Genomic DNA, 72,089 nt, shown 5'->3' on the forward strand with positions numbered 1-72,089 from the left:
ACACTTTGGTACTAGCCTCCCGCCAACAAACTTCAGAGACCGTCATGGCATATGTTTTAAGTATGGCAAGAAATTCCTCATGATGGGCTTCAGAGGATGTTTGCTCACCACAACAAATACAAGTGAGTATTGGCGACTGTGGTGGTCCAGTTTCATACTGATTTTGATGACTAACATCCGTTCTGGATGTACCGAAGTTAAATCATCCATTTCCCTTCATGTGCTGAACATCTACACAAACTATGATATCGGACTGCTATTTCGTGGTGTGACACGTTAAACTTCTGGGTAAGATACTGACAGTGAGTCATCGTTTAGTTCATCGTTGCCATCTTTCTGGGCTTTAGACAGTAGTCAAGACAGTATTTCTCAGTCAGGGACGCAATAGCCCCTTGAGGATTGTTTTTATTTACCCGGGAGGGGTGGGGGGTGGGGGTAGTATTCTAAAAGGCAAAACAACAAAAGGGCTGGTTGGAGGAGGAAGCGGCATTTTAGTTTTACAAGTATGATTAGCTAAAACGGAATTTCGATTGCCAGTTTAAGAGTTAACCTGAAATAGAATAAAAATTTAAATCTATACAAATGCTTCAAATTCTGTACAACACCGTAAGAATTAATTCAGTAACTTTCACAAACCGCTGTGTCCTGAGTAGGTGGGCTGTCATAGAGCAAGCACGCGAGTATGAAGTGGACATGCTCTGTCTCAGACAAAAGGGAGCTCCCTGAACCATCTCAGCAAGCACCATCCATTTCGCAGCAGTGAATATCCAGTATTGAGAGCACTGGATCTGTATGTATGTTGTGATACGTTATGAGTATATCAGTGAAGCAGTGAGCAGTTTTGCAGCCTCTGATCAGTGACATAATAAGTACGTTCACAAATAAATTTTTTCTCGAAATGGCTGAGAAGGGGACCTTTAGATCTGTCAATCACTGATTTTGTTGTGTCTTAGATGTGTTGTAGAGGGACCCGTTCTGAATGACTGGCTGAGGAGTTTTTATGCGACAGCAACTAAGTTCTGACAAAATCGATGTCGAAATTTCATGCGTACCTCCTATAGCCGCAAATAGTCATATTTCGACCAGCTAGCGAGGCACAGTGGCTGAAGCTGTCATCTCACGGGACACGAAAACGAAAGTGGACGAGGAGCTGGTGAAATGCATCATCGTATTACGTCGTAAGTAGGAGCCGCAATACTGTACGGTGATAAAATATTGTACTTGATGAGTTTTCTTTCTCATAGAGTACCTGGTATTAATATAAGCTATTTCAAAGCATCAGCAAATTGAGGATCTCTCGAAAATGCGTCATTTTAATGACGATTTGCCATAATAAAAGTCAGTAAATTATATATCAGCAAGTAAAGCCTTCCTGCAGTTGTACTTAGTGCTAATAACTTGTGTGCTACGAAAGCATACCGTTTCTATGCTTCAGCACAATGATGATCCATGCAATTTGTAGTGTAATTTTCACATTCAGTATCAAATAATAATATTTTTAGGTGCAGTCTTTAGATGTTTATACCATACACGGAAGTTAGGTTGCAATGTTGGAGCTATAGTGCAGATGAGAGCGTCATGAACTTTGAAGTTCTGATTGGAAAGGTACCATGTTCGCATTCACCTTTTTCTGTTTTTTTTTTCACCTTTCCTTTCCTTTCCTAAAAGATTCTTTGTCTTCCTTCTTCATCTAATAAAAGTATTATCTCAGAAATCGATGTCATTTATTATAAGTTATGTAATCGCTGCAATTTTTGCTGCAAAGACCAACGACTAGAATGTTTCCCCAGCGGTCATAAATCTTAACATGACTGTCAGTCTATGACTGAAATAAACTCAATTTCCACACAGGTAGTTTTTGCTGTTATGAAACTTTCTGTAACATGTATTAACCCATCTCTGGATATACGAACTGGTTCATGTTTGTATCTTTCCGGTAAATATACTTTTCGATGATGGTGAGCAGCTTTGAAAAAATCTGCTCTTCCATTCTAATGCAATTACGAAATGCATCTCGATCTTGAAATCAATGTGATGAAGTACATTATTTCAGAATGCTAGCAGTCAATATAACATCGAGGATAAGGACATTATTCATGTACAAATTAACATTAGACATGAACTCGACTGTCTAAAGTAGTTCTGGAGGGAACTGACTCAATGACACCTGCAGAGTTGTCCATAAATCCGTAATGGTACGACGGAGTGAAGATCTCTTCTGAAAAGCACGTTGCAAAGCGTCCCGAATATGCTGAATAATATTCATGTCTGGGGAGTCCAGTGGTCAGCGGAAGTCTTTAAACTCAGAAGAGTGTTCCTGGAGCCACTCTATAGCAATTCTGGATGTGTGGGGTGTCGCATTCTTCTGCTGTAATTGGTCAAAATGGCTCTGGCTGGAATTGGGCAAGTCCATCACAATGCACAATGGACATGAATGGATGTAGGTGATCAGACGCTTACCACCTATCACAATCGTATCTAGACGTACTGTGGGTCCAATATCACTCCAACTGCACACGGCTGAAACGATTACAGGGCCTCTGCCAGCGTCAGCAGTCCCCTGCTGATATACAGGGTTTATGGACTCATGAGGTCGTCTCCATACCCGTAGTCGTCCAACCGCTCGATACAATTTGAAACGAGACTCTTCAGACAAGGCAACATGTTTCCAGTCATCAACAGTCAAATGTCGGTGTAGATGGACACAGGCGAGTCGTAAGGCTTTGTTTCGTGCAGTCATCAAAGGTAAACGAGTGAGCCTTCGGCTCCGAAAGCCCATATCGATGATGTTTCGTTGAATATTTTGCACGGTGACTCTTGTTGATGGCCCAACATTCAAATCTGCAACAATCTGCGAAAGTGTTGCACTGCTGTCACGTTGAACGATTCTCTTCAGTCGTCGTTGGTCCCGTTCTTGCAGGATCTTTTTCCGGCCGCAGCGATGTCGGTGATTTGGTGTTTTACCGGATTACAGATATTCACGGTACATTCGTGAAATGGGTGTACGGGAAAATCCCCACTTCATTGCTACCTCGGAGATGCTGTGTCCCATAGTTCGTGCGCGGATTATAACACCACGATCTAAACTCCCTTAAATCCTGATAACCTGCCATTGTAGCAGCAGTAATCGATGTAACTACTGCTTCGGACACTTGTTGTCTTATATAGGCGTTGCCGACCGCAGCTCCGTATTCTGCCTGCTTATATATCTCTCTATATGAATACGCACTCGCTTTGCTTCTTCGATGTATATTCAATTTAAAACTGAAAATGGGGTAAAAATTCTACCAAGTTTATGAATAACTTGTACTAGTACGTACGTAAGATCGTTGTATAGGATTATGTAGTGTCACCCTACCAGAAATTCGCTATTAAGTCTTGCACGAATCCAGAGTCTTCTTCGCGATGTCCTCCGCTCTTCTTCGGTAGTCGCTAGCAGAGATCAGCTATTTTAAGCTCGTCAATTTTCGGAAAGAAACTGTGTGGTTTGCGAGCCAACTAAAGGTTGCAACGGCCATTGGCGAGTGCTGAGAGAGCTGATCACGCTAACGAGCTCGCCCCGTGTGCCGACGGCGTCGTACGAGTATATCGTGAGGTCCGATGACCCATCCGAATCATCGACTATGTTGATTCGTCTTTCGGTCAACAGATATTGTATTGCTCTAGAGATCGCACCTGCAGTTTCAGTGGGACTAGCCGAAATCTCGCTCATATGTGTGTTTGTAAGAAGGTTCAAATAGTGAAGCAGTTTTTCGGTGTATCTGCTGATGCATGAAGGGACCGTTGAAAAAATATTTGACATTTTATCTACGAACTACAAATGGAATAAACTTTTGAAGAAAGTTTACTGTAATGACTGATTTATTACTAAAATTACCATTGTGAATATTACTGTTTTTGTGTATTTTTGCATGACATATAACATTTAATGATATTCTATAACACGAGCGTAGTAACCTTAAACCTTAACCACTGCATTACGTTGACTTTGCCAAAACATGTTTTCCGCAAACTAGTGTAGGACGCGCGCATAAACATCAACATTGGCTTTCTCGAAAACAAGAGGACACGCATGAACAGCCGTTAACGAGATACAGTCCGCGGCTGGTGGTCTTGCGGTAGCGTTCTCGCTTCCAGCGCACGGGGTCCCGGGTTCGATACCCGGCGGGGTCAGGGACTTTCTCTGCCTCGATATGACTGGGTGTTGTGTGTCTTTCATCATCATTTCATCCTCATTCGCTGGCAAGTCGCCGTAGTGGCGTTAAAGAACTTGTGGAGCGGCGGCCGAACCGCCCCGCGAGGGGTCTCCCGGCCGCCAATGTCATACGCTCATTATTATTATTATTAACCAGATAGTCAGTACAGGACCCTCTAAAACATACCTAAGAATCATCAAATTCCGTGATTAACAGTTGTGATGGCTCCCTTGTGAGTGCTGTGTCCGCCGGTAGGTACGGTACACAGCGAATGCACAGAGAGGTCTCACACGCCAAGGCCAGCTTCCAGAGAGGTGCAACATATTTATCGGTTAAACGCCATATCATATTTTAGCGTAATATCACAAAAATAGTTCTCAAATGGGCATCTATCCGTCAGAGGCGGATATAAGTGGATGAATGGCTCCACTCAGTCAGAGTTTATCAACAGTTAGTTCCACAGTGCCCACACCATACCTTAAGACTGCATCACGTATTCTCTTCAGTCACCACACGGAAGAGCCGAACCAGATATTATTCAAGAGATAATCGTCATCGTTCAGTGAATTCATGACTATATCAATGTTCAAATATACCAGTGAACTTCTTAACTACATTGCCAAGCAACCAATTCACACTCAAGTTACACAAACTATACTTTACATTAATAGGTATTGTAAATTATGACACTATTTTTAATATAATTTCTGTTCTAGTTTCACTACACCTATTTGGCCCTGTGACGAGGCTGTATTGCTACCTTGTGTAAGCAAGCTAGCTTAGTAACAGCCCCTGTTTTCTTTTGTAGGGGCTCCTCTTCCTGGCACATTTATGTTGGATGCCCAGAGTACTTGGGAAACACTGAGTAAAGAAGTGTAATCAATATTATACTGGACATGTGCCAGCCTCTCACCTTCAAATCGGCCACAACCAGTAATGCCTCATCTATCGGAAGATATTAAATAATTAAATTATAAAGTGTTCCAGATGAAGTGGTCGCTTTCGAAAACTGCATTCTAACAAAGTACGGAAACCAGTTTTAGTTTCCGACGCTGTACAACAAAATCTTGGCGACTTTTATTATTCACAGTTTAGGAAATTTTCAATAGATAGCTGGTAAATAACGTATGTGCACGGAAATCAAGACCTTCAGCTAATGACAGAGTTCCGATAAGAACTGACAATATGACCTTCAACACAGAAGAAAAGGCTTAGATGGCTTAAAAACACAGAACTTACAAAGTAACATGGTGAATCAACATTTAGAGACAGTTCTTTTATTTTCTAAACTAAATGTTTTACTCTACGGAAATACAAGAACTACACGGTTTTACAAATTGGAATGCATAGTTTAAGCATCAGCATTTGAAAAGCGTATGTTTTTGTAGTGTACGGTCTGATTTTATTTATTTCGCCTACTAGCCACCGGTTTCGTACATGATACCATCCTCAGGCCATCCCCTGGCGCGACGTTTGCTTCAGAAGCAGGTGCGTGAGTATTTGACACCTACATGGGAAGCAAACATGACGACTGCGAGCCAGGCAATGGCCTGAGGAGGGTACCGTGTGCGGAACCGGTAGCTAGTAGGTGAAATAAATAAAATCAGACTGTAGACTAAACACATACGCTTTTTCAGTATAGTAATGGTCGCTGTTCCACGGACGCTATGTCGGGAAGATGCATCATCAATATATCCTCATACACTCCTGGAAATGGAAAAAAGAACACATTGACACCGGTATGTCAGACCCACCATACTTGCTCCGGACACTGCGAGAGGGCTGTACAAGCAATGATCACACGCACGGCACAGCGGACACACCAGGAACCGCGGTGTTGGCCGTCGAATGGCGCTAGCTGCGCAGCATTTGTGCACTGCCGCCGTCAGTGTCAGCCAGTTTGCCGTGGCATACGGAGCTCCATCGCAGTCTTTAACACTGGTAGCATGCCGCGACAGCGTGGACGTGAACCGTATGTGCAGTTGACGGACTTTGAGCGAGGGCGTATAGTGGGCATGCGGGAGGCCGGGTGGACGTACCGCCGAATTGCTCAACACGTGGGGCGTGAGGTCTCCACAGTACATCGATGTTGTCGCCAGTGGTCAGCGGAAGGTGCACTGTTGCTCCTGGGGTATCGGCGAGGACCATTCGCAACCGTCTCCATGAAGCTGGGCTACGGTCCCGCACACCGTTAGGCCGTCTTCCGCTCACGCCCCAACATCGTGCAGCCCGCCTCCAGTGGTGTCGCGACAGGCGTGAATGGAGGGACGAATGGAGACGTGTCGTCTTCAGCGATGAGAGTCGCTTCTGCCTTGGTGCCAATGATGGTCGTATGCGTGTTTGGCGCCGTGCAGGTGAGCGCCACAATCCGGACTGCATATGACCGAGTCACATAGGGCCAACACCCGGCATCATGGTGTGGGGAGCGATCTCCTACACTGGCCGTACACCACTGGTGATCGTCGAGGGGACACTGAATAGTGCACGGTACATCCAAACTGTCATCGAACCCATCGTTCTACCATTCCTAGACCGGCAAGGGAACTTGCTGTTCCAACAGGACAATGCACGTCCGCATGTATCCCGTGCCACCCAACGTCCTCTAGAAGGTGTAAGTCAACTACCCTGGCCAGCAAGATCTCCGGATCTGTCCCCCATTGAGCATGTTTGGGACTGGATGAAGCGTCGTCTCACGCGGTCTGCACGTCCAGCACGAACGCTGGTCCAACTGAGGCGCCAGGTGGAAATGGCATGGCAAGCCGTTCCACAGGACTACATCCAGCATCTCTACAATCGTCTCCATGGGAGAATAGCAGCCTGCATTGCTGCGAAAGGTGGATATACACTGTACTAGTGCCGACATTGTGCATGCTCTGTTGCCTGTGTCTATGTGCCTGTGGTTCTGTCAGTGTGATCATGTGATGTATCTGACCCCAGGAATGTGTCAATAAAGTTTCCCCTTCCTGGGACAATGAATTCACGGTGTTCTTATTTCAATTTCCAGGAGTGTATTATTAACATCATACAATGAATTAAGAATAATATAATAAAAGGGCAAGAAGGCCTATTTTGGCAGTGCACATCCTAGGGACATATTTTCCTTAAACAACATAAATTATTTTTAGGACTCCATGCAGTACACTTTCTTTGTACTAAGTTACATATAATTTGAACTGCTTTTAGTGTAAATTGGGGAAATTAAACGACATAATTGATACAACTGCTACAAAATTTAAGAACTTCCCTAAACTAAGAATTATACGTGCACACATTTATGCTAATGATGTGAATCATTCATGCCATATTTTTCAGCAATTATTTGTCCCGTTGTTGTTAACCAAACAATACTTGTATCGGATCAGTTGTGAGATGCAAAACGTACTCTCATCTTCAGAAAAAAAACAGAACACCTTGAATGACTAAGAAAGGACGTTGATATTCACAGGGCATGTGCAGTGTATTCTGCAGAAATGATTAGCATATGTCCCATTCTCTAGTAGGCACAGGGTCTGCCATGGTCCCTGATAACTTGTTACATGCGTGGTGGCATCGGAGCGTATAAGGCGCGAATGGCGTCCTGTGGTATAGCTATAATCGCTGGATTCACCTGGTTCCAAAGTTCATCTGTGGTGGTTGGCGTTGGGTCGCAGCGCTGCACCTGTCGTTTCACCATATCCCACACATTTCGACTGACGACAGGTCTGGTGATCTTGCATGTCGGGGCTGAAGACTGACATCCTGTGCCACCAAGAAGACTAGTGTTCGTGCAGAAACATCTGGTCGTGCATTGTCTGGTATGTTGTGCAGAAAGCGAGCGGAACGGGTCGCAGGATGTCACTCAGTTAGGTCACAGTGACCACAGTTCCCTCGAAATCAACCAACTGTGATTTGTGATTGTACCCAATTGCGCCCCACACCATAAGGCCTTGAGTTGACACTGTATGTCTTGTACAAATGCAGTCACTATGATGCCCCTTCCTTCGTCAGCGGCGAACCAAAATGCGGCAATAATTTTCAAACAAATACAACCTGAGGTCGTCCGAAAACGCTGTCTGATTCCTGTCTCCAGTGACGTCGTTCCGTACAGCGTCGCAGTCTAGAATGTTTCTACAGATTCGTCAAAGGTAGGTGGAAAAGTGTATGACGCACACGTATCCTATGCCGTATTAAAAAGTGACACACTGTCACCCAGGATAGTGTACGATTATTACTCCATTCTGTGGCGCCAGAGCTGAGGAGGACGCAGATCTATCTTGCAGTACCATTCGGATGAGACGTCGATCTTCTCGGTGGTTGGTCTGGATGATGCGACCTTACCCATCTCGTTATGTTGTGTGGCCTTCCGTGAACCATTCTGCACGCACCCGATGCACTGGCCGAAACATTTCGTCCCACAAGAGCAACAATTTCTCAGATGGATGCATCACATTCTCTCATGCCAATAACGCGCCCTCTTTCAAACTCATTGATCTGACGGTACGTTTCGCTCATACGTCTGCGAGGCATCCTGCACGTTGCTCAAGGCACACTGATCCATTACCTTCTGTTTATAGGGACAAGGAGTACCGCAGGCACATTTTACCGGTAGGTGGTGTTGGGCCTCGATATCGGTGTTGATCTTGAAAACGCCGGCCGACATAGTTCAAACACTAACCATTTCTGTAGAACATGTCTTCTGAATATGAACATCCTATCTCTAGTCGTTCAAGGTATTCCGTATTTTCTGAAGATGATTGTAGGTTCTCCTTCTCTTACACTTAATGACAACAATAAAATGAAAGAAACACACCTATGGAGTTAAACCAAACAATGATTTGACACTGTATCATTCTCATATGTGGTCTCAAAACAGTCCACATTTAAACTCTATTTTCTCTGTAACTTAGTATCATCAATAAAGACCACACAAAGAAGGAGACAAACTTCCAGACGCACATTTGAATTATTTTCCGCGCACTTCGAACAGTCCAAAGATATCCAAAGTACATTTTATGAAGAATGTAGCATTGATATACTTATGTAGATACTCAGTCTATTTTCAGTAGACGCAGGAGAAATTCATGACAAGTTTCAAGAACCGCTGATTTACTTGAAATTTCAGGGTGAAACCCCAACACATTTTTTTAATACGACAGTGAACATTTCTGACTGAAAGTGAAGAATTCCTATGCTCTTCTTTTATACACATTTCTGAACAGTAAAGATTGTTGTTTATACTCCATTTCCTTATATTTCACGTTTCTATGAGATAATAATAAAACTTTTAATTATTCATTTCTTTTATTCTCAATAGAAACTAATTATTATCTTATCCACAATTTACATGGGCATTAATTATTTAGGTTTTGAAACCACCTCTTTGGTCACATTAACAGTAACAGTAAGAATATTAAATATTACAAAAATGGGTTCATTATTACAAAAATTACTGTTTAGTTTTCAAAAAATAAATTTTGGATAATTCTGCGTAAGTTGTTAAGAATATTGCTGAATTTAATTAATCATTGCATAAATGTATTATGCATAAAAAACCTTTCATTTTTACAGCTGTCATAGTGAAATTACTTCGTATACAGGAGATTTTTTTATAACAAGTAAGTTTTAAGTGCATTTGGAATGGGGATACTTAGTATGGTGCTGGACAGTTCTCAAGGCAACAACTGGGCGTTGATTAGGAAGCGGTTAACAGTGGTCTAAGACATATACATCTGTCTACAGTTATTTCTGTTGCGTATTGACGGCTGCGATATGCAGCGGAAACCTTATTGGCTTTGTTTTCATCGGGAAACGATCGGTAGTGAACGATATGCAGTTTTTGAACGATTTGCCGTTGCGCAGTTAACGTTTAATGGATCGATCTGGCACCGAGTAGTTCATGCAAGATGGGGACAGCGCACTTCGCACTAAACGTATGTTACAATTTCTTGGTGAATCCATCGATGATACAGTCACTGCATTAGATTATTACAAAGTTATTGACGCAGGGAGGGATTGGCTTCTTTATTCTCCTGATCGCACTCCTTGTGACAATTTTTTGTGGGTCATACTGAAAGATACTACCAGAACCTTCCCACCATGCTGAACGAACTTAAATCAGCGATCTCTTATAATATCTGGAACCATTTCCGATGAGACACAACAGATTGCGATGACGAGTTTTATTGTTCGTTTACGCCACGTCCGTGCTGTGGGTGGTGGTGGACATTGCGGAAAGACTGTCCTTTGAATGCAAAGACTGGTTGTAGAGGACTAGTTTAGTTATATACATAGATCTATGCGCACTGCACAGCGAACAGTGCCACCTGTTAGCAGGTTTTAGAACTATCTCGAAGTATAACTTCAGTATAAAATTCTTAAAACATTCCTTTAGTTGCACACATCTATCGATCTAAGTGCTCGAGATATTTAGTTTGGAAATAAGGAACTCTTGCGCTTGACACCATATATGACAGTACAGCCGAATGTACAAAGTGTGTATCGAAAAATTACAGAACAGGACCAAATTTATTGTGTGTTGAAACTGTAAACATGTGAAGTACACTTAATCAACAGGAATGATGATAGTGTAATTCGGATAGCTAAAAATCTATACGTCACAAGTAATTGGAAAGAGCACTAAGAATGTCATTTTTATAAGCAAATTAAACGAGGCGGACCCCAAACGTAAATAATTTCATAGAGAATTATTTTGTGCAGATATATTATTGTAAGTTAAAAATATTGAAAATTGTGTAAATTGAGCAAAGAAACAAGCAGAATGATTTATTAACTACCGCCGATGTGTCGTCAACGGAAGATTAGGCATCGTTAAAAAATATAAATTTTCATGCTAAAATGAAAGAGAAATTACATATGGGACAATATCAGACACTGGGAGGCGAAAATATTTAACAAATTGCAAATGTCATCCGCAGCACACTTTGTTTTATAGAGGACGCATTATTTGCTGATTCGTGCAGCCACAATTGAACAGAAATGTATATTTTTATGGACCAAAGGCAGACTCAAGGAGCACAGAAAAGTGATCGATTTTTCCACTGACAACCTGAAGATACCAGTATATTAAATGTTTAAATTCGTAGAGATTTTTATCTCATGTATATTATGAACTACAGGCGAACTGATGAGGATTGTGTGTGTGTCTGTAAAATTTAAATTTTCTTCAAGTGATTTACATTTCTAAAATGAAATTTTGAAACAGAGGCCTGAAAACTAGGAAAATATATTCGGAATTTCAATATTTAGTTAACTGTTTAATTAAAGTTCCCACGCAATGGCGGCGTACTAACATCAAGCAGTTAGATGCTTATTTTGTGCCCGGTGATGTATTTTGCGCTGGTGAAAATGTTATTTTCAAGGATTTTTAGTCAGGCATCTTAATTAATCAAAGAACGATTCTGCAGTCAGTTTTATATTTTATTCAGACTGATACCGCTTGGGATCAAGATAATATATTCCACTAACAATTAGATAGACAGCAAATAGCCACAATAGATTCTGAAAAACACTGAGCATTTCAGCGATATGTATTTCGGTACAACCAGTTTTAATTTGCCTCTGAACGTGCACTCTAAGACATAAAAAACGAGTCAGTACGAATTAGTTATCCGAATCGAACGGAAATCGTCATATGTGACTTACATGTTCTGCCAAAAAACTGATTACAATTTCAGAAAAGTAGGATGATTAATTCAAGAGGACAAGCCTTAAAAATTAAGAAGTCAACAACGCGTTGGTCCACCACTGGCCCTTATTCCAGCAGTTATTCGCCTTGGTTCTGATTGGGTTGTTTCATGTCGTCCTGAGGAGATAACGTGCCGAATTCTGCCCAGCTGGCACGTTAGATCATCCAAATTCCAATATAGTGAGACGGCCACACTCATTATGCTCCAAACTTTCTCAATTCCATGGAGAACCAGTGACCTTGCTGGTCGAGGTAGCGTTTGGCAAGCACGAAGAGAAGCTGTAGAAACTCTCGCCGTATGCTGGCGGGCATTATCTTGTTGAAATGAAAGACCAGGATGGCTTCCTACGAAGGCCTACGAAACAGGATGTGGAGTATCTTCGATGTACAGTTATGCTGTTAGAGACCACGGACAACAACCAAAAAGGTCCTGCTATGAAAAGAAGTAGCACCCCAGACTATCACTGTTAGTTACTGGACTGTATGGCGGGCGTCTGGTTGGTATCCCACAGCCGCACAAGATTTCGACCTGGACTCTGATTGACGGGCGTAGAACTGTCTTGAGTGATGAGCCCCGCTTCGATATGACTCCCGATGACTGGAGGAGAAACACACACAGCAAGTATGAACACACCCATCATAACCCGAAGTTAACGTACGGTTGAGCCTATGCACGATGGGGTGACGAGCCCATTTCTCTTCGCAGAGATGTTCACAAAGAGGAATATTTACCTAGGTATGTTCGAAAAGTTCGTGCTACCCCAGATCGAATAGCTCCAAACGTCCTTCATCTTACAGCAAGGCAATATACCCCCAGATCGGAGTTAGAATGTGTTGGATGTACTCAGTGCGACGTTTCCTGAATGGTGGATGGTCCATAATGATCACAATGCATGGCCCTCGCTCTCTCCTGATATGCAACCAGAACACTTCTTTTGTTGCGTTACGTCAGAGACTGCATGTACCCTGTAGTCAATGAATTTGCTACCCTACATGCACGAATGAATGAAGCAATCAGCACTTTTGACGATGCAGCCTGTGAATAATCACCTGCAGCCTGTGAATAATCAGAATTCAAATATCGCCTTGCTGTTCCACGAGCTACGAACTGAGCTCTCTTGAAATACATTTTTAGAATTGCTAAACGCCACTAACACTCGATTCTATATCCCGAATAGATTGCAGGCTACAATTTTATGTAAAGGTGGATGAACCTTATGGACAATCTGTATTATTGGGAGCGTATCCCATGGACCTAGAAATAAGAAACAACGCTGAAAGAAATTCGATACTAAAAATACACACAATTCATGCAGAACCAGCAAGGAATCCTTTAATACAGTTAGTAGATGGTGAAAACTCCTGTGTAGACTTTTTGGAAGATAGGTACAGGAAAAAAGGATTGGGAATCATTATCTGAGTGTTTCAGTCCTATTTCAGCGATTAATTTTTCATGCAAGATAGAATGACGCAGATTCATAACATTTTTGTAGACACTGCTGAGATTGAAACAATTAATTGTTACATAGTTGTTATTAGACTTTCTGATCACGATGCACAATTTATGGGAATAAATAATACACTTTACATCCCTAATGCTGATTCATAGAAAGCAGTGAGGCTTATTAATGAGAATAGGGTACAATTTTTAAGAGCAGCTTAAATTGATGATATGGAAGAGGTACATATAGAAAGAATGCTAATGTTAGATTCAGTTTATTTCATTGTAAATTTATATCAATATTTGAAAGCATCTTCCCTTAAAATATATCAGGAAGAACTATTAAGAAAATAAATAAGCAATGCAAAAGTAAAGGGATTTAAAATCTTATGTAAGAAGACAAGGGAAATTTTTATGAAGACAAGTCAAAATTTGACATTATTTGTGAACTGGAAAATACTGCTACATTTTAGGGCAAGTCATTAAAAATGTGCAGAAGAATGCTCAATCTTAAGGAAACTAATAATGCAGATAAAAAATTATACTGAAAGGGATAGTGTCAAATGGTAGACAGGGCAGGCTGTTAGTGAACAAGGTACCATAAGAATCAAACTTAATGACAGCGTTGTAGCAGATAATTCACAAGTTGCAAGTACTTTCAACAATCACTTTCTAAATGTACCAGCAAAATTATTATTAAATGGTGCAGGTGAAGGAGCAAGAGAATGTATTAGAACTGTGATTCTGCAAATCTTTAAGCAACGAGAATTACCACCAACACAATTCAGTGAAATTATTAGAATTTCGAAAGGTAATTACATATGTAATGCGTCAGTGGCAAAGGAATTTGTTCATGTAAGTTAAAATATGCAACTTTAAGTCTCTTTATAAGAAAGGTGACAAGAAAGAATTAAATAATTATTAATAAATGAAAAACGCTAGTTTGCTTTTGTTCTACATTATTATTTCATTGTGTCAACCAGTCCAGATGCCCAATGATAGCCTTGTAAGCCGAACAGCAGTTAACACAATAAATTAATACGTTAGAACAGAAGCAAACTACAGATTTTCTTTTGTTATAATGTTGTTCTACAAGGAACCACCAGAAGATTCAATTAACATAAATAATTATTGTTCATTTCCCCTACTGACATGGTTTCTTTTTCAGAATATTTGAAAAGTAATATACTCAAGAGGCGTCTCACATTTAAGTAGAAACAATTTGTTTAACATATCACAGAGTCTATTCCAGAAGTGTTACTCATCTGAGAATGCTGTTTTCAGATTCACCCACCAAATATTACAAGCTGTAAATAAAAAATTGTTTCTATTTGTAAGGCATCTGACAGTGTAGACCATGTTACGCTCTTAGATAAAATTATGGAATTCATGGCTGTACACGCAAGCGGTTTGACTCATAGCTAAGAAACAGAATGCAAAAACGAACTTCCAGCATGCTGGCGTAATTGCAGGCCAGCAACTTCTGTTAATCGATACAACGTAAAAACATCCAAACTATGGCTGTTTCTACTGTACAAAGTGCAAAAGGTGTGATGAATAATGCAGACAACTTTGAAAAAGCTGTCAATTTTAGTACCTGGAGAGAATCGCAAAGGGAGTCCCACAGGGTACAATTTTGAGTCCACTCTTATTCCTTATACCTCCCACTTACCATTCAACAGTAGAACTGGCACTTTTTGCGAACGATGGTAGTGTTATAAGAGATTATTAATAACGTTTCAGAAAGACTCATGAAGTGGTTGTCTGTAAATGGACTCAACCTAAATTTTGGCAAAACACACTATTCCACTTCCGTACAACAAATACAGTCATGCAAACAACAGATGTACAACAAGAACATCAATCAATAAATAGGTTAGAATGATCCAAGTATCTGAGTGAGCATATTAATTGAAACAAGACCTGAAAGAAGCATATTACTGAGCTTCTCAAGCATCTAATTCAACTAGTAAGTCCAGTAGAAGAACCCCAGTAGACGGACCCAGGAAACAACGACGAAGCCCGATAGCTCTATGACTGCTTGGCCCAGTAGGGGGACAGTGAAGAGAGATGGGCACAGAAGTGCTTGAGGAGGACGAGAACATTTTGAAAACAGAGTGCCAGTGAAACAAAATTTATAAGTTATCGCTCGTCTCCGATGCATTATTATTTATACATCTACAGAATGTGTTCTCACATCTTACCCTTTCTGTTTTGGAGCAGTTTATTGTGCTTACGCGTACGAATCGGATTGTTAGACTTCTAACAGGTCAAACTGTTCTGACACACAGACGACTGGGCTTCGAAAATGGTCTATGGGCGAAATATTAGCAGCCGAACAGAATATATTGGACATTTCGGATTCTACAGCGTTGATTTCATGAGTCAAACAAATAATTAAGCCTCATAGCCAGTTCTGAAATATTAATTAGCGCAAGGCGAATTAGTTCACTCCGATAATTCAGTTTTAGACAGTCTTCGGTCTTTTGCGTACACGAAATAACGTATGGATGTTGATATAAGATCATAGTTTGCGTCAGTAACAATAATTATTGCTATACAAACAGGAATTAAGGTATTTAGGTGACTAGCAACACCAAATGGAACAAAGTTCAAGTTTAACCCTTTGAAACAGGGACAACCTAATCCCTGACATTGTCTACGTAATTTACGCACTACAAATAATTTATGTGTGACTCTCGTGTAACGAAGCATTCAGTCTCCTACAGGTTAAGGAAAAAATGATACACAAAACTGGTACACATGTCTCATTCAACCAAATTCATATGAAATAGATATACTGAGGATCACAATGAATGCAACATTGTGTAAGCCTGGATTGTATGATCCAGTCAGTGAAGACCAAAAAAATGTCAAATAGGGTAAAAAATCCGTGTAACTGGAAATTTTTTGCAGTGGTAGGAGGGGATGCAATGAGAAACACAGAATCATGACCGGTAGGGGGTGGACTTACTTTTGGAGACCACTTTTTTACGTTTTTCTTGAGTAACTCGAAAACCGTGGTCTCTATGGGAAAATTAAACTACATCACATTACTTGTAAGGTAGGTTCTATTCATTTTGTCTCTAGGACTAATAATTTGTGCGATGCATGGGAATGAAGAACCTCAAATTATTGAAAACAGTGTTTAATGGTATAAAATTAATGTTTATTTTTAAATGAAGTGCGCTAAGAACAAATATTTTACTTGTGTCCCATATCTAAGTGCAGTAACTCCATATCAAGGAATGATTCGTGTTCTGCAGATGTGGCAGAGAGGAGGAGGACTGGGGGTAGAAGTTCGTGGATAGTTAGGTCGCGGGATTGCGGTCGTGCACTTCTCTCCTTTACCGGTCTCCAAACTAAAGAGCAAGCAGTCTCCACTCCACTATATCACAAGAAGCAACTACAGCATGAATCACAAAGCTATACTGACCCTTCTGCTGTGTCCTTTACGCGTCAGTGGCAAGACAGTGCACAGACGCGCTGGATTCTGTGTTTATTTTCTACAAAGTGAGTTAACACTGTGTGGAATACCGGTATGAACCACTGTTAATATCAACGCTAGATTCACATGTGGACAGAATCTATATATCTCTGAAACTGTTCTACAGTGTTAGAGGGGAAATGCTTTCTTATCTTGTAGGGCTGCTGAAGACGTCTTCCGGGACTTCGCCCACCACAAGCGCTGCTCATTTTTTAGTTAACCGATATATTGTACCTCCACCGCATTTTCTGTCCAACTGTCGCGTGGGAGTAGGCAAAATGAGTTCACTGATCTCGTGTTTATATAGTGGAAATAATTTCAGTGAGTACTTGTTTTTAGTTGCTAAGTGAGTTTTAATGTGAAAGACCTCAGCAGCTGGAGATGTCAACAGCCTACCACACTGAGAGACTTGTCCCAAGTGTAAAACGTCGTCAGTATGTATATGAAAACAGGCTTAATCTGAGAAAACCACATCCGCAGAGATGTAATGATTGACCAGACAGTGCCGGATACCCAGTTACCCACAGTGACATGATAACTGTTCAAATGGTTCAAATGGCTCTGAACTCTATGGGACTCAACGTCTAAGGTCATTAGTCCCCTAGAACTTAGAACTAGTTAAACCTAACTAACCTAAGGACATCACACACATCCATGCCCGAGGCAGGATTCGAACCTGCGACCGTAGCGGTTTCGCGGTTCAAGACTGCAGCGCCTAGAACCGCACGGCCACTTCGGCCGGCATGATAACTGTATTCCGTAGGAGTTACAGTGCTTGAACTCTCCGTGACGTCTGTTTGAATTTGCTGTGCACCTATTACGAGGGCGTGCTGAAATGCAATGCCTCCGATTTTTTTTTTTTTTTATGTAAGAACTCTTAAAACTTTTCAAATGAAAAAAAGCGTAATTTTACGTTCTACTCTTTATTCTTCAGAGCTATATGTATATTTCTTAACATAGTCACCCTCGAGACAAACGTACCTCCGAAAGAAAGGCTAGTATGTTGGTAGTGTCACTTTAGAATGTTTGAATTGGTCGACCGAGCCACAACATCACCTCTGCTTTACACCGCTTCATCACCATATTAGTGAAGTCCTCACAGGTGTTTTTTAAGTTTTGTAAAGACATAAAAAATCAGAGGGAACCAAGTCAGGATTTTATGGAGGATGATCGATGACGGTGAACCCCGGCCGTGGCAGTGTTGCAGATGTCGCAGCGCTCGTGTGTGGTCGGGAATTGCCACACTGCAGGAGAGTGTGCTCCACGTGCGCATGAATTCTTCGGATTCGAAACTCGATTACAGCACGCTGTTTCTCACGCACCAACATAATTACATTACACACCACCATATTACACTCTATAATCTGGAGCCCTCTAGCGGTAGAGGGTTTCAAATGTATAGCCATGAAGAATAAGGACGTAGAATATCAATAACGTTTGTTTTAAGAGAGTTCACGTAAAAATTTTGGAGGCATTGGATTCAAGAACGCTCTCAACCTTCCCGCACGTTACTGTGAGAGACGTTAAGCGAGATAATTCAATGCTGATTGAGGGCTCTCCATGTGCGCAAGCACTCATTCTTCCAACCGTATAGTTGTTTCTCCTCCTCGGTCAGTAAACAGTGCTACCTCTTGCCCTGCATTCCTAACCCGTGTTGACCTTCTGAGGTCTACCTCGTTGGAATGTGGTTCGATACTGTGGTTCTCTTTACTTGTCGGTACACGAAACACACTTTCGTCAACTATGTAGCTGGGTAAAGCTCCATTGTCTAATGTACTGTACAGTTCCGTACGTAAACACTGACTGCAGACCTATAAATCTTTACATGAAGACTGACTATGTTACACTAAAAGACACGCGTCTAACTGTCATGAAAGCACGCGATTGCAGTGCATTATTGAGGTTTAGTGTTCATACTAATCATTGTGTATGTTTGCGTAACGGTCGGGTTTGCCTACCATACTGCACGGTACTATGTATTAAAAAGCACCAACGTAGATTCTCACATTTCACTCGCTGAGTTACTTCCGCACGAAATGCTTGACTTTATATAGCTTTCGACAGTGCTTCTTATGGAGCAATGTCTTTCTTCTCAAGTTAAGCAGTTTGAACTTTCCTGCCATATATGAAAATTCATAATTGAGGATATGACGTCTGATGAAAAAGATTTTAAACGCATTGTTAAAAAATTTACACTCCTGGAAATTGAAATAAGAACACCGTGAATTCATTGTCCCAGAAAGGGGAAACTTTATTGACACATTCCTGGGGTCAGATACATCACATGATCACACTGACAGAACCACAGGCACATAGACACAGGCAACAGAGCATGCACAATGTCGGCACTAGTACAGTGTATATCCACCTTTCGCAGCAATGCAGGCTGCTATTCTCCCATGGAGACGATCGTAGAGATGCTGGATGTAGTCCTGTGGAACGGCTTGCCATGCCATTTCCACCTGGCGCCTCAGTTGGACCAGCGTTCGTGCTGGACGTGCAGACCGCGTGAGACGACGCTTCATCCAGTCCCAAACATGCTCAATGGGGGACAGATCCGGAGATCTTGCTGGCCAGGGTAGTTGACTTACACCTTCTAGAGCACGTTGGGTGGCACGGGATACATGCGGACGTGCATTGTCCTGTTAGAACAGCAAGTTCCCTTGCCGGTCTAGGAATGGTAGAACGATGGGTTCGATGACGGTTTGGATGTACCGTGCACTATTCAGTGTCCCCTCGACGATCACCAGTGGTGTACGGCCAGTGTAGGAGATCGCTCCCCACACCATGATGCCGGGTGTTGGCCCTGTGTGCCTCGGTCGTATGCAGTCCTCATTGTGGCGCTCACCTGCACGGCGCCAAACACGCATACGACCATCATTGGCACCAAGGCAGAAGCGACTCTCATCGCTGAAGACGACACGTCTCCATTCGTCCCTCCATTCACGCCTGTCGCGACACCACTGCAGGCGGGCTGCACGATGTTGGGGCGTGAGCGGAAGACGGCCTAACGGTGTGCGGGACCGTAGCCCAACTTCATGGAGACGGTTGCGAATGGTCCTCGCCGATACCCCAGGAGCAACAGTGTCCCTAATTTGCTGGGTAGTGGCGGTGCGGTCCCCTACGGCACTGCGTAGCATCCTACGGTCTTGGCGTGCATCCGTGCGTCGCTGCGGTCCGGTCCCAGGTCGACGGGCACGTGCACCTTCCGCCGACCACTGGCGACAACATCGATGTACTGTGGAGACCTCACGCCCCACGTGTTGAGCAATTCGGCGGTACGTCCACCCGGCCTCCCGCATGCCCACTATACGCCCTCGCTCAAAGTCCGTCAACTGCACATACGGTTCACGTCCACGCAGTCGCGGCATGCTACCAGTGTTAAAGACTGCGATGGAGCTCCGTATGCCACGGCAAACTGGCTGACACTGACGGCGGCGGTGCACAAATGCTGCGCAGCTAGCGCCATTCGACGGCCAACACCGCGGTTCCTGGTGTGTCCGCTGTGCCGTGCGTGTGATCATTGCTTGTACAGCCCTCTCGCAGTGTCCGGGGCAAGTATGGTGGGTCTGACACACCGGTGTCAATGTGTTCTTTTTTCCATTTCCAGGAGTGTATATAGCCCTTAGAAACACTCGGAAATCGACAGTATCTCATTTGAATAAAAATACAAAATGGGCAAATGTACCATTACTCGAATGGTTAAATTTCAATCGAATGATAGTAAAAATTCAATTTGAATGATCAGTATCAATTTTCTTCAACAAGGATCAATGTTAAAATTATCAAAGCAAATTAATTCCAAATTTATTCGGTGTATTCTCCTCTACGAGAATAACGCCAGTGACAATTTACGTCAAATGTAAACGCTGCCGAATGCGGGTCACGGATCATCACAGGACGCAACACAGAGTACAGAACTATCAATGCCCAACTCAGCAACCTAACGGTACGGCGCTACGCTCTACGCTCACTGAATGCCAAAGCATGAGCAGCCCAGACTAGTTACATGTCGCAGGGCTTATGATCGCTTTAGTCTAAAGCACACAGCAAAACAGCGCTAGATATCACCAGAAACCACTTGCGCTAAATAACTAATCAGTATACCAGCCTAAGGGGGCGTCGATAGTCACATCTTAAGTAGAAGGCAGCCATGTTGTGCAAAACTTCTCTTATACTATTACTTAATTAGATACAACACCGGCAAACACTATCAAAGGCCGTGCCGATTGCGCTTTATCATAAATTCCAAAGTCATCAGTTCTTTGCCCACACTGAGTGTGACAAACTGCAGAAACACTTCCTGGTACATTTTACCAGAATACATAAAGCATACGATACTGTCACCGGTATTGCTGCTAACGGCGTATCCCTCCACTTTTTTCGCGTTTGTGGCGACACAAAAACAAGAGTCAACCAGAATCGCAAATGCACGACCACCTCACACGCGTAAAATCTATACTCACTCTCCACCACAAAAGTATCAAACGTCACTGTAGGGCACTTACAGCAATAAGCACTAATGGGAGATGACGGACGACCAACAGCATATTATTATCCTCAATCCAGACAAACAGAATAACAGAAATAACATTATGGGGCAGCAAATAAATCATTCCAGGCCGTTTACAAGAGTCTGAAAACTATTTTTGCTGTCAGCCGGAAAGCGATGGATAACATACTGGCCATAACTTCCAGTCTGCAAGTCCACGTTACTCATTGTGATCAGCGAAAGAAAATGTTTCTGCTTGCTATTTACTCATGACATCAAAAACTATGACTACAAATAGAAGTTTAGAGTTTGAACATATTGAAATGATCAGTAAACGTTCACATGGACAAAATATAATAACATTTCTGATAATAATAACGATGTCCCTATCTGAAAAAGTGCCATTAGAAACAGTACTATTGGCAGTTCATAGGTGACCTCTACGGGGAGTTCCCAGTAAAAAGGTCCCCACCCTGACTTCTAATCGTTGTTGTTAATTGCTCGCCCTACAACTGGAAAATAATCTCGCCAGTCGCCACTCAGTTTAATCAACACTGCAGGTGGCGCACAAATAGTTACTTCCTTGAAATCTAACCGATCCAGTATGGAATACAGTTCTCGTGTGTTCACTTCCTAGTTTTACCGAAAACGCGTTTGCTGGTTGCCTGGCTATGCATCATTTGCGGCGCAGCGCATACAGGCGTTTGAGTGAGTATATGCGCAGATTGAGACGCGTATAGCACGTGTTACGTGACACGACACTACAACGCGACGCGCACGTTCCGCACATATCGCGCTTGTCCAACGCATACTGCGACGCGTACACGTACTTCGCATGCGCCGGTTGGCGGCGCTCAGCGCTGACAGAACCAAAGCTCGCGCACCCTGTTATCTTTCTCAAACGATTTTTCGGAAACTATTCATTGAAAATATTTGATTTTTGTCTTACTTGTAGCTTTATATGTCAGCTTCGTGGCGAAGTGCCCATCATCTCGGTTTTGGACACACTTATACATTTTAGTAAAACACTACGCAAAACTCAAGAAGTTTGCAATCGAAAATAGGGGTCGCTATGATTTTGCGTTTGGCGCGTATTACACCATATGTTGCTGCGTATGAAATTTAGCTAACGTATTGAATTTTTGTTTAGACTTGGGAAGAGGTCTCATTCTGCCTCCGATCTCGAGAAAATGGATCCTATGTAGCGCGTTCACTCCCGACCTCACGCCCAAGGGAATGAAATATTCTTACGTCCCTCGTATCTCTTAAACCTCTCGAGACATCGAAACGAGATTTTGGCGAATGATGGCACACAAGGAGGAGAGTACTTTGCCAGTTCGTAAACACACTGAACAATCGTACCTATGACGATATATCAGAAGTTGTACTTTCTATTTTATTTTATCATGCCAATGACTATAATTCTTGGAGAGTTATCGACAGCTAGTGAGACAAGAGTTTCCTAGTATGAAACCAAACATGAAATTTCTTCTCTTATGTTACCACAAACTGACACAATGAGGTTTTTCGTAAGCTATGGAGCTCTCTGGTTGTCAATTACTTGTTTAATGGGACACTCTGTTTCAGAATTCTGTCACAATAGCTGCTGCAAAAATGAGTTTGTGCAAATTATACTGTGTTATGCAAAAGAAGTACCCTCAGACCTATCAACAAGAGAAATGTAGCCGTTACCCGTAAATGTGCGAAAAGGTTAACAATTCAGACAAAAATAAATCGCCAATTCTGTTGGAATTTGGTTTGAATCCCATAACCCATCGTATTTTTAACACTGAGCTACTGGAATGGAAACTTAACAAGGGATTTTATTCCTTTTCTTCATCTGAGCATTATTAATCACGAGCGTACTCTTCTGGCCGAATGACACGCACATGTCTGATGCTGGTTACTCACCTATGCCTTGCCAAACTGACAATGCGTGATTCGCCGGCCGGGGTGGCCGTGCGGTTCTAGGCGCTACAGTCTGGAACCGAGCGACCGCTACGGTCGCAGGTTCGAATCCTGCCTCGGGCATGGATGTGTGTGCTGTCCTTAGGTTAGTTAGGTTTAATTAGTTCTAAGTTCTATGTGACTGATGACCTCAGAAGTTAAGTTGCATAGTGCTCAGAGCTATTTGAACCATTTGAACCAATGCGTGATTCGCGAATAAAAGTAAACAATTGATACGTGGCATAACACAATGGTCAGTGTATCGTAAGCAGTTGAGTATAATGCGCGCGACAGGAATGGGGAAGCTAGCCAAGTGTGCTTTGTGAGAGGAAGACTTCACGTCGTTGGAAAAACATTGTCATGAAAGTAGATCTGCCTTTGTCAGCAATACATTTCAACAAAATAAATATATCAAATCACCACACACTTTCAGAATAGTTATACTTTTGGAATAATACTGACCACTAATTCATTTGTGTAGCCTGTTGTGTAATTAGTTTATTAATGCTGACAGCGTGTATGCAACAACTAAAATGCTTTTTCTCGTCACGACGAGCCGATTAAGGCATCGTTGTTCGTGAGGGCTTCTTACAGTGGAAATTTTATGTCCACATGTACGTTGTATAATGTGTCTTTATTAGCCTCATATCCACATAATGATAGTGAAAAATGTACTACACATCTCGGACGCTTTTCACTCGGAGCGAAAAGGGGTCATACCTGTGGAAATTACGCCTTTCGATTTTTTGTAGCAGTTCCTAGAGACACGTCAGCATAATAGGCAGCAAGTAGATAAGCTTGTTTTACTTTCCTTCCTAGCCTCTAGGTCACATGATTTTGTAATATTCCTTACATCCGTATTCAGTACCCTCACGATAAATCGTCTATCCTTGTTCAGAATCTGAAAACATTGTGAAGGTAGAAGATATACTTCCAGTGGCTAGTGGTTCACCAGTTATTGAACTGCGCATTGTTCTTGTCAAAAGAATAAACAAAACAAAATGAATAAAGATATATGTAACTTAAAACTATTATGAACTAACGAAAAGATATGGAGCGCTTGAACGGCGAAAGACGAAAGACTACTCACTGACAATAAAACTCAGTACACCGTAAGGCTGATTTTTCGGATGGGCAATAATTCCGCTGCCCATATGCGCCATTCCGAAGTGAGCATATGGCAGGACTGCATTCCCGCTCCCCGCCTCACCCCTCCGGCAGTGCTCGCGTGGAGCGCGGCGCGAGAAACTGTGCCGCAACCACAAGGCCGCGAGACCTGGCGCAGGAGCCTGTCGCGTCTCAGTCGCGTCGCGTCGCAATTTGAACGGTCCCATTTAAACCTGTGAAGTCACGAAAACGCGCACTGCGCCGCGTCACACGTGCTATACGCGTCTCAATTTGCGCCTAACCTGACGCGGATAGATCAATATCTCGGTTCGAAGTGTCTCTATACCGCCTCTCTGTACGTACTCGTATTTATATGCTGACACAGCGCACCGCCGAAAGGAACATCTGCTGTCAATCGTCCTAGAAACAGGTAGCAGCATCTAAATGGCCTCTTTGGCTCTGAGCGCTATGGGACTTAACTTCTGAGGTCATCAGTCCCCTAGAACTTAGAACTACTGATACGTAACTAACCCAAGGACATCACACACAGCAATGCCCGAGGCAGGATTCGAACCTGCGACCAGACTATAGCGCCTAGAACCGCTCGGCCACTCCGGCTGGGCTAAATGGCCTCTTTCTCGGACACATATTGATTAATAACTTCGTCGTTTAACAATTTACTGTCTTCCTAATTCTTATATGAATGGAGTTAACTTGGCTTTAGTTACTGAAAAAGTTTTACCTCGACTGCCTTTATACTTTTCCAGCTAGAATTCTTAGAACTTAACTGACAGCAGAATATGAGCTCTGAACTGATTCTTTAAGATTCCTCGTAATATTGGTTTGAACCTCATATAGCTGTATTATTCCATCGATGTAATCGAGTGCTGTAATTAGAACTTTGTATAACATTTACAAATGATACTTAATCTATTGTGAATAAAGACACTTTTGATTCCAAATTTAGTTTTTGGTAAATTATTTGAAAACTATTAGAGGTAACTTAATGGAGTCACCTAGTTAATGTTTTTATTTCAAACTGAGGCCACATACGAATTTTTGTGTTTCTGAGTCTCGTTTACAGCGTTTTCAATTTTTCGTGAGCACTCCGATTTTGACCAATATATTACTCTGATCAAGTTAGACTTGTACCTTTTGATTGTGACATACATTTGCACACTCTGAAAATTTTTTAGCTTTCTAGCTTCATTATTTAAAGCCACTTATTTTTTCTTAAAATAATATATTTAGAGAAACGTATTGATTAAATCATTGTGATACATTCCGACGCAGTGTTAACATTAATATACTGAAGCATACAATGACAGAGCTTGGAAAAGTTATTTCCATTTTCGATTTCACTCTTGGGCTATGGCACAGTACTTTGTATGCCACGTGTAGGCATGTTATGGTGATGTGGCACTAGTAGTAGTATCACAAAGATACTGCGCTTGTTTCTCTACATCACCCACTGTTTGTTTTTACGAAAAAATTATTTCTGAACAAAATTAAATTTTAGAAATAAGTGATGTTACTATAGCTGACCTCTTTAATTGAAACTGATTTTAGCTAAAAGTTCCTTAATACTATACCTTCTAAATTAAGCATATACATCCATATAAAACATAGTATAGTGAATTTTTACAAATCATGTACATTAAATAACATAGAAACGCGAAATAAAATTTTCAATTATTACAAAATTAATTTTGTGATTTAGAATGTTCAGTCTTTACCTGAAAGAGAAACACACAAAAACATTTCACTTTTCAGTATTCACACCCTTAATCACAACCATAGGGACTTTTGTGTGTGTCCATACGAACCACTTTCATTAAAACATTTAAGGTAGAGGGTGGGAAATTACTGTGTGTGGCATTCTTCACGACACTCTATTACCAGAAGGAAGAGGGGTCCTTCTTGTTTCCTTTTCCAATACAACTTGTAGACTATGTTTCATGATGCCTCCATGTCCCTGAGAAACAGATAACATTGCCTAAACTTCTGTTCGCAACTTACATCTAAGGGAGGACAAATTACATTCTACATTATATTTTCCTTCTATAGTTAAAATAAACATTTGAGAAGTTACCATAAAGAATTTTTCTTTTTAAAATTTTATTTTGTGGATGAGTGTTATTAACTTTATCAAAATGATTATTGGAAATATGTTACCTCACAAAATCGTGACTTTTACTTTAATATTAAGTTTGACTCACGAACTTTGCAATTATTTTTTAACCTCAGCTATTAAGGTCTGAAAATCAAAAGAATTTTTTAAAATAGTCACATTTTGGTCTAGCTTGCAATTTATTTTATTACTTTAGATGTTGCTTTACGTAGAAAATCGAGTAACCTTTGCAAGTGCTATCTTCATATGTCTCAATTATTGTACAGATTAGTATGCTAAAGAAGAAATTTGTTCGACAGCATTTACTTTGCATTGTCACACACATAATGCTTGATTACACTGCACCAACACTCTACAATCTGCATTTCTTAACACATTCGTTTACCTGTAATGTTGTCTGTTTGTGTCAATATTTATTCATCAATTTTCCACCATTTTACCATATATGTCAGCCTACTAACTTCATTTCTCCTGTTTATACCTATTTTGATTTATTAATATATTTCGACGGTTCATCAGCCTACTGCGCTCATTATTTACATATGTTTTTGGTGAGATCCTCACATAACTTCCACACATATCCTTTAATTAATCTTAGGACGCTTTGACTTGCCTCTGGTGGCTTCATTTTATCACTCTCTCTTATCTACAGACCATTTTACTTCCAACTGAAAATTATTAATTTATGCAGCGCTTAGTGTTTTAGATTTTTTTGTTAGTTTTGAGCTTCAGTTACTTTTCTTAATACAAAGTATTCCGTATTTTGTAGTTATTGATCCTACATTTGTGCTTATAACTTACCCACTGTTACTTTAATTTTTTGGAATTTACTACCTCTCATATTTTCTTGTACGTCATCATTCAGGTATAGTCATTTTGGGAATCGTTCGTACTTACTAGAAAGACATTACAAATTAATAACATATGTACAACATGAAGGTGTATATTACTTACATACTATAGATAGCACAGAAGACGAGAATGGACCTGAAAGGGAATTAAAGTTTACCCAGCTGGGACCGCAAAGTACGCCAAACTGTGTATCTGCCGATGGGTGGCAGACTTCTTATAGAATCTAGTATAGATAGGACAGAAGAAGAGAATGTAACTTGGAAAGGGAATAAAGTTCCATCCAGCTGGGATCGCACAGTACACCAAACTGTGTATCCGCCAAAGAGTAGCTGACACCCTACCAAAAGCAGCTACTCCTTCCACTCGTTCTGGGTACTCAGTGAAACTATCCACATTATGACTAGGTGCGGAAATGATTCTTTTATGCCAATACCAAGGCAGCTTACCTTTTCGTTGCATAATAGTTTCCAGGTTCACATTTTCTGCCAGATGTGACACCCGTGAAACCCATCTTCAACTGGTTCACGACAAGCAGTAAATTTTTTACCAATCCAAAATTCCTTCAAAATTTAGATTTGTTAGTTGTGAGACCAGTACTCATTAGGTAATGCAGGTTTGCATCTAATCATTACATCAGCTGACCATCGCAAAGCGTCTCCTGACAAATAACGTCTTATGAAAGAAATTTTCTCACGTTCTGACCATGCATTACATAAAACACCCTCAAAATCATTCCAGAATACTAATGTGTGGATTAGTTTGTCTGGATCAAAACGTAAGAATTGACAACTTCCGTTGAAAGTGGCATCAACTGAAGTAACATGGTGTACAATATTATTGGTAGAACTACCAGAGGTTACTCTATTTTCTATGTTAGTAATACTGGTATGTAGTCCCTCTACTTCTAGTTCTACTGCCTCCTATCTGTCAGAAAACTTTTTATCAACATTCTCACATAATTTCACACAGATTTTACTTTCTTAAAATCCTTAATATCCATTTACTTTATTATTTACTTCCTCAAATCGATTAGATTAATGTTTGGATTCATTGTCTACTCACCCTGACAACCTCTCTTCCACAAGATCACCTCTGTCTTTGTAATCTTTGCGAACATTACCAATTTCGGTTTTGAAAATCTGTGCAATTAGCTGTTGACGTACTTTGACTTGCAGATCATTTGCTTACAATCAATTTTATAATTTAAGTTATTCAGCTTTGAGGTCATTTCATCCTTTAGTTCCTTCTTGCTCTCCTTCCGTTCTTTACTACTGTGCTTTATTTTTTTATGACGCAATTCTATTTCGGAAAACAGTAATTGCGTCGAGTTTGGTGCCTATACCTTGCCGCCTGGCGTTTCCACCTGTTTTAAAGGAGTTTCTAGCATTCCCTGATTTGGCTGAATTTCAGACATATTGAACTCAGTTTCATTATCTGATAATTCTATTAATTTTACTTTTTATTTTTTTTTTTACTTCAGTTCCAGTTACCTCTTCATCAGAAAATGATTCTAACTTCGCAGTAACACTGAAACTTACCTCCGATTCTACCTTTGGCAAATGACCTTCAGATTTAGGATTTATTGCTGTGACAGAACCATCCTTGTTAATCTCACTTTCAAAATATGAGGATTCATAGTCAGACTCTAGTTCTTAACATGAAACTCCATAGGCTGTTAGAAGCACTTACCAAATACTTTAAATATTCTTGTCGTAACTTAATCGCTTGACCTCGACGAGCATTGCCGGCGCAGTGTAGCAGCAAACGTGATGCGTCTCCTAGCGACGTAACGCAGGCAGCAGCTGCAAAATGTGGCGGTGAGGATGGCGGCAAGCACCGCCTATTACAGTAGCGAGGGGAGGCGGGTGCACCATCTTCTTTTAACCTCAGCGCTGGTGGTTGCCGCGATCTAGTGTTGCCTTCTTTCCTCCTCCCGTCACGTTCAAGCTTACGTTGCCTAACATTCACAATTTAGTTTCCACACTCGCGAGAAAATTCTTAAACATTGTTCTCGCACTGCTTTCAGCATATTTCACTCCCGCAATCTGTTAGTGCCTACCGAGTTCCCAGTTTTGTACCGAACACTTTCGAAGTTCAATTTCCTGGCGGATTAAAACAGAATGTGGGGCTGCGGTTAGATTGATATAAATCTCCGCCATTTTACAAGAGCCTGAAATCTGTTTTTGCTGTCAGCCAGAATCCGATTGATAACATACTGATCATAATTTCATGTCAGCAAGTCCACGTTTCTCACTCTGTTCACTGAAAGGAAATATTTCTACTTGCTATTTACTCAGGAGGATCAGAAAGTATAACTATAAATAAAAGTTTAGAGTTTTAACTGTTTCATATAATATATGTAATACTGTTCCCGATAATACTAATAATAGCAGTTCAGAGGTGAATTCTACAGGAGGCCCTCAGTAAAATGGTCTATCACCCTTACTTCCAATCATCAAAGGTAATTACTCGCCTCAAAAGTGGGGAAAAATCTCGACACTTGCCACTCGGTTTTGTCAGTATTACGGGAGACACACAAATAGTTACTTCCACGAAATCTAAGCGATCTGCAACGGTGTTCAGTCCTTGCAGGTTCACATCCTACTTTTAGCGAAAAGCGTTTGGTAGCTCCCTTGCTGTGACGTCATCCGAGGCACAGCGCACACAGGCGTTTCACTGACGTGGACAGATTGATGCCTCGGTGCGATGTGTCTCTCTACTACCTCTCTGGCCGTATTTGTATGCGGGCGCAGCTGACCACCGAACGGAACATCTGCTGTCAACCGTCCTAGGCACATGTAGCAGCATCTAACTGGCACCTTTCCTGGACACGTATTAATCAATAACTCTGCCGTTTAGCAATTTACAGTCTTCTTAAACTTTGTATAAATGGAGGTAAGTTAGCTTTAGTTACAGAGAAAGTTTACGCTCGACTGCATTTAAACTTGGATGGCTACGATTTTTAGAACTGAACTGACAGTAGGACATGACCTGTGAAATTCTCTTTAAGTTTCTTTGTAATGACTGTTATTCACACTAAAGTCCTGAAACTTGGTACAACTGTATTATTTCGTCAATGTAATTGAGTGCTGTAATTAGAATATTCTATGACCATTACTAATGATACTTAATTCATTAGAAATATAAACGTTTTTCATTTCGAATTTAGTTTTTAGTAAGTCACTTGAAAACTGTTAGAGGTAGCTTATTGGAGTCCCATAGTTAATGTTCTTATATCAATCTGAGGCTACGTACGAATCCTCACCTTTCTTTGTCTAACATTAGCACCTTCATATTTTCGTAAAAACGCCGATTTTGAGCAGATTTGTACCTTTCGATTGTGACTTACATTTGCACATTCTAAACAATTTTTAGTTTTCTAGCCTCATTTTTAGCGTCACTTAATATGTTCTTAATATAACATATTTACCGATATGTATGTAACAGATCATTCTGAGAGTTCACAATGTTAACATTAATATACTGAAGCACACACAGACAAAGCTTCAAAAGTCATTTTAATTTTTAGTTTCACTCTTAGGTTGTGGCATAATACTTTGTATGGGATTCACAGGCTTGTTATGATAATGTGGTGCCAGTAGCAGTGAACTCGGTAAGTCCCGGCGCACTCACTCGCCCCTGTATCTCTCACAAAAATACAGCGCCTGTTTCGCCATACATGCTACAACGCTTGAACAAATGAAGTGAGCCGTACGCTGTGCCAGGACGTAGCATCAGACTCAGTCAACACTGACCTTGTTCCGCACCCGTTGACTGACCCACCACACAATACACGTAGTTAACTGATAGCGTCTGCTGTTCTGCTGTCCTGGTGCCTCCATGAAATTTCAGTCCTGTTCGATGCGCACACAGTAGCACCTGTTTTACTTATAATAGTGAACCATTGTCGAAACACCGAAGCCAAGGGGCTCGCAGTAACAACAACAGTGGCACAAAAACCAACTCCACGCGAATCATAATTTCGCCGTCCAGAAAGTGCGTACACAAGACAACCGCCAATTACGCTGACGACGTTGAGTCAAACACTGAGTAACAAGGCTAAGGTACGACACAAACCAAGCAGTCACAACATAAATGATCGGTGTCCGTTCAGTAATCGGGTATCTTGATTTTTGTATCAAAGACTCCACACACCTTTGTAATACCATTCTACCTAACAGATGATTCAGACAAGTTATACATAGATCATTGTTTAAAAACTGTAAATCAAAGATGTGTCCACGGACACTAACCATGAACACCTTACCGATATGCGTCCCAGCCGGCCAACGCTACTTCCGCGATGAACAGGGAGGTCTCACTCTCACCAAGTCACGTGGCCACAGAGGCTCACTCAGTAGCGAATAAAATAACCCGAATGCAGCTGTACACCCTTCTGAACTCGGATGTTACCGTCCTCGAAGCTGAGAGAGTCCACAACAGAGTGATCATGAAGTTATAGACGGAAGGGCAACATCTGGTCAACGAGTATATTGAAATAAACAGAAATAAACAGCTTGGTTCATCTTCAGGGTAACGCGAAAGAGTGTGCCCAAGTTATGGCACGAACAACGTGCCTAAGAATCGTATAACCACCTCTGGCTATTCTGGCTAGAACTACACTATCCTCACACTGCGTGTTAAAAATCTCTGAACCACCAATGCATTGGACGCCGAACGTCACTTGAAAATACAGAAATTTGGCCTCCAGTCAGCTCCTGCCCAGCCTGTGTATTGTGTGACCCTTTGAAGATGTATAGCTTTACATTCCGCTGTGAATAATGGACTTTTGCTAGGTATTCGGCTCCAGACAGTCATCGAATGCAGTCACATTCTACTGCCAATGTTACTACACCGTCTTCCATAGCTGCGAACGGTAGGTGATTCCTTATAAAGACACCATCAACCTGCGATGATTTACCAACAGATCTGGACATATTCAAACACTTTATCTTACGTCTTCCATTTTTTCACGTTTTCACAACTACCAATCTTCCGATCCTGAATCCATACAACTGACTATCATATACATACACTGGACATAGAGTAAATCATTTTACATTACGTCTAGTTGTACACCATCTACAGCGTACCAAAGTGAACTGAATACTCTTTTAAAAGGGCTGAGAAGTACACTGTTCAAACAATTCGGGGGCATGACTTTGGGTATCTGCCACACTCCACTGAGCAGTAACTGAGGATTGGTATGTTACCATATTACAGATTTATATTTCACAAATTAAGTACACAAGACATATCTTCTTTTATTTACGTAACAAGAACTGAGATCTGGGACAGGTGTCGAAAACAGAATGGAAACAGTCATTCATCTTGTCAGCCTGAGTGCTTTTCGTTGAACTTTGAGAGCTTAAATAATGTGTACGTCCTCTGTGAGCTTTTATCATGGCCTAACACATACGTGGCATGTTCCAAATGAGTAGTTGGGCGTCACCCTGTAGTATCCGTTCCCATTCTCCAAATGAGTTCTTGGAGTGACTGTGGTGGAATAGGATGGCAACAAACACGACTGCCAAGCCCGTCCCACACATGCTTAATGTCGTTTGTGTTGGGATTCATCGCAGTCCATTCCATTACTTCAGTGTCCAGGCTCTGCAAGACATCCCTGAAGAAGCTTGTCACATCAGCCCCAGCTTTACCGTGTATTCTGGGCCACCAACCTATGCACCAGCCGCCACATGGGTCAACAGGCTCTGTTCGTTGTACTACCTGGTGATAACGCGACCATGGACAACGACAAGAACCCTACGGATGTCAACGCTAATGCCTGCCACACCTTCACAAAACCGTTGTCGAATCTGTCGATTTCCTGCACAACTTTTGGCGGGTGCCATTCACCACGGTGTCTCCACATCCGAACATGGAAATCATCTTGCGTCAGAGGAAATCTGGACTCGTCTGTGAACAACAGTGACGAAACTGTAAATTGACCTGGAAACGGCAGAACTGAAGTAGAACAGACATGCAGTGTCAAACGATGGATTCGACCAAGAGGTCTTGGTCCTACGGTCCTTTCTCTTAAACTTTTACTTACAATCTGATAGGATACAGAGGTTCCAGTGGTCCTCCTAAGGTCGGTTTACAGTGCTCTGGCGGCAGATGTACGGTACTGCAACGCAGAGGCTGCCGGATATCGGTCTTCACGTGGGCCGTAATGAGCTGGAAACCTTGTCAAGGTTGTCTTGTGTACTGAATTGTCTCCTTGCAGAGTGCCCACAACCTGTGGGTAACAGATGGAGGGAACTTGGCATCTACAGCAACACGACGGAAAGCCCATCCTTCTTTCATCAAACACCTTACCCTCGGAACTTTGCACTGAATTGAGCAGCCGCATTACATGTGTTTGGTTGAAAACAAAGTCCATAAATGAGAACGGCCGTCTGTGCACCTACCTGGAGAACCCTGGAACACAGGTACTTACTCCCTTCTGAGGGGTCACCTGATACTGTAAAACATAAAAGAGCCCTTAGATGGTGAATGATTTTAGTTGTGCATACATTGAAAGCGAAGATGTCCGCTATGAAATAAGATCATAGGTGACGCCTGTTTTAAAATAGGTTTAACACAATGTACGTTGACAACGGTGTTCTTTCTTTCGAGCACTGTATTTCGTCTGGTTAGCATATGATCATCATGCTAAACCATGTCTTCCTCGTGACCAATAGCAGGAGAAAATAAAAGGTAAAATCATTCTGTAACCTCAACTGATACTTCACTGTTCTTCAAATACAACTCTGAATTCTGACTATTCGCCGGAAATACGTTCACCGTGATTACTGCGAGCCACCGGTGAAAGTATTTCGCCCGGGTAACCCTTAACTCCGCTCCACCGAGATTCGCGTTGTTCGCAGATTTCATGTTCTCTGCCTCCAGTGACATGGAGCTGGGCGTACACGTGAGAGCGGTAGCAAAAGAAGAAAGGGAACACAATCACGTGACGGGAGGGGGTCCGGTTTCACAGTTCGTTAAAGCACGTTCATTAGGACCGGAGCTGATTTTCGTTGATTCCGTCTGGCAGCAGCAAAGAATCCGCCCGTGCACTGCACTTAATTAAGGGGGCGTTCCTCGCGTCGCCACGGAACGGAGCTGCGGAGAAAGTAAATTAGAACCGCGAGGCGGCGCTGTGGGTGGAGGGGGGGGGTGCAGAATGTGGGGGGAGGAGCGGCGCCGGATACGAGCTGCCGCAGCCGGCCGCGGACCGCCGACCTAGCCGCCAAGCGGCACTCTGCACATTAGCGCCGTAATCGCTGCTTTACCAAAGCTGATTTCCTTTACAATCCCCTGACAATAATACGATCGAGGATGAACTAAACTATCTGATCAACAGTAAAACGACACCTGTTAGTGGACATTAATGTTGAATGTGTCCACCCCTGACATTTATGAAGACTTAAACTATCTGAATGTCTGTGGGGGAATGACTGTCCACTCATCCTTGGGGGCACAAACCAGAGAAGGCAGTGATGTCTGATGCTGGGCTTTTGAGTGAAGGCGACATTTCAACTCATCCTATAAATGTTACGTTGGTTTCAGGTCGATACTTTTGGCCGGCCAGTCCGTTTTACGAATGTGCCTTGTGTACTGCTTTGTCTCCTTGCAGAGTGCCCACAACCTGTGGCTAACAGATGGAGGGAACTTGGCATCTGCAGCAACACGACGGAAAGCCCATCCTTCTTTCATCAAACACCCTACCCACAAAACTTTACACTGAATTCAGCAGCCGTATCACATTACGGGTTCCCAGGTAGATGCTGCGTTTCTTGACTTCCGCAAGGCGTTCGATACAGTTCCCCATAGTCGTTTAACGAACAAAGTATGAGCATATGGACTATCAGACCCAATTGTGTGATTGGATTGAAGAGTTCCTAGATAACAGAACGCAGCAAGTCATTCTCAATGGAGAGAAGTCTTCCGAAGTAAGAGTGATTTCAGGTGTGCCGCAGGGGAGCGTCGTACGACCGTTGCTATTCACTAAATACATAAATGACCTTCTGGGTAACATCGGAAGTTCACTGAGGCTTTTTGCGGATGATGCTGTAGTACATCGAGAGGTTGTAACAATGGAAAATTGTACTGAAATGCAGGAGGATCTGCAACGAATTGACGCATGGTGCAGGGAATGGCAATTGAATCTCAATGTAGACAAGTGTAATGTGCTGCGAATACATAGAAAGTAAGATCATTTATCACTTAGCTACAATATAGCAGGTCAGCAACTGGAAGCAGTTAATTGCTTAAATTATCTAGGAGGAGGCATTAGGAGTGATTTAAAATGGAATGATCATATAAAGTTGATCGTCGGTAAATCAGATGCCAGACTGAGATTCATTGGAAGAATCCTAAGGAGATGCAATCCGAAAACAAAGGAAGTAGGTTGCAGTACACTTGTTCGCCCACTGCTTGAATATTGCTCAGCAGTGTGGGATCCGTACCAGACATGGTTGATAGAAGAGATAGAGAAGATCCAACGGAGAGCAGCGCGCTTCGTTACAGGATCATTTAGTAATCGCGAAAGCGTTACGGAGATGATAGATAAACTCCAGTGGAAGACTCAGCAGGAGAGACTTTCGGTAGCTCGGTACGGACTTTTGTTGAAGTTTCGAGAACATACCTTCACCGAGGAGTCAAGCAGTATATTGCTCCCTCCTACGTATATCTCGCGAAGAGACCATGAGGATAAAATCATAGAGATTGTAGCCCACACAGAGGCATACTGACAATCTTTCTTTCCACGAACAATACGAGACTGGAATAGAAGGCAAGCCCGTAGAGGTACTCAAGTTACCCTCCGACACACACCGTCAGGTGGCTTGCGGAGTATAGATGCAGCTGTAGATGTTATTGTCCAGAAACCATTGCCTCTCTAACGGTGCTTTATAACAGAGTGCACCGTTGTGCTGATACGGTCATCGTTACCTTACTGATCCTCCGGTGTAGGAAGTACACTGTGCTGTAAAATGCGTTCGCCAGCCGCTGTGGCTGAGCGATTCTAGGCGCTTCAGGCCGGAACTGCGCTGCTACTACCGTCGCAGGCTCTATTCCTGCCTCGGGCATGGATGTGTGTGATGTCCTTAGGTTAGTTAGGTTTAAGTAGTTCTAAGTCTAGGGGACTGATGACCTCAGATGTTAAGTCCTGTAGTGCTTAGAGCCATTTGAACCATTTCTGTAAAATGAGTTCATATCCTTGCGCATTTAGAGTTTGTTTGAGTTCAGTAAGAAGTCCACGCCATAATCGCGCGAAACACCACCTACTCTGCACTTCACTGTTAGAACTTCATATAATCGCTTGTAGCATCCTTCAGTCATTCGCCAAACCAAAGTCTGTCCAAGGAATTATCACATGATACAGCCTTCTTCATCAGACCAAACTCATCTTTTCAGTCATCCACTGTCCAGTTTCTTCGTTCTTTATACAACCTCAACGTGACTTAGCAGTTTCTACAGGAATTAGTGAGGTGCTCTTCGGCAGTTGTATCCCATTTTTAGTAATTCCCTGCATTCATTGCCCAACCGTGACAGTAGCTCCCGAGCTATTCCTTATTCTGATTTCATGCCATTTTGTGCAATGACCCTTCTCAACGCACAACGTTCCATGTCCCTCGCAAGACAAGGGAAAAACCCCCATCGCCCCCCCCCCCCCCCTCAGAGTTTGTGGTAAGAGGGCCCAATGGACACATATCAAGCATGAAAACAGGAAGAAGGTGTACTGAACTGTAAAATAAAAAGCAAAATAGAAACAGTGAACTGTCCAAGGACAAGTGTCAATAGTGCACACAGCAAGAGCAACCGCTTCGTGGTTAAGTGGTCACGGTGTTGGACTGCCAAACAGACAAGTCGTATTCAAACCTTCCTCGTACCTTTTCTTCTTTTATCTTTTTTTTTTCGCTGTTTGCTGCATTCAAATTTGTCTCTCTGTCGTGATGTAACGTCCGTTTGCAATAGCGAGGTCTAAGGAAGGGCCCTATAATGACAGTTGATTCTTCACAACTACTCTGTTAGCTGCCGAAAGGAAGTGGTTTCCGAATGGGCACCGCAAACGTTTCATGACAAGACGGCAAGTCAACCGAATCCTCCACCGTAAAATATGCATGGTGTCACATACACGGCATTAGTGACAATACCTCTGCCACTTGATAGGAATCTCTTACTGACGCATCTAAATTGTACCCCTGGTAAGTGAATGAGATTTGTCTCCTTGCCCTATTTAGGTGTTCGTATGAATGTGAATGTGATCATTCCCAAGGAAATGATGAAAACATGATAGTTTGTCAAATAAGCTGCAACAGGTGAACGCTACAGTTTCACAATCACCCATTTTCTCTGTGTTCTACCAGAACATGTTTTTAAATTCTTTGAAGTTGCGTTCTGTTTTGGAAGTACTAACCCGTGAATTCCTTTGTTGTAACATTGTTCATACCAGTTTATTTGTTGTTTTCAAAAAAATTTATATATTTGTGGTAAGATCTTATGGGACCAAACTGCTTAGGTCATCGGTCCCTAAGCTTACACACTATTTAATCTAACTTAAACTGACTTACGCTATGGTCAACACACACACGCATGCCCGAGGGAGGACTCGAACCTCCGACGGGGAGAGCCGCGCGGACCGTGACAAGACACCCGAGACCGCGCGGCTGCTGTTTTCATTTCTGTGAGATGTCTATGTGGTATCTCGCGTGCTCTCACTGTTCACCATGTTTATTTGCGACGGTAACGTATTCTTACCAAGCGACTCATATTCTATAACAAATGTATAGTATGACAACTGCCAAGACTACAGAAAGAGGACGAACATTTCAGTGACCGGACGGACACTTCATAATGTTGCAAGGAAAAAAAAAGCGGAATTAAATGACAGGAGAAAGTTTTGAACACAGATCGACTGTTTCACAGTCCAACACCGTGCCCAGTTCTTTTCTTATCTCATTATGTTCGTTATTGTTTGTTTCATTAGTTCGGAGCGGACGTATATGACATCAGTTCAAGTTCATCGTTGATCCGTTCACTCAGTTTTTTTGTTATAGAGGGGAGTGAACCCTCTGACCGAACACGTTGAACTACCGTGATGGCGTCACCACGACGCTGCAGCTGTTATTGTTTGCTCAACATTACACTTGTTAAGCTTGGATAGGTCACTGTTTCTATTTTGCTTTCATTCCACAATTCAGTACACCTTCTTCCTGTTTTCATGCTTGGGCTGTGTTCACCTTTTGACGGGGTACCAATGGTCCATCTTACCGTTAAATCTGAGGATGGTGCGATGGAGACTTTCCCTTGTCAGTAACTGTCATCTGCCTGGACGTTGTTTAACTGATATTGTTCCTCCACGTTTCCACTTCACAATCACATCAACAGCCGACTTGAGCAGCTGTAGGCGAGCTGAAGAACCCCTAATGCCCTGACGGATTTGTTACTCGGGTGATGTCCAGTGACTGGTTGACGTTCGAAGTCACTGCACTCTGCTGGCCGACCCAGTCTGGATACTTTTGATCAGATACTGGACTGAACCGCATGTTTGTTATAGATACTGCGCATGGCGACGTTCTTTGACTGTTGCCAGGCAACGGCTTCGTGCAAGGCGCCACGGAAGGCACGCACGGCAAGTTCCGAACCTTTTACACCAGTGATTGGTTCACATGATGGGCTTTCGGTCTGGTGGTCGAGAAGGAAGTTTCTGGCTGGTAACAAGAGCACCGACTCCACTTCCAGGGGACAAGTTGGACGGGCGCTCAGAGCGCTGCGTGGCCCAGTGCACGACGTCCGCAGTCGTCATCTGGGCATTTGCAAGCGTGTGGACAGAAGCCGAAGCGGGCAGCCGCACAAGGACTAAGGAACCTTTGGGTCGTGGGATGCAGCCAAAGCAAGAATGGTGTCCCATTTACCATCTGGGATAGCTCCGTTCAACCCAAAAGACATAAAGATGGTACGCTGGTGAGTACATTTCAGAATATCCCTGTTTCTCTGCACTTGTGCCACCGACTTGACTTTAACATACAGTTCTAGCTGTTTAATGCACTTTGCGGGAACTTACTCCCCACTGAGTTGCAGCCGATTCGGTTGCTTGGCGTACATTATTGGCTCCGACGAATTTGAAGAGATGAATTATTCGTTGTTTCACTTAAATGGCATCCTCCTGTAATTGGTTGTTGTGATCGTAAGTCACAATTAAATTTTTTGTCGTAAGATTTAAATTGATCATTTACTACTTGAGTATAGGGGAGAAATGGTAGCATGGATTTGAGGGGTACAGGTGGTTTGATCTTTCTCAGCCAACGTGTATGCTTTTAACAATTTTATTATTTTAATATTTGTAATTTATCTAAGTTGATGCTGTAGATCTGCTTACTTTCATTTCATTCGGCTTCTGTGATCAGCACAGTGTCTTGCAAGTTTACAACTAGTTGCACCAGATTTACCAGGACTTGTTGTTGGTCGTTTGTCACTGAACGATTAACAGCTGTTGCTGTCAGATACAAAAAATGGCTCTGAGCACTATGGGACTCAACTTCTGAGGTGATCAGTCCCCTAGAACTTAGAACTACTTAAACCTAACTAACCTAAGGACATGCCCGAGACAGGATTCGAACCTGCGACCGTAGCGGTCTCGCGGTTCCAGACTGTAGTGTCTAGAACCGCGCGGCCACTCCGGCCGGCGTCAGATACAAGTAGTATTGTTTTAATTACTTCCTCTTCTTAGGTGTGGTGTTGAGCTTATTTGTCAGTATCAGGAATGATTATTTTAAATATATTTTTGGAGGCAGGCCATGCAATGTGTAATTTGGGAAACTTTGAAGAGGTGCCCACTTTGAGAATCGGTTGTTGTGTGTTTGTTAAACCTGATTTATTTATATGATTTAAAAGTACCGGTGATTGCACTATTCGGCTAGATTCTATAGAATGGCGTCTCCAGTACCGTAAACTGGTACTGTGATCGAGTACAGCTTGTAACGTAGAAAATGCAGATAAAATACCTTCTGCACCATACAAAATTTTTCACTGTTCAATATATCTAGTGATAACTTCTAATATATTGCTAATTCTGAATCTGTAAGCTTTATTACAGGAACCTTATTTAATACATAATGGATGTAATAGTGTATTTATTTGTCAATGTATACAATTCATTGTAATTATAATTTAAGTATTGTTAATTGCTGGGTAATAGCCAAGGGAACTTTGTATAAATAAAACGATAGCAACGACGATATTTCAGTAGCTGTGCCGTTGTTTACCTTTGTGTGTGGACAGTCTCTGTCGCTCTGCGAACAGAGGGGAAACACAGCTGTTTGAGTCTTCAAAGAGTGCGAAAGTATTTCCTGGGCGCTCCCGCAGACGCGGTGTGGAACTATGATCGTGCACAGTCTAGGCACACCTACTTTGTTAATCGGCGAGTATTGTGAGCACGATTTGAGTGGACAGGCGGACGAAGCTGCAGTTCTAACCATTGCCAAACTCATAATTATACGTGGTTCTGGGAAAGACTAGTGGTTCGCAACCAGCAGCAACACCGGCAGCTCAGCATTGTTGTCAAAAAAAGTACAAATGTGTGTGAATGCCTAACGGACCAAACTCCTGAGGTCAACGGACCCTAGACTTACACACTACTTAAATTAACTTATGCTAAGAACAATACACACCCATGCCCGAGGGAGGATTCAAACTTCCGACGAGAAGGGCCGCGCAGTCCTTGACATGGCGCCTCAAACTGCGCTGCCACTCCGCGCGGCAGCATTGTTGTCGTCTACATTCTTCGTCGTCCACACAGGAACAACATCGTAAGACCGTTAAGTGTCAAAGTATAACTAACATTGTACAGGCATTACCCAGTGGAATTTCTTTCACAGACCTTAAGTGGCTAACTTTCTTTAATAATAACCTGCAGTAGTCAGCCGGCCGGGGTGGCTGAGCGGTTGTAGGCGCTACAGTCGGGAACCGCGCGACCGCTACGGTCACATGTTCGTATCCTGCCTCGGACATGGATGTGTGTGATGTCCTTAGGTTAGTTAGGTTTAAGTAGTTCTAAGTTCTAGGGGACTGATGACCTTAGAAGTTAAGTCCCATAGTGCTCAGAGCCAGGTTTAAGTAGTTCTAAGTTCTAGGGGACTGATGACCTTAGAAGTTAAGTCCCATAGTGCTCAGAGCCATTTGAACCATTTTTTTGCACTAGTCAAAACTTGTAGGCTACCTGTGTCGTCATTGCCCTCACATATTATTAGCAAGCAGGGTCCCTTTCCTTTCCATGCAGTCACCGAGTGTCGTAAAGATATGAAAACTGATTGTATATTTACTGGCAGCTTCGTTTGTTTGCTAACGACCAGTGTCAGTCTACATTTTGCTGCCTCAGTAACTGTTCATTCTTGCATTTCATAACAGAGGGTTAACTAATTTGAAATTTTCATATTATTTTCACTCAAAGTAACGTAAAATTTCACTGGAGAAACGAATAACACAAATTAACAGTGCACAATTTCATTTATTCTATTTTTTAGCGTAGCGAGTCACTTTCGCTGGCTTCTTACGTACCTTATTGTTCTTATGTTAGAAGAAAATTACTTGCTTATTTGCTAAAGCAAATCCAGTTCGATATTTCAATAAATAAATGTAAATTTCTTGCCTTTTTCAAAATGTTGCTTTAAATTACACTGGGGTTACATAAAAATAATTTTTGTTTACATAAAGAAATTTCAGTTAGAGTCAGTCATTTATTTAACCAGCAACTTCATTTTACATTGCTTTCAAAATTTTGTATTTCAGATTAAGTAACCGCAAACTCAGTGCATTCTGATTCGTTTATTTTCTCGTGAACTGCTGTGTTGCAAAAACGTGTGGCAATCTTCTGTTTCCACTCCAGTGATTAATTGGCATTACCTTCCTTAAGATTTCTGATGGTCATTGTCCTGCTGGGCTGGCGACCGTTTAATTGCTTATCAGTATTTTTTGTATTAAATATTACGTGGTACCCTTTTCCTCCATGTGTGGTTCGTGATCGACTGCACTAAAATCCGCCCATTTCAAATTTATTAATCTGTGTTTACGTTAGGTTTAGAACAGACTCGTGTTTCACAAGCGTCTGTTGTACACTTTCCCCCTAGAAACCGGTATTACTTTCCTTTCGTAACGATAGCCCTGCTGACTGTAAAATTTCAGAAGGTATACGCGATGACGGTCATTTACATCGCAATCCGATAGGCCAGTTAGGAGGAGGGAGATTACATGTGGCGTCGTTAGCAGCAAGACTTGGTATTGTTCTTGGACGAATTATCCATTGTGCAGATTCGTAGCGAATCAAGCCCTTTCGCAACGAACAAAGTCGCTCACGCGCGGCATTAGGAAGTGGTGAAAATAAGCCACAAAATCTCTAAATTTGCTTTAATCAGGAAAACAACGTCTCAGACACTACCGCTGGAACACAGGAATTGACAAAACTGGAATTCCTGGTTTTTTCAGGTGCATGGAATTCGGAATAAAAGTCAAAACCGAATCCATTGACGGTGTATACGAGGAAACTAATACGAGAGAACCAGAGTTAGACTACAAAACCAGTAACATCTGGAAATATAAACGATTTGTTGCGCGAGTTGATAAGTAAAATTAATGGTCAGTCTCAATCAATAAAATCTCAATCCGAATCAATTAATACTCAGTCTGAATCAATGAAAGCTCACTTTGTATCAATTGGTGCTAAAATTAATTATCAGCCTGAATCGATAATGCTAAAATTAATGGCCAACCCGAATCAATTAACAGCAAAGTTGATGCATACGTAAGTAAAATGGATGGTCAGAAGAAAGCAATCAACATTTTTAACCATAATATTAAAGTTGTTAAGACGAAAGTAGATGAAATCAAGAAAGAAATGATTGTAATAAATTCCGAAATCGGTTATCTAAAGTAGGAAATGTCAGAGTTACAGTCAAAAATAGGAAGCATCAATAATCGTTTTGAGACGGAAGTAGAGAAAATCGATCAGAAACTGGAACATATTATTCATCCCATTATTGAAAATAAAGTAATTAAAAAGGCAGAAAAAAATGGCTCTGAGCACCATGGGACTTAACTTCTGAGGTCATCAGTCCCCTAGGACTTAGAACTGCTTAAATCTAACTAACCTAAGGACATCACACACATTAATGCCCGAGGCATGATTCGAAGCTGCGACCGTAGCGGTCGCGCGGTTCCAGACTGTAGCGCCTAGAACCGCTCGGCTACTCTGGCCGGCAAAAAGGCAGTATTAGCGCGAAAAGACGATAGGGAAAGGTTATGAATTTGCAAAGTTTAATGTCAGAGACAGATACTAGAGTCTTAAACAGCGGACTACGTGTGACGAGAAAAAGCGGGATGTGGAAGCGTTAGCGACGATTGCGTTCCAAGTAGTTACAAAAGTAACTGAACTGGGAAAGATATTAGACGAAAAGCTGCACTATGTGTCATGCCACATATATAATAATGAAATCTTAGCGAAGGATGAGCGTTTCGATCCCCTCAGAAGGCAGCGTGGATTGCACGCTACCGATTTCATTAAAAACTGCTAAACGATATTGCCTAAATCGTGGACGTGTAAGTCGAAAATTAACGCAGTAACCGACGTACTAGCGACCGAACTTAACCGATGGGGTTTAAAACCTCGATGTAGTGAACTTGAACTTTCAAGAATTTAAGAATGCGTTCTCGAAAGAATATTGGTCAGAGGACAAGCGGGAGAGCATATGGCGCGATTTCACAGCATCAGAATCCTACGACTCTAACTCGCGCGGCTCAATGAAAGAATTCTGCCACTACTGGATCCTCAAGTTAGAATATTTGCGTGATCAACAGACCGAATCGGGGATTGACTAGGAGTTGTGAAAGAAGCATCTATATGATTCCAAGCGGTACGTAGGCAGTTGTTACAGAACAATCACTGCATTCTTAGGAAAGGTCGAAGATGAAGATAAATGGCTGAAATTTTAAAAGTTGTGGTAATAGTCACAACTACCACAACTGCAACAACCATAAGAACAATAATCATTTGAATAATGGTAACCTCCGTCATAATTATAATTACTCGCACCACTACAATAATGTCATAGTGGCAAGAATAATAGTTGAAATGACAGAGGCCAGCATCAAGTGAATACGGTACGTGGTTCTCAACAGGATGATAGTAGACAGGAGCACAATCAGTAATTACGACAGTCTGATAGAAACAGGCCTTTCGTTCTCGATCAGGAAACCATTAATCGCGCCTGTTTGGGGCCCACCGGACGTGACAAAATCTTGGCGGCGCAAAACAAAACATAAGCAACGTCGCTACGACATATCCGGATGGTAAGTCGGCAATGGGAGAATGTGCAAGAAGAAAGAGCGCGTAACGCATCCGTGGTAACAAAATCTGAAGTTGAAAAGGCAGTTGAAAAAATACTCACTGTCCGTAACAACGATGAAAATAGGGTATCGGTCCCTAAGGTTAAAGCAACAACTGTACCGCGGGCTCCAATACAGTGTGTTTCGCAGACGAAAATAAAGAAGCCGATATCGGATAAAACTTCCATTATCGCGCATGGCAATGCGGAATGCGAGGAGGTGTGGCTACGTCAGTTCTGTCGGATGTACGACGAATTAGGGAGATGTGTTAACAGGGAGAGTGGACAGTATTTGACGCTTCTCATCCGGTATGAAATTCGCGTTCATGAAGAAACGAAAACTCTGTAGCGAAGAGGCACGCTTGTCCAAACTTTGTGTTAATAGAAGTAACCGTCCCCAACGACTCTGATCCTAAAGAAAACCTAAGCGAAATTTCTGAAGAGGGCAAGACGAATTTGCTGATGATGACCGGATACGACTAATTGAAAACCACGTAGATTACAACATTTGCGAAGTTAAGGCTGACGTCATACACTCATACAGTCAGACGAGAGTGGTGTGGGTTGCGTGAGTTCGGGAGAAGAATTAGAAGCTGAAACAGAGCGCTTTTCTATAAAAGATTTGGAAGATGACAGCAATCTTTCCGAAGAAAATTTACGTGACTTGATAGTTGGCGAATTCATGTTATTACAAGGTACGTTAATCGACGATATTGATAAAAAGGTTACAGTATTTGGGTCAAATGGTACAAATGGCTCTGAGCACTACGGGACTTAACTGCTGAGGTCATCAGTCCCCTAGGACTTAGAACTACTTAAACCTAACTAACCTAACCTAAGGACATCACACACATCCATGCCCGAGGCAGGATTGGAACCTGCGACCGCAGCGGTCGCGCGGTTCCCGACTGTGGCGCCTAGAACCGCTCGGCCACCCCGGCCGGCTATTTGGGTCAACATGGCTTCAACAACCGCAGGACAGGCATGTAGAAATTGAGAATGTCCAGAACAGAAAATCAAAAAACCACCAGATAAACCGCTATCCGTATCAGAGCCGGAATGATCTTAATGTGGATGAGGACTTCCTATGGGGAAGCGAATTCGAAGGTGTTCTGAAATTATACTACTTAGAAGACGTAGAAAAACGAAAGAATACAAAGAATATTTGTAAAGCGAGAACGAATCCTTGAAAACAGTGAAGGCCATGTATGACGAAAAGTATAAAGACGGAGAAAAGTTGAGGAAGTATTACGGGATGTTCAGCAATATCCTGTTTACACGCAAAAATGAGAATAGCGACAAAATGGCTCTGAGCACTATGGGACTTAACATCTATGGTCATCAGTCCCCTAGAACTTAGAACTACTTAAACCTAACTAACCTAAGGACAGCACACAACACCCAGCCATCACGAGGCAGAGAAAATCCCTGACCCCGCCGGGAATCGAACCCGGGAACCCGGGCGTGGGAAGCGAGAACGCTACCGCACGACCACGAGATGCGGGCAGAATAGCGACACTAGGCGGATGTGTTGTCCCACCAAGTACATCACCGTAATAGTAGACTATTATCATTTAGCCTATGGTCATAACGGACCAAAGAAATGTACGGAGAAAATGGCTGAAGATGTGAATTTTAACAACATTTTCAAGAGAATAACAGTAGGATAAAGATTTGTGATAAGTGTCAGAGGGTGAAAGTGACCAACCGCACAAATCGTTGTCCTATTCAGAGCATAAGACCTGACGATGTACTAGAATTAACGTGCACGGACCTCTATGCCACAGACCTCAAGTAATTTCGCCTAAATATTAGTGACGCCAAAAGCCTTTCCGAAGTCCATTACGTTATATCCGATAAGAAAGACAACAGCTAAAGCTGTTTATAACAAACTTGCAAACTATTACTTTGTGCATATTGGTAAAGTAAAAGCGATTTTTACGATAATGGGGCACAGTTTAATTCCAAATTGTCGATCGAAGATATGGAAAGCAGTGGAGTTGAAGTGATATACATCTGGGCCTATTGTCCGCAGCTCGTTGTCTAGTGGCTGGCGTTGCTGCCCCTGGATCATGGGGTCCCGGGTTCGATTCCCTGGCCGGGTGCGGGATTTTCTGTGCGCGGCAACTGGTGTTCGTGTTGTGCTCATCATTTCATCATCATTATCATTCGTGACAGTGGTTAGATTGGAATGTGAAAAAAAAATTGACTGTGTGAAAATTGGGACTTCGTGCGGGCAGTGATGACCGCGCAGTTGAGTGCTCCACAAACCAAACATCATCATCATTATCTCAGCCTGTTGCCTGGCCGGAAATCCAGCGGAACGGTACATACGTCAGCTGGAGTGGTTTTGCCGAACGTATTGTCACCGCAGTCACAGGGCGTGGGGCAAACACACGAACGATTTAGAAAAGATTATGAAGCCATGACGCACGAATCTACATGATTCACTCCGGAGGAATTCCTATCGGACAATAAGTCTAAGTGTTTGGTTGAAGAGATAACTGATTTCCCTCCATGAGTTAGTATTGATAATTAGGTGTAGAAATAACGTTTACGAGAGGTAATGAAAAAGAAAGCCGACGTGCGAATGCGGCGTTATGATGCGAAAGCGTGGTTTGTGAAATTTGCAATCGGTGACCTCGTTCTCGTCAGAGTGAACGAGAAATCGAACGACATTGATTATGAGATTTCAAAATTTATATTCATTTATAATTAACCATTGAAGAATACCAGTGTATCTCACACTAACGCTTGCTGTTTATCTTTTCGTAACTTTGGCAAGTTGTTAGTTGTACGTAACATAGTTGACTTGAAATGGTACCAGTCAAAAGCTGATTAATCTAAGAAAGAATTTCCAATAAAAACTTAGTTATTATTGTAATTTCGAAAATTTATTCCAAATTTATCTCTTGGACCAGACGGTCCTCAATGAATTTGTAAAAAGTATAACGAGAAGTATAGCTTATAGAGGATATGTTCTGAAAGCAACCGAAATGATAGAAAAACCCAACCCATGGCCAATGTGTATAAACGTCACTCAGGTACATGTATCACTTGTAATTTTGTAAATAATATGTTGTAAAAATTCTCTTAAGTCATGTATTATGTAAGTGAATACTGATGCACTCAGACAGTGTAGAAGTCTGTGTCTGTGTCTGGACGTGGATAGTTTTGAGCTATCCACTGTTATAGAAATATAAGGACTCCTTCAGATTATTCGGGTGTGAATTTTCAAAGAATACGAGGCAGATGGACACTCTGGAATGCCACAGAGCAAAAAGAGAGATCAAGTGTGCCTCTGTGGCGCACACAACAATACAATGTCTGCACTGAGCCAATGGGGGCTCTTAGAACGTTGGGGCGTCCTGTGTAAATACATGCGTGGAACACGAACTTTCTCTTTTCAGCACAATCTGTGTGGCTTCCATGTAAACATTTAAGTTTTAGCTCTAAGCTTGCACGTAACACATGTGCTATTTCAAGAGTAATGGTTTCTGGAAAGATATGTTTTTGTTGTTTAAAATATGTTTTGGTACACTAAGATTTTTGAGTTATAATGACACAGTGTTGTCATGCTAATTAAGTGCCCACACATAATTATGATAGTTAATGAGAAGCCTAGCGAGCGATTAACAAAATTTAAGTAAACAAAACTGGATGCCTGTACGCATCTGCATTTCCTTTGGATTTCTTCGGAGGTTTCCTGATTGAGTTTCCATTTAGGAAAACACGCATGGAATGTGGGACACATGTAACACCAAAACCCCAGATAAAATACTTTCTTTGACATCGAAAATTTTTAGCCGTTTAATATCTGGTGATAACTTGCAATACACAGCTAATTCTGAATCTGTAAGAATTATTGCAGAAGCTACATGTAATACTTAATGGATCTAATAGTACGTTCATTTGCGAATGGATATAATTGTCTGTAATTATAATGTAAATATCGTAAATTGCTGGTAATCGCCAAGGGTACTTTGTTTAAATATGTCGACAGCAACGACGAAATGGAGTAGCTGTGCCGTTGTTTATCTTTGCGTATGGAGGGTCTCTGTTGCGCTTCGAGCAGAGAGGAGAGACAGCAGCTTGAGTCTTGAAAGAGTGCGGAAGTGCTTTGGGGGCGCTCCCGCGAACGTGGTGTGCAGCTGTGATTGTTAACCCGCGAGTATTGAGAGCGTGGGAGCACGGTCAGAGTGGACAGACACAGGTAGCTGCAATTCTAGCTATAGCTGGTCCCATAATTATCCGTGGCTCTGGAAAGCCGGTATTACACGACGGTCCGCAGCGAACGGTACTGGTCTGTCGCGACAGCCATCTGGCGGTAGAACGGGTGAAACTACGAAAATTAGCAGACACATTATCCGCGCGCCGGAATAAAGAGCAGTTCTAAATTCCCGTCAACCCGCGCATGCGCACTAGGCTGCGAAACTTGCGCATGCGCAGAAGCGGGTACCGCAGTGCTTTCTGCTTGTTGTTTGTTTATGGTTGGATGTGTAGAGGCAAATAACAGTTTTTCGTGTTGGGATTTTTCCACATTTTTTTTCAGTAAGTAGGTTTTCATAAATGCAGTTAAAAATAGTATTTTTTTGCCAGTTGACTTTCTTTTATACTGGCTGTATGTGAACGCTTGTTGCTCTATTTATTGCTTCATATTCTAGAAATGGAATGGAACAAACAGGCTTTAAGCATCCTCATTCAGGCGTACAGCGAAGAAAAGTGTATGTACAACCCGCAGGACCCGCTATATCATAATAAGGTACGTCGGCATCGTTTATTTCTGAGTAATATGCATATTATGTTACATGATGATCAAGTGTCGTAACATAAATATAGGGAGTCGGTAATTCAGAACAGTTGTAACATACGTAAGAGAAAACAATTTCTTATTAAATACGAACCTTGAGCTCACGGAAATAATTTGAAAGTATCCAGTGTATCATACACTCGTTCCTGAGTTGCTCGCGGTAGAACGGACGACTTTAGAAGACAGCACACACTTATGTTTTCTTTCCGCGCGCGTATCGTCTGCTGCTCGCGAATATCGTCGTCTGCTGCTGCGCATGCGCACTAGGTATATCCCGCGTGGACGGTGTAATAGGTCGGACGTGATCCAGTATGTGGTTACAGGTATGCACGCTAGGGGCGCTGGTGCATAGGCGTACGCTTTCGCGCATCGTGTAATACGGGCTGAAAGGACTCGTGGTTAGCAACCAGCAGCAACAGCAGTAGCTCAGCATTGTCGTTGCTTACATTCATCATCGTCCACAAAGCAACATCGTAACACTATTAACTGACGAAGTATAATTAATATTGTACACGCATCATCCAGTCGCATTCCTTTCACAGACCGTAATGACCTACTTTCTTGAATAACAACCTGAAATAGCCAAAACTTGTAGGGCACCACTGTTGTTATTGCCCTCACACATTATTAGCAAGCAGGATCCCTTTCCTTTCCATGCAAGTGCCGAGTGTTGTAAGAGTATGAAAACTGATTAACTATTTACCACCAGCTTTGCTTGTTTGCTAACGACCAGTTCCGGTCAACATTCTGCTGCCTCGGTAGGTGATCATTCTCCACTGCACAACCGAGGCTTAACTAATTTCCGATTTTGCGTTTTAATTTCACTCACTTAAAGTAACGTAAAATTTCACTGGCAAAAGTAATGAGTAAAGATCCAGCACAAATCAACAGTGTGAAATTTCATTCACTCTGTGTTTAGTTTAGCGAGTGACTCCTGCTGGCTTGGTATGTATCTTATTGTTCTTATGTTAAAAGTAAACCAGTTGCTCATTTGCTTAAAGTAAATTCAATTCAGTCCTTCATTAATCAAAAGTAAATTGCTTGCCTTTTTCCAAATTTTGCATTAAGTTACGGTGATGTTAGTGAATATAATTTTTTTAGATAACGAAGTTTGAGCTACAATCAGTCACTTATTGAACCAGCAACTTCATTTAACTTTGCATTCAAAATTTAGTGTTTCGGATGAAGTAACTGCAAACTCTGTTCTTTCTGATTCATTTATTTTGTCGTGAACTGTTGTGTTGTAGGAAAGTGTGACATGCCTTTGTTGCCACGCTGTTGATTATATGCTATTTTTTTCCTGGCATTACCGTTCTTAGGATTCTGCCCTAGTGGACTGGTGACCGCTTAATTATCCTTTTTTGGTAATTGGTATTTTTTGTATTAAATATTACGTGGTACCTTTATCCGCCCTGTGTGGTTCGTGGCAATTGCACTAAATTCCTCCCATTTCAAAATTGTTGTCAGTATTTCGATTGGGTTTAGAATATACTCGTCCTTCAGAAGGATCTATTGTGCAATTAGCTCCTAGTGGCCGGTATTACTTTCCTTACTCACTGTAAAATTTCATTAGGCATACGCGATCACGGTCGTTTATATCGCAATCCAATAGGCCGATTAGGAGTGGGGAGGTTACAATCCCACATGTCGATGATTGTAAAAGGAAGCTGATGGAGCATCTGCTGACATTATAATTGTATTATAAATCTATGCCATAGCTTTTCCTTTTATTTATGAGCGTAGGTTTATTTTAATAAAGTTGTTGTTGTGCGAATGATTGACAACCTTGCTCTACCACTCCCCAAGTCACTTTCTTACTCGCTATTTCCCGTAATTTAAACAACATCTAATTATTCTTAACATTTGAGTAGCACAGGAGATTCCAACGCCTGTAACTAATGCATAGTAATACATTAATAAGCTATACAGAGAATACAACAGATAGTTGAAAGTTTCTCTCAGTGAGTTAGAGCAGTGAACTGGAAGCTGGTGCATTGCGCTGTCACACAAAAGTTCTGTCTGTTAAGCGAGAATGGCAGATCTTATATTGAAGGCTTTCTGCGTCTCATAATTTATCAATTGCTAGTCTGTTATCACATTGCAGATACTACATCGTCAGCCATAAAATCAAGCGCCTACAAGCGCTAACAACATTGTCAAATATCATCGGCAGTTTTGTGAAGCGGGATATTTCAGCAAGATGATACAAATCACATTTGGATATGGAGGTTCACAGATTTTTAAATCAGCGTCTTCCGAGTGGTTGTGCACGACATGACGGCATTGTGTTCAGCTTTTCCGCCTTAGATCTGGGCCCCTAGCACTGACGGATTTCTTTTTAAGGGGTTACGTGGAAGTCTGCACCACTTTTACCTTAAACAATTCCTCAACTCCAAATGCATATTTGTCTCTCCCTATATGATCCAGAATGTAACGAGTGAAACGGATTTTCGCTTCATATGTTCATGTGACCAAGGCGACTCATAAAGAACAAAACGGATTATCAGTCGTTACAAAAGTGACAAAGCAGAGTGATGTAGGACACCAGTTAAGTATGGAAATACGTGAAATTTATTTAACAACCTCTGTAGTTGCTATGCATTAAACAGTTATTGGTGCTTACCCTCATACATTCATTTCGCACTGTCCTGTATTTGATTGCGTAAATAGTTGAAGCATCAGAGGAATGCTCTATGGTACACACCGTGTTCACTGTTCAAATGGTTCAAATGACTCTGAGCACTATGGGACTCAACTTCTAAGGTCATTAGTCCCCTAGAACTTAGAACTAGTTATACCTAACGAACCTAAGGACATCACACACATACATGCCCGAGGCAGGATTCGAACCTGCGACCGTAGCGGTCTCGCGGCTCCAGACTACAGCGCCTAGAACCGCACGGCCACTTCGACCGGCGTGTTCTCTGTCTGATCACATGTGGGTCACGTCAGGCTTCTTGAAGAATGAACTGAATACACTGAAGGGAATGGAGGCAATGGGGAAGAAAACATTGAAGATGCGACCAGGCCAGGTAGAAGGACTGATCGCATAATGATACTACTTAATAAGAATTGGTGTCACCGCGCCCAGATAGCAGTGCATGTTAGCATGGGCCTTGCGGAATTCGAGCAGGTGCGCCGGCTCCAAATGAATCGGCCCAACGGATTTTTAAAGCCTTGAAAGATAGAAAGCAGCCTGAAGTTACCGGCAATAGCTTTGGGCAGCAGCAGCCAGGTCACACCGTAGAAACGCTAGTTACCGTGTGACGTTCCGTCACACTGCTTTGATGCAACCACAACCAGCCGGCCTCACTGTCCGGCGCTGATTTGTCTCAAGGCCTGGTTGGTCAGAACACCTGTCGCTTCAGCGTGAGGTAAATGGAAACGAGCCTCATTGACCGGGAGGCCCCTTGCGGGCCATGTCGGGCGGCCTTGGTGCAGGTCTCGTTACATTCGACGCCACATTGGGCGACCTGCGCGCCGGGTGGGGATGAAATGATGATGAAGACAACACAATACCCACTCCCTGATCGGAGAAAATCTCCGACCCAGCCGGGAATCGAACCCGGGCCCGTAGGACGGCAATCCGTCACGCTGACAGCTCAGCTATCGGCGCGGACTCAACGTGAGGTGTTGAGCCTCAACGGTCAGGCCGCCTTGTTCAAATGCTCGATACTGCATCGTGCCAGTAACACAGATTGTGCTCTAGACGCAGCGGCAATCGGACTGCCGATTCGGCCGGCGCCAGGTTATCGCAAGGCCTGGTAGGACAGAACACAAATCGTTCAAATGGCTCTGAGCACTATGGGACTTAACATCTGAGGTCATCAGTCCCCTAGAACTTAGAACTACTTAAACCTAACTTACCTAAGGACATCACACACATCCATACCCGAGGCAGGATTCGAACCTGCGGCCGTAGCAGCAGCGCGGTTCCGAACTGAAGCGCCTAGAACCACTCGGCCACTCCGACTGGCAGGACAGTACACAGCCTGCCGGTATAGCGAACGGCGTTGAGCCTCACCGGCTAGGTTGCCTCGTTGAAATGCTCGTTATACGGTTCGCAGTGTAAGTGCGTGATTCGAAACACGCCAGGACTCGTTTTCTGTTATCCTTTGCTCACCACATTCTCCGGATTAAAACCCAATCGCGAATCTGTGAGCCTGCCTTGATAAGGCTGTTCGCACCATGGGTTCTCAACCGAGAAACTTTAAGCATTACCTCGAAGAAAACGTTTTATAGACAAATGGTCAGCACAGGTCCAGAAAATATCACTCCTGAGAAACACAACTAGCTCTTTATTCTCATGAAGAAATGGGTGCTATCTGCAGGGGATGTCAAACTGATCCCATATTTTTAGATTTCCAGAAGGTTTTCAACACCGTTCCTCACAAGCATCTTCTAACCAAACTGCGTGCCTATGGATTATCGCTTCTGTTGTGCGACTGGATTCGCAATTTCCTCGAATAGAACAGAAGTAATATCCTGCGTTCCCCAAGGAAGTATTATAGGCCCTCTGTTGTTCATGATCTATATTAACGATGTAGAAGACAATCTGTGTTGCCCTCGTAGGTTGTTTGCAGATGATGCTGTCATTTACCGTCTTGTAAAATCATCAGACGACCAAAACGAATTGCCAAAAAAAGGTTCAAATGGGTCTGAGCACTAGGACCTAACATCGGAGGTCATCAGTCCCATAGAACTTAGAACAACTTAAACCTAACTAACTTAAGGGCATCACACACATCCCTGCCCGAGACAGGATTCGAACTTGCGACCGTAGTGGTCGCACGGTTACAGACTGAAGCGCCTAGAACCGCTCGGTCACATCGGCCGGCGAATTGCAGAGTGCAAAAAGTGTAACTGACCCCGAATAAAGAAAAGTATGAGGTTATGCACATGAGTACTACTAAAAGAAATCCGCTAAATTTCGATAACGCAAGAAGTCACACATATCTGAAGGCTGTAAATTCAAATAAATACTTAGGGCTTACAGTTGCAAATAACCTAAATTGGAACGATCACATAGATGATGTTGTGGGTAGTGCCAACCAAAGACTGCGATTCATTGGCAGAACGCTCTTCTAAGTGCTGTACTGTCTGCGATCTGCATCAGGTGGGACTGACGGTTGACGTCGAAAAAAGTTCGCCCGCATCTCGTGGTCGTGTGGTAGCGTTCTCGCTTCCCACGCCCGGGTTCCCGGGTTCGATTCCCGGCGGGGTCCGGGATTTTCTCTGCCTCGTGATGGCTGGGTGTTGTGTGCTGTCCTTAGGTTAGTTAGGTTTAAGTAGTTCTAAGTTCTAGGGGACTTATGACCACAGCAGTTGCGTCCCATAGCGCTCAGAGCCATTTGAACCATTTTTGAAAAAAGTTCGAAGAAAGGCAGCTCGTTTTGCATTATCACGAAATAGCGAAATAGGGGAGATAGTGCCACAGACATGATGCATGAATTGGTGTGGGAATCATTAAAACAAAGGCTTTTTTTTGTTGCGACAGGATCTTCTCGTGAAATTTCAATCACCAGTTTTCTCCTGCGATTGCGAAAACGTTCTGTTGCCACCCACCTACATAGGGAGAAATGATCATCACGATAAAATAAGAGAAATCAGGGCTCGCACAGAAAAGTTTAAGAACTCGTTTTTCCCGCGCGCCGTTCGAGAGTGGAACAGTAGAGACAGCTTGGAGGTGCTTCATTGAACCCTCTGCCAGTCACTTTATTGTGAAAAGCAGAGTAATCACGCAGACGTAGATGTAGATGTAAAAAGCTAGGGTAACTGGCTACGGGGCTGGAGTCGGCATGGTTCCACATTCCAGTCGGTAGCTTCCAGAACCTCTGACACTCTCCCTGCTCGTGTTGTAGCGGTCTGCATTGAAAAAGGCGGTTATGCAAGCTTTTGACCGGTGGTTACATCAGTGTGACTGGACAGTGTACACAGACGATAATTACACTTAAATCACCGCGATTTATGATGGTTTCAAGGACATTACAACATGAGAAACATGGTTCTTGACAGGGTTCGTGATCGCTTGGGACAATGCATGATCGTTGACATGCTCCCATTCTGTCCACAAGGTTGATAGGAAGGTCTTGTGGTAGGAGATTCCATTTTTTCACAAGCACTGCTGCCGCGCGGAGTGGCCGCGCGGTTAGAGGCGTCATCTCACGAATTGCGCGGCCCCTCCCGCCGGAGGTTCGAGTCTTCCCTCGGCCATGGGTGTGTGTGTCTGTGTGTGTGTTGTCCTTAGCGTAAGTTAGTTTAAGTTAGATTAAGTAGTATGTAAGCTTAGGGACCGATGATCTCAGCAGTTTGGTCCCTTAGAAAATAATAATAATAATAAAAGACAACATGCACTACTTACGACTGCTGGGTGGTCGTTGGTGCATGTGGCCGTGCTGAAATACCTGACCTAAATGCATCCCACACGAGCTAGATGCAATGTAACTCTGTGAAACGGATGGGACAGTCCATTCGCCGAATATTCTCTCATTCCAAGAAATCCTCTAGCTGCGCTCTTCGATGTGGTCACTTACTGTTACTCATAAAAACGAATTCATGGCCGAATATGCCCCTGAAAAGATGCACGTAGGCAAGGCGTACAGTGTCACAATACTGTAGACCATGGAGTGTACCGCATTCGATGATCTGGAGGTCAGTATGCCAAGGCAACATTATGCCTTCCCACATCACAACTCTTGAACCACCAAAACGATCACATCAGATGACGTAGATTAGAAATGGCAAGTAAAGCGTTTCTAAACATGAGAAATTCATTAATTTTTTAATATAGACCAAAAAAAGTCCTTTTGCGAAGATATTTGTCTGGAATGCAGCCATTGACGATAAACAGTTCAGACAAGATGTGGATAGAAACTTCTCAAATGTGCTGCTACACAAAAATGCTGAATGTTGGATGCAGAAATCATGTAACCAATGAGGAGGTGCCGAATAGAACTGGAGAGCGAAGAAATTTGTGGCGTAAGTTGACTAAAAAAAGAGATCGGTTGATACGACACATCCCGAGGTATCAGGGATCACTGGACGGAAGTGCGGTAGGTAAAAATTGTAGAGGGAGACCAAGAGATGAATGTATCACGCAGGTTCAAAAAGATGTAGGTTTCAGTCGTTATTCGAAAATGAAGAGGCTTCCCCAGTATAGAGGAGCGTGGAGAGCTGTAGCGAATCAGTCTTAGGACTGGATGGTTCAAATGGCTCTGAGTACTGTGGGACTTAATATCTGAAGTCATCAGTCCCCTAGAACTTAGAACTACTTAAACTTAACCAACCTAAGGGCATCACACACCTCTATGCCCGAGGCAGGATACGAACATTCGACCGAAGCAGTTGCGCGGTTTCGGACTGAAGCGCCTAGAAACGCTCGGTCACAGCGGCCGGCTAGGACTGGAGATAACAACATATAAAGTTAGTATCAACCTCGAGTATCCTCCGGTGCAATATGAAAGGTGGCTAGAGATATCTTCACTTTCGTCCCAGTGCTTTCATAAGTGAAACCCTTATAAGTGATAGGGCACTCACTGCTAGGAGAGGAGCACGTGAATCACGCCGTTTCGTCATCTTTGTTGTGTCCTAGTCAAACTACTGTGCTTCTCCTATCAGTCGATTACACTAGGCGATGCCAGCGCTCCGATAAGATCTGTTATTGTTAGCAGAGAATCGCGTTCGTGCGCAAGGCGCGGAATAACGCAGCCGACCGAGTGATTTGCCGTCAGGGTGGTTCTCTGGACGGGCCGGCGCAACGTAACGATAGCCGGCCGGCCGGCGGGCGGTCGCTGGCAGATCGGCTGATTGCCGCGTCGCGTGTTACGCTCGCGTGGCGCCGCGCTGTCCGTATCGACGGCGGACATCGCATAAATCATAGGCCGGCGTCGCGGGCGCAAACCGAACCGCAGCGCAGCGCCTCGCTCTTTCACGTCACGGATCTGCGGGCGCGCCGGTTTGCATACAGAAGCAGCGCGCGGCGTTTAATTTTCGAATCCCAGCTATTACAGCCGTGACAGCTAGCGTCGGCATACGAATCACCCGTTTATTACTGGCGACATCGCGGCGTCAGCACAATGCAGTAAACGTGCACAGTAGGTGATAGTCCAAAACTTAATCGAACAATTATTTCCAGCATTAGCGTGACAAACATAAATAACTTGCACACAAGGCCTCCTACAGATTACATTCGTGTAGAACCTCCTCGACTTTCACCCCCTTACCACCCTGGACTGACTTGTATACGCCAACTATCTGCCTGTAGTTTTACTCAATGTAAGTGAGGCAAACTTCTCTACATGTTTACGAATCGTGTAACCGAGGCAGGGTTTGGGTACCAGTTGTAGTGCCCCCAGAATTTTAAGAAAGTCTGGAGACACTTGTGTTCCAGCCGTTTCGAACACGCGTTATTTTAAAGCAGGGCGTAAGGATGAGAATGGGATACTGCACCCATTTATTGTTTGTGCAGGTGAAACTGGAAGGGAGATAATTCGTCGGCGCTGGTAAGTGTTCAGCGCGACCTGCCAAGAATAATTAACTACGGCCCGCAAACTCCGTGGCCGCCTGCAGAGTAATGTAGCATTGATTTGTTGAAAAACAAATGGAGTGACTCGAGTTAGTGACTGTTTAGTAGACGTTGAACTGCTGTTGAGAGTACGTGGACTGGACGTGGATAGTCAGCCACGATAAAAGCTTATGTATTAATTGTGTTCAAAAATGTGTAATTAACTGATCTTGGGTGCCCGGTAATGTGTGGGCTTACGTCATAAAGTTTAGTTGATTTTTGTACAAAGTGGAAATAAATATGTTCTGGTGCATTGAATGATATTCCACGAGTATCGTATTTTTAAATAATAAGAGAGAGAGAGAGACCGAGAGAGTGAAAATTTCCCCTTCCTAGCAGTGAAATCTTCGGAGAAGCGTCCGGTGCTAGGAGAAGACATAGGCGCTTCAGTAATGCAGAACCAGCATTCTTTAGCAAGTAAGTAGACGAAAACGCTTAAGCTGTATAGAGGGAGCTTAACATTACACCGGCCACCGCACAGTCCCGTATTGGCCTAGGGGGACTTAAGAAACTACCTGAAAACCATATCCACGGTGGCCGGTACACTTCGGTACATCTCGCTAATCCGCCGGACGGTTCGATGCGGGGCCGGCGCACCTCGCCATCCCGGAAGTCACGTTAACATATGAGGCCGTCCAAGCTGGTATTCTTTCTCCAAGAAGTACGAGGACGTGCTGAAAAGTAATGCTTACTAATTTTTTATGTGAAAACTCTTAAACCTTTTTGTATTAAACCAAGTAGCCGGAATGGCATGGCAGCCGTGGTACCCATGTTGCAGACTAGGCTTGAGAGTGTTGGGTGGGGGCAGAGAGTGCAGGTAGGGAGTTACTGCACGGTGACTAACTAGAGGCTTCTGGGCAGAGACGAGAACAATAGAATGTGATGTGGTGCAATTCTGTCAGCCAGACGTCGCTACAGTCTACTTGGATCGGGGCAGCTGTGTGGACACAAACGGCAGGTAGCGGATGGAGTCCGTTCGTGAACGGACGGACAGCGATCCCAGTCGAGGCGGTGAAAGAGATTCATGCACGTCAAGAGGAGCACTGCCTGACTGCTTCTGCAGCTGACTGTTAGAAACTGGTGTTTTTATGGTTGCCAAAGGGTATTATATGCTATATGAGTCCTCCACTAGGTCTATTTGCCAACGACAACATTAAGGACAGAAATCAGTGGTTGTGATGTGACACGTTGTGGTTGTTCATTGGTGGCACACCGTTATATAGGTGTGAGGATGAGCAGTTCTACCTGTTAAGTAAACAATGTGAGCGGGATTCATTGTATTAGACCTACAGTATTTCGTTTAAAGAACGGCGTGACTGTGACTCACTTGTTGACTCGGTTCTGCTGAAAATTATACTTGTTGCGTGTTCTATGTAAATCTCAATTTTTTATGTTATAGTATTTGTCAGGGTATATTCTTAGGTACTTTGGTAGAGAGTTATGTGTCTCTTGTTGTGGTAGCTACTGGTGACTGTAATAGTAGTAGTAGAAGAGCAACATGTAGGTCGGTGATATGACCCTAGTTAAGTTTAAAAATTGTTTCTCATCTCGTGTTTTACTGCTGAAATTGTCACTAACATTATTACATTTTATGGCCGAGAGGCAAGCATTGCAAGATGTTGATACTTTTGCCGGATATATATATTAGAACAAAGATTGAGTTAGTTATTTGATTTTATAGAAGACATTGTATTGCTTTTATTATGTTGAGTCCCGTTATGGATTTTTGTCGTTTATAGAAATATTTGGCTACAGTGAAAATTTCTGTTCTGTTGCTGTTAAATAAATTAAGTGTTAAATTCAGACCCACGTTTGCGCAAACCCGAGACTGACCCCAACTCCACCCAAATCCTGCGCTTCAGTGTGGATCAAAGTAGTGAGAAAATAATACGTAAATTACACGATCCTGGACATTAAGGAAGGGATAAGCTTCCAAAACAGACAGTCCAAATTATATCATTAATTATTCCAAACAGGACTTGAGATTCACTTACAGGATGGGCGGTGTAAATCTGGATTCGAAAGTATTTATAAGACATACGCGGAACCAGCACTTATTGGTGAACAGGAGAATTGTGTATCAAATAAAATGCTGGACACGGTGAATTCAATGCAACAGTCGGCTGCGACCACATTTCCGAGTAAAGTGGAATAAGCACTATTGGATCCTCACCTTTTCATTTTTCAGATGAGGCCTGGTTCTGCCCGTCAGGGTATGTACTCGTAGACTCACCAGAACATGCGCAAGTCTGCATTAGAAAATCCCCATGAGTACCTTGAAGAGCCGTTGCATAAGCTTGAGACGTCTGGCGTCCGTGACGTAACACGACTCTTTCACCAATCTGTTAATCCTAAACGGTATGTCCAGAAACTGTTTTAACATGTTCACGCCGGCACTGAAAATTTTGTTTCTCGCTGTGGGGCGGTGCGCGTATTCCTGCTTCCCTTCATTTGGCGGGCCTGCTTTTCCTGTTTCTTGCGTGAAGCGTATAATATAATAAAATAATGGGATAGATGATAATAGAATGCGTGGCATTTTAAAATGTATTGAATTAATGAGATTAATTTTTCGGCATGAATGACAAGCACAATCAGCTGAGCTATGCCTGGAAATAAGTTCGTATTAGTTCATATTATTTTACAGGGCGAAGTAATTTCTTTCTCCGCTGTAGATTTGTACTTACCATTCTTTATAATGCTACGTTTGGTCACCGTGTTCACCTTTGAAGTCTTGACCGTGTTCCCATTAAGCTTATCGGATCTTCGTAATTTTCAAAAGTACACAGGTGGGCTTCAGTTCTTGTAATTATTGTACTATTTGAAATAACAACTCCCACGACCTTTCTGTTAATAAAACAATACTGTATTTTTCTAAACGGTGCACATATGAAATACATACTCCTCACTTATTCATAGCGACCCCAAAATGGCGGTCTACAATTACTCGCTAAAAATGGCGTGCTTCTCACTCGTTCACTAGCTGAGCGCGAATCCTTCCTTTCTCCTACTGGTACCAGAAAAAATCCTCTGTTTTTTAACAACTGAAAGTCAAAAAAAAATACATGACGGTAGGCATAGGCTCTATGATGGGCTACCGCTTCATCTTCTCTCTTTGCCTTTAAAGAAGACGAAAACATAAAGGAAATGCAAAAGGTTTATCACAAGCGGCAGTTATGTTTAATGTCCTAGACTGCTACTTTAACTGTAGAGTAGTCGATAGGCATAGCTCTAGCACGTGCTATCGACAGTACAAAGGAGCTCCACGCTATCGGAGCATCACTGGCCATGCCACTGAAACGGAAGTAGCTGGACATGCCCAGAGATGTTCTCCGCACCACCGCGCCACCGTAGGCGGCCTGTCTTGAAATACATCGACATACGGGCACAAGATCAGTTCTACGCCAGGCTACTTTCCAATCAACGCCTAGTCCACCACAACTAGCGAGAAGAATAGTATGCCCGGCAACAACGTAGAGAGAGACAGTCAGGCTCTTCAAGTAATGTGTGAAACGTTGTATATATTTGTTAGCTAGGTCTTTGCACAATGTTTTGAGGAAGAGTTTCCAATGAAAGAACAGATGTACGAGAAAGTTATTTACTGAACAGTGCTTCGAGCTGTACTACCAACGACAGTTTATTTCATCACAAATGTTAGACCGGTTCCATCTACGTGTACAATTGTACGTACCCTCTGACCCACAGTCATGCAAAGAAGACGTACACTCCTGGAAATTGAAATAAGAACACCGTGAATTCATTGTCCCAGGAAGGGGAAACTTTATTGACACATTCCTGGGGTCAGATACATCACATGATCACACTGACAGAACCACAGGCACATAGACACAGGCAACAGAGCATGCACAATGTCGGCACTAGTACAGTGTATATCCACCTTTCGCAGCAATGCAGGCTGCTATTCTCCCATGGAGACGATCGTAGAGATGCTGGATGTAGTCCTGTGGAACGGCTTGCCATGCCATTTCCACCTGGCGCCTCAGTTGGACCAGCGTTCGTGCTGGACGTGCAGACCGCGTGAGACGACGCTTCATCCAGTCCCAAACATGCTCAATGGGGGACAGATCCGGAGATCTTGCTGGCCAGGGTAGTTGACTTGCACCTTCTAGAGCACGTTGGGTGGCACGGGATACATGCGGACGTGCATTGTCCTGTTGGAACAGCAAGTTCCCTTGCCGGTCTAGGAATGGTAGAACGATGGGTTCGATGACGGTTTGGATGTACCGTGCACTATTCAGTGTCCCCTCGACGATCACCAGTGGTGTACGGCCAGTGTAGGAGATCGCTCCCCACACCATGATGCCGGGTGTTGGCCCTGTGTGCCTCGGTTGTATGCAGTCCTGATTGTGGCGCTCACCTGCACGGCGCCAAACACGCATACGACCATCATTGGCACCAAGGCAGAAGCGACTCTCATCGCTGAAGACGACACGTCTCCATTCGTCCCTCCATTCACGCCTGTCGCGACACCACTGGAGGCGGGCTGCACGATGTTGGGGCGTGAGCGGAAGACGGCCTAACGGTGTGCGGGACCGTAGCCCAGCTTCATGGAGACGGTTGCGAATGGTCCTCGCCGATACCCCAGGAGCAACAGTGTCCCTAATTTGCTGGGAAGTGGCGGTGCGGTCCCCTACGGCACTGCGTAGGATCCTACGGTCTTGGCGTGCATCCGTGCGTCGCTGCGGTCCGGTCCCAGGTCGACGGGCACGTGCACCTTCCGCCGACCACTGGCGACAACATCGATGTACTGTGGAGACCTCACGCCCCACGTGTTGAGCAATTCGGCGGTACGTCCACCCGGCTCCCGCATGCCCACCATACGCCCTCGCTCAAAGTCCGTCAACTGCACATACGGTTCACGTCCACGCTGTCGCGGCATGCTACCAGTGTTAAAGACTGCGATGGAGCTCCGTATGCCACGGCAAACTGGCTGACACTGACGGCGGCGGTGCACAAATGCTGCGCAGCTAGCGCCATTCGACGGCCAACACCGCGGTTCCTGGTGTGTCCGCTGTGCCGTGCGTGTGATCATTGCTTGTACAGCCCTCTCGCAGTGTCCGGAGCAAGTATGGTGGGTCTGACACACCGGTTTTAATGTGTTCTTTTTTCCATTTCCAGGAGTGTATAAGCGACATTGCAGGTTGGGGCAGGTGGAGAAATCGGTCGTGTCACAGCACGCACTGAGTGAGACCGATGACGTAATAAAATTCGCCGACACTGAAGTTCTGGCTGTAGAGAAGCACTATCACACGCGCTTGTTCAGAGAAGCTGTAGAAATACAAAAACACGCGAACAGATTCAACAAGAAAGAGGAAATCCTTAAGGTAAACGGATCCTGGATTCCCGTACTGCAGCGAACGACCGTCGCAGGTAGCAAGAGGAGAATCGCACTGGAAATGGCAGAGGAGAAGCCCTCGGACGTTGGCGCGCCACGTACATATAGTCTGGGGCCGCGAGCTCGGCTCCAGTTCACCACCGGCAAAGGAGGGTGAAGCTTTGACAATGCCAGCCACTCGTGATGGCGAAACGTCAGTAAAATCATCAGATGAACGTCGGCCCGAGACAGAAGCCAATAGGCAGTTTGTCAACAAGTGACCACGAAAGTCTTAACAATTAGGAAACTAATTGTTATTTTATTCGGAAGTTCGTTTTTGTTATACGAAACTGTCGTTTTAAGCCGAAGTGGCGCTCCAGCTTGACGCGAAAGCGAGATAATGGAAAAAGTATAAATTAAAAACTGATGTTAATCACACCTGGTTATATGTGACGACTGATCCATCTACTGCAAGACAACGGAGGTATTATCTGAGCATGATTCACCAACTAACTACGGTACCGGCTCCGATTTTGTTTCCGTCACTGCACTGAAAGTACTAAATTTGCCTTTTAAACAAAGAATTAAGATGCGAATATTGTTAATAATTCCGTAGCATTTCAAGATACATTCACATAATGCAAAATTATATCAGCATCAGCAACAAGAAGGAAACTACAAAATCATTTGGTCACAAACATTCCTTAAAATTCCATTTATGTGATGAGATTCTCGAAATGCCCACCGTCTGTTACAATGCAATCTGGCAGTCGCTTGTGCAACGACTTATTGACAGACTGAAGAGATTCATTCTATATCGTGGCACGTCCTGAAACCATGCGATGCTTTTTCCTCTTGGGTCGCCGGCCGCGGTGGTCTAGCGGTTCTAGGCGCTCAGTCCGGAACCGCGGGACTGCTACGGTCGCAGGTTCGAATCCTGCCTCGGGCATGTATGTGTATGATGTCCTTAGGTTAGTTAGGTTCAAGTAGTTCTAAGTTCTAGGGGACTGATGACCACAGATGTTAAGTCCCATAGTGCTCAGAGCCATTGGAACCATTTTTTTCCTCTTTGGTCGCCGGCCCTGGGTATGGACTTCGCGCAGAGAGGAAATTACTACAGCGTCAAATCACACGAACATGCGGCCAAACTGGTAACGTATACATGCCCCCTATCCTTCTACAAGGACGGATCTACGTGAGCTCTTTACCAGTCGCAAGCGAGTAGTGATCGGGGTACGCCCTGTGCTGGTATGGTACTTCCTCTAGAAGGGCTGGTACTACTTACGTAAGAAATTCTGAGTATCCTTCACCATTCTAGGCATTTTCATTGACATAACGGGACATTGTTGTGTAGGATTACGTATCTTTTACCATTTTAGGTATCTTCATTGATGTAACGTGACATTGTTGTGGACGTTTACAACTTCGGACGTCCCTTCACAGAGATCTCGGTAGTTACTGGTGTCTCAGTTGTTAATCAGCTTAATATTATGAGACGTAAATATCAATGAATCAATAAATTAAACGACTGAACTGAAAAATAAATTGATAATTGCGGTAGGAAATTTCCTATAATCTGTCGCAAAGGACAACTGTTGCCATTCAAACAGGGTTGAGCGACAGAACATTTATTCACCACTGGATAGAACTCAAGGTTGCATCAACACACTACTACTAATATGTACCACAAGAAGGAATGAGCAACGAAGATTCGGCTGGAGGAGAGAGCTCTATTGAAATCTCCTGGCAGATTAAAACTGTGTACTGGCCAAGACACGAAATCTCAATCTTGCTCACTCAGAGCGATGTTCTAACCGACTGAGCGAGCTATCTGAGCATGACTGAAGACTGGTATCCACAGTTTTACTTCCGCTAGTGGCTCTCCACTACACTATCGCGTCAAAGGTATCAGGACAGCTATTAGTGGACATTAATATGTGCTGAGTCTATCCTTTATGACGGTATGAGCTCTTCTGGGAATACTTTCAGTGATCTGTCTCAAAGTATGTGGAGCAATAACAGCCTATTCTTCCTCAAGAGCCATATTCAGAGAAGGTAGAGATGTTGGACTTTGGGTTCTGGAGCAAAGCCTACGTACTGACTCATTCAAAATGTATTCCATTGTGTACACGATCGATCTTTCTGGCGACCAGTCCATTTGAGGAAAATGTCCACAAACCGTTGCCTCACAGATGTTGATTTCTGACAGAATACATTGTCATGCTGATAAAAACAGCCATTCCACATCCTTCTGCATGTAGCGCTTTCTTAGGCGTAATACGAGGAACACACTATAAGCACAAAAAACATCCTTATACTGTATCCCTGCCCCCTCTGTACTGCAGTGGTGGCACTACAAGAGACGGCAGGCAAAATTCTCCAGGAATTTGCCCACCAGAAGACTTTCCATCCGATTGCCACAAGGTGTAGCGTGATTGATCACTCCAAATAACTGAGTTTTCCAGCCATCTTCTGTCCAGATTGTTGCTCGTTAAACCACCTCATGCGTCGCTTAGCACTGACTAACGAAATACGTGGCTCGTGAGGAAATGCTACATCATTGTATCCTATACTTTTGAACTCCCTACACATAACCATTGAGTTATTTGGATTGCTACAAGTAACTCTTCGGAACTCACGAGTGATTTCTTCCGCAGATTTCTTGCGATTTCTTACAACCAATCTCCCCAGTGCTAGAAGGGCGCTGTCCGTTAATAAATGAAGTCTGGGCTTGATTTAACTACGTTTCCACTTCGCAATAATATCACCGACAGACGACATTCGCTGCTTCAAAACGGCTGAAATGTCCCTGACGGATTTCTTACTCACTTGTCATCCGATGACTATTAGTCTGTGCGAAGTGGTACAGCCGTTAGCTCATTAGTCCTGCATCAGTGTCTTCGACAGTTCAAAGCCGCATCCGGCTACCCATATTAAGGTTTCTTGTGATTTCCCTAAATCGCTCCGTGTAAGTGCGGGAAATGTTCCTTTTAAATGACATGGCCGATTTCCTTCCCCATCCTTGAAACTTTCCAAGTATGTGCTCCGTCTCTGATGATCTCGATGTCGACGAGCGTTAAAGCCCAATCTTCCTTCCTTCCTTCTTTCTTTCCACGTAGTGATTGAACAGTTCTTTATATGATTACTGTAACACCGCTCCAGTTGCTGTTGACACCTGCAGGGTGAAAAGTATTTAAACCGACAAACTCTGGGAGGTTGTAGGGGACATCAAAACAAATATTTTTCCCTAACGTCATTTTTTCCTATGAGGAGTATTTAAACCGGCAGAGGAAGATTTCTCTGGAACAAATTAATTAAACCAACAAAAAAAGTCCAGAGGGGACATATCTGGGGATCGAGGAGGCCATGGTACAGGACCATCTCCGCCAATCCACGTTTCTGGGAACCGTCGGTACAGGAATCGACGCACACGACGACTGAAATGTGCCTGCGCCCCGTCATGTTGGAACCACATGCGTTGTCTTGTAGGGAGCGGGACGTTTTCCAGCAATTCTGGCAATGCTCTGGCGAGAAAATTGCAATAGTGCGTGCCATTTAATGGCCTAGGTAGCAGATACGGCCCAGTTAAACGGTCCCGAACAACACCGACCCACACATTAAGGAAGAACCGCACTTGATAAGCGCTCGTAACTGTGCCATGTGTGTTATCCTCACTCCAAACATGCGAATTGTGCATGTTGAAGACTCCATCACCACCGAACGTTGCTTCATCGGTAAACAAGACAGAGGAAGGAAATGTAGGATGCATTTCACACTGTTCCAGGTCAGGTACTACTGCGAAAACTGTGCTCTAAGTGTATAATAAACTGGTTCCAGGTTGTGGATACTCTGTAAGTGAAATGGACGTAACAATTGCTCTCGAAGGACTGTTCTTACATTCGTCTGATTCGTCCCCATGTTACGTGCAGTTGCACGAGTGCTGATTGAAGGATCCCGCTCCACATGCTGCAAGACACCTTCCTCAAATTGCAACGTTCCTACCGTGCGACGGCGTCCCTGTCCAGGTAATCCGCTAAATGACCCGGTCCCATGCAGACGTTGGTACACAGCAACAAAGGTCGAATGATGCGGGATACGGTGATTAGGATATTGTTGTTGATAAACCCGCTGTGCAGCTTGCCCGTTGTCGTGCGCTACGTAGTACGCACCAAGCATGTCAGTGTACTCACTCCAGGTGTATCGCTCCATTATTAAACAGAGACAATGCACTACTACACTGGTGGACAGCAGTTGCTTACAACTGAAGAGCGTAATACGCCCTCTAACAACTGAAGATCGTAATACTGTCTCTAACAACTGAAGAGCGTAATACGGCCTCCACCGGTTTAAATAATCCTCATAGGAAAATATGACATTAGGGAAAAGTATTTTTGTTTTGATGTCCCCTACAACCTCCCACATATGCTCATATGTGTGTTAAATCTTATGGGACTTAACTGCTAAGGTCATCAATCCCTAAGCTTACACACTACTTAACCTAAATCATCCTAAGGACAAACACACGCAGCCATGCCCCAGGGAGGACTCGAACCTCCGCCGGGACCAGCCGCACAGTCAACCTCCCAGAGTTTGTCGGTTTAAATACTTTTCACCCTGTATAATGAGTGCACCACGGGTTGAATCTTTATACTGAGCCACTTTCAAATGCCTCTGAAAACTCAAATAAATGCAACACGTACGTAAGCATCATATATAACAGATGATGTCGAAACATGTTTTACGTATGATTTAAGGACTGTAAGGATACAACACTTCCATTGTGGTATAAAGCAGCAAATCCCAAATGATAAAAGTGAAAATTAGGTGGATTTAAAATGACGTGCGCCCAATTATATTGTGTGAAACATGGGAGTGGCCGGATTATAAAGACTGTATAATTCTTTAGATTGTAAATATTCTTTGCGATTAAGATGATTCATATATTCGAAAATTACAAATTGCATGTTTTACTTTAGTCAAAATATAACAATTAATTGATCACTGCTTTCCAAAAATGTATACCAAAATTACGATGGGTCATCTTTTTATGTCTCTAGGCGTTTCTGGACATTACCACAAAGGTACTACACTACATGTTGGCTGTACGGTGTCACTTCACCAAGTGACCTAAATGAGCACCCATCGTAGCTCTTACTTTAGGGCGTTATTCTCTCTGGCAGCTGCATCAATATCGGGAGTCGGTTATAGGGTTGAAGTCATCGACCACTTCCAAATGTACAGTCCGTACAAAGGATGGAGAAGACAATGAAATACATCGTACTATTCATACATTCCAATTTTTCTTTAACCCTACAATTTTGGCCACCAAGGCTCCATCCAATCGCCATGTCATAACACATGTTACCGTATTCCACAAGTAGTACGGCTACAGCGTACTTTGACTTTCAACTACCTGCTGAAGGTCATTAGGTGGCCATCATGTACATGAAATGATGTCAGCAGTGGCACAGAACTCATGATGTCATCAAGACAGCGATGGCCGGATATTTACAGATCCAAGATGATGTTGGTGGGAGATTAAAACGTGCAAGATGGTTGTAGCGGGATATTAAAGAATGCGGAAGGTGGTTGTGGTCGAAAAAATTTTCAAAAACGAAGAACGGTCTACAGAGAAAGTTTACAAAAATAGCATTCATTAAAAAGAAACAGTCAATCACAGCACAGTGTTGTTCGCTAAATCGAAATAATCAATATGTGTCCCACCATGTTCAAAAGCATTCAATTATTTACCAAAGATATTCGCAATCCTACAGTATTTCCAAGAAAACCATATAAGCTTCTTCACTAAATTTAACTCCATAAGGAAGTGCTGTGCATAGAGAGCGTAGACCGTTAGAGGAAAAGACGGGAACAAACCTATTAGTCACAGTTCTGTTGGTTTCTTATTATTCTTGCATATTCAGATTGCAGAGATAAATGGCCATTTTCAGAAATAAAGTACGAAGAAATTACAGAATCAGAATTGATTTACATAAAACATTACATAAAACAACACGGAATGCAATAGCAATAAAACATGACAGTCGACATACGATTTGAATAGGCTATAATGCAACAAACTCGCAGCAGTGTATGTCACCATACGACCTTACTGGAATATATAATCGGAGGAAACTGAACATCTTGTTGTTTACAGCAAATACAGCAAATCGAGTTTGCGTCATGTGGTGTAAGTAACGCCCTCTATACTACAAATTAACCACCCTCGTTTCTTTCCGATGTAGTAGTTTAAATCCTTTTTTTTAAACAAATGTATCTTGAAATGCCGACTTACGATGTCTTTGTTTATATATAAGTGGTTCGTATCTTAGTGATTAAGTGATCCAGTAAATAATTAACATAGAACATACGTAATATTTCATACGGGTTGTTCTTAAGATAGTCTGTTAAAACGTCGTAGTAAAATACTGAAGTTCAATACGACAAGGCTAATTTAATCAGGTGATACGCAGATGTACTTGCTGATTTCATTTGATTAAAACAGAAAGGGTTTAAAACTACTAAATCGGAAAGAAATAAGGTTGGTTAGTTTGAAATACATATGGCGTTACTTACACTATATGACGCAGACTGAGGCTGCTGTATTTGGTGTAAACAACAACCTCAGTTTCCTTCTGCCTATACACCAGTAAAGTATGATGATATGCACTGCTGCGAGTTTACTGGATTATAGCTCACTCAAATAGTACGTTGATATTATGAATTATTGCTGTTAGGTAACGTGGTGTTTTACTAATAAATCAATTTTGATTCTTAATCTCCTTGTATTTTAGGACTGAATCTGCTTATGTAAGAAAAATAAGATCCCAAAGTGACTGCCATTGATTGCGATGATTCTATTCTCCCATATATAAACTTCACTTGAACTGCTCTCTGTTCATAAGTGCTCGATTGTTTATCAATACATGCGTGCGGGCGTTCACACACACACACGCACACACACACACACACACACACACACACACACACACACACTGTGTAATGTTCAGTCAATGTATTTCATCTCTCTGTCTCTACCTCTATTTTCATACTTCACATAGAAAAATTATATGTCAAATGCTGTACTGCGTCTTCAGTAAGTGTCATATTTCTCTTCGTACCTCTCCCGTATGATTCATTAAAAGCAAAATTGAAAGCATTAGATTTTCTTCGGACTTGATATTCTTCTTCTCCTTTTCTTTCGTCGTGTCAGCTTACAGCTGAAAAACTGGAAAAAATGCTACACATGCATCGTAAGAATAGATGACAGTTCGGAGCATATACGTATTGGGAACTCAAATGTAGTGTACCAAAACATGACAATACCTGTCGAATAGTGAATCTTAAATAGTATTCTAACATCAGAAGCTGTCACTGCGCATGTGCAGTGGATGTCAGCAACTGAATTATAAATAAATAATATACTATCACGAGAAGTAAACAGTATGTATTGAAAGGTGGCTACACTGAGCCACAGCGCCAAAAATCGCGCCAGAGAGAGTATTGTTTCGCCGCCTCCACTGGCAGTGCGTGTTGAGAGGTAGCGGCAGGCAGTTCTTGCAGAGAGTTCTTGCCGAGCAGTTGTGGTGGACACAGCTTGTAGCTGAAGTGGGATGAGATGTGGTAGTGCAGAGTGTTGTTCCATGTTTTATGCAGTTGTTGATGGGAGAGATAGCAGATGTTGTTCCAATGCAGATATTGTAATGATCTGAGTGCTTTTCGTCAATATAAATTAAGGTAACTAACTACTGTTCTTATTTTCTTATTATTTGTGTGTCCTGAATAATGCTTCATTACAGGTTCAGTCAACAAAGCATCTGGCTTGTGTTCTTGTATTAGAGTGTAATTCTGAATTTCTTGCGCAATGGTAGTATTTCTAATTTTCTTTTATCACGTCAGTATAATTGATATTTAAAAATTCTTGTTTTGTTGAAGAAGGACCGTGCCAGATGTGCGTTGAGTCATACTACCACATACAGAACAGCTACACTTGTGTTTGGTTGGTTTCGTAGGTTTTATAGTTGCTGGGGACTTAATTAATTAATTGTATTAACTGAAAGTTTCATTTCATTCTTGTTGTCATTCTATGCAGTCAGATAGCGTAACAATTAGTTGTCAGGGCCAGCCGTTTACGAGACTTGAGTAATCGGACAGACAGCTACCAAAAATATTTGCATTTCATTTTATTAAGCCCCCCATGCACGCGAGACTTGCGTAATCGGACAGACAGGTACTACAAAAAAAATATTTGCATTTCATTTATTCATTTTATTAAGCCCCCATGCACGTGGCGACCGCTGCTTCGGATCGTCCCTTGGAATTCCTCTGATTGGAAAAATAGTAGACAGTAGTATTGTTGTAGTAATTTGTAGTTTAGTAATTGTAGCTTGTATTGCATGTGTAGATTTGGTGATTGTCATTCTTCTATTGTTCGTTAATCGTGTTTGAAGGAAGCATTTCGTGTGATTGATATTGTTGGTGATAAAGTGTCATTGTGTATAAATTTCATATAGTGACGAGTTTTGTACATTTTGTAAATGATTACGCGGTCGATGAAAAAGGCAAAAATGATGGATAGTGAGAATGACGAAATTGTTAACATGGCGAACTCGCCAACAGAGGAAAACAGTGTGATGAATAATGAAGTGGAAAACAATGTAATAAGTCGGGAAAATAGTCCGGAACCA

The sequence above is a fragment of the Schistocerca cancellata genome, chromosome 2 (genome assembly GCF_023864275.1).
Source record: "Schistocerca cancellata isolate TAMUIC-IGC-003103 chromosome 2, iqSchCanc2.1, whole genome shotgun sequence".
NCBI lineage: Eukaryota > Metazoa > Arthropoda > Insecta > Orthoptera > Acrididae > Schistocerca > Schistocerca cancellata.